The following is a 72,089-nucleotide window of genomic DNA, read 5'->3' as shown; positions in this document are numbered from 1 at the left end:
TAACGCAACCTAAAAGTTCACGCTTGGCATGCCAGAAATATTTTAAGTAAGCTCCAAGAATCAAATAAGAATACAAGTTAGGCAGAAGAATTGCTCCCCATCCTAATCCCCATACCACAAGAGTCAAAAGCATCTTTTTTAAGTTTTTCATGTTCTTTTCACTATGAGGTCCCACACAGCAGCAGACAGCAAAAGCAGAAAGTAGGATTAACAAACAAGTCAATTCTACCTTTGCTGGGGTTTTTTGTTTGTTTCTTTTTTTTTTACCTTATGCTTAGGAACTTGAAAGAATGTAAGTAAAGCACAAAATACACAGTCCCATGAAACACAGTTGTTTGATGAACCTCGTAGCTAGAAGTCTTGATGACTAAGAACTGAGAAAGCTGTAAACCCTACTCCTCCAAAGGTGAGCTTTCCATCCTCACAGTTATTTCTAACTCCTTTATCATAACCAATATTCCCACTAACAGGAAGGTTTAAAGCTTTTCAGTAATACATGGCACCATTAGTCTACAACTTCTTATACGTCAGAGCACAAAAAAATTTACAACGAAACAGAAAAGGCCTGGAATAGCTGGAAATCTTGCCAGCTTGCTGGTGTAGCCAGATTAGTCAAGATGAGGAGAGTGTAAGTGGCAGCATTCTCTTCAAATACCAAGGCAAGAAACAAAGCCCAGCATTAACCAGGTTGAAAGCTGACCAAGGTTCCAGCCCTACCTAGGGGGTCTAGCTGAAGTCAATCACAGGCACTGTCAAATATTGTTGTGCATTCTGCTTCCTTGTATTCAAACATCAAACAAAAAAAATTTTCTTCTTTACTATCAGAAATGAGGTGCATTTTGTCTGTTTTCTAAAAGGAGTAGCGTCCCCTTCCGTAAAAGGTCAACTGAGACTGAAACTCTGTACTAATGTCAAACTTTTAGTCCTACTACAAAATGGTTGCCACAGAACTATTGTCTCACCTCGTACTGACAATAAGAATGTGCATTCCAGCAGGTTTCATTCTAGAAGGAGCAGTGCTCAGACAGAGCTCTGCCAGCTGAGCCACACGCCTTCCCACCTCGGGCCAGAACATGGGCTTCTCCACACCCCACCACAACAGTCAGCTACAGAAAAACACTGTGCAGGCAATCCTGGCCCTGTCTAGGGAAACTTTAGTTTAACACTCATCTGTCCACGTGTTCTGGTTTTGCCTGGGATAGAGTTTAATTTATTCCTAGTGGCTAGTATGGGACTATGTTTTGGATTTGTGTGGAACACAGGGTTGATAATAGAGATGTTTTTGTTCTTGCTGAGCAGGGCTTACACAGAGCCAAGGCCTTTTCTGCTTTTCACACTGCCACGCTGGCAAGGAGGCTGGGGGTGCATGGGAAACTGGGAGGAGACACAGTCAGGACAGGTTATCCCAACTGACCAAAGGGACATCCCAGACCACAGGGCATCATGTTCAGTATATAAAGTGGAGGGAAGGAGGAGGAAGGGGAGGACATTTGGAGTGATGGTGTTTGCCTCCCCAAGTCACTGTTACATAGCCCTGCTCTCCTGGAGATGACTGAACACCTGCCTGCCATCGGGAAGCAGTGAAGGAATTCCTTGTCTTGCTTTGCTTGCATGAGCAGCTTTTTCTTTTCCTATTAAACTGTCTCAACTCACAACTTTTCAGGCTTTTGCCTTCCCATTCTCTCCCCAGTCCTGCTGGTGGAGGAGTGAGTGAGTGGCTGCCTGGGGCTTGGCTGCTGACTGGGGTTAAACCACAGCACTGGGTTAGCCGGACACTTTAAGAAGACTGTGCTTAGAAGTTATGCAGCACAATGTGTTGTCATGCACACGATATTTTCAGCTGTGTAGAAGAATGAAATGACAGCTGTTTTATCCTGTAAGGCATCTGTCAACTCAAGATAATGTCCAGAATTATTTTCTATGTTGAAACCTCTCAACTTAACTGCATTTCTTATTGTGGACTTGTTACATATGACTCCCAGTTTTCTTTTGAATATAATGCTGCTTCATGATTCAACTATGACCTTTAACATCAAAACACTAACTTCAGTCTCACTGCAAGTATCTCAAGCCACACAATACCATATGCCCAGCCAATCCAGTAACAAAGAGATCTTTTCACAACTGTGTCTTCCACATGCTAGAACCACAAGAGCCCTGAGGTTCCTAAACCCGAACTGCTCTCATTCAGACTTGTCCCTCCACATGTGAGTCTCACTCAAGCACTTGGCTTATTCTTTCCCATCTTCAGATGCTTAAATTCAAAGGAGATGTGCAACCCAGTAGAGATCAGCCAAACGTGCCAGTGCAGTCTTGTCAGATTTTAAGATCATTTCCTCAACCACACTGAACATTCTTATTTTTCCCCATACCCACAATCAATAAGAAAAAAGCTACAACTGTACACAGACCTCCATGCTTCTTTTGACAAACTTTGTGATTTCAGAATTTTTAAGTTCAGGTCCTCTTCTAGCATAAAGTTATCTGCAAACAAACCACTTTAGTTACTGTCTCATAATTCCATATTCCTACCTGTAATGATGCCAAAGCACTGGCCCATAGATGCTCTCATCATAAGCAGACTCTTTAGAAAGAGGATGAATTCCAAAAGCCAGCATTTCAAGTAAACCCACAACAGATCTTCTGAAGCCATGTAACAGCACTGGTATCCAATGCTTTTTATCCTGCATAGTGTTCCTGGGTTGTAGCAAACACTATCTGATTACTATTTACAGTCATCTTTGTCACTGTACAGGAAAGCAACTAGAATTAATTTCTGTAGACCTGACATACCTATTGCAAACACTACAGCTAATGTGCAGCCAACATACTGCTTGGAGAGTTCTACAGGAACACAAGACAAAAATTACCTGCTAACTTGTCATGAAGCCTTTACCTTTATCCTAGTGGAAAAGCCAACAGGAAATGAGTAACACTCTTCCGTGTTTTTGAAGCAAGCAGAGGAAAAAGACAACTACACAACAAGCCTGTATGAGCTTTTACTTACCACCCTAATCACTCCCCGTAGGATACTGGGAACTGTAATGTAGCTACCATGACACAGGCTACAGAGAAGAAAAGAGAGTAAACTGAAGAACTCCAGTAGGCTCTGGGGCCACTAACAGAGCAACAAGGCAAACCAGTAACAATACGTGTAAAAAACTGAACTGTCTCACAGGGGCCTCCTAATCTACCTGCGTGAGCTCTAAAACCTATTTGTTTGGGGGTTTTGTTTGTTTGGGTTTTTAAGTTCTTTGGAAGAATCTTGGTAATGCAAGAATTCTTTCAGGCTCTTGCACTCCAATTTCCAGAATATTTCAGGATATGCCTAGCACCTCTGCCTAGAATGCTCCATTATAATATCTGTTATCTGTTTGGGGTTGAGCTCAATACACTGGTCAGCACAACTGCTTTTTCATACCTTGGCCCAAGAAACCCCATGCCTTATTTAATGCTGCTGCAGCAATCCAGTGCCTCAAAACTGCAAAGACTTACTGCCCTGAGGTCAGTATTAGGCAAAAGAAGAGGGGAGAAGGACAAGACAGGAGGATGTTTATATGCCTTGTAAGTTCAGAACATTTTCTTCCAGCAAGTTGCACATCTTGCCAGCCAGAACTCAGAGTTTGGCATACATATCAGAAAATATTATGTCTAAGACTTCGGATTTGTATTCATTTACTTCAGTGTAGACAACATTAATTTACTTGATTGGCTGTTTCTGTGGTAAATCTAGTCACTTAAGAGAGAAACAACATTCTAAACATACAGACATACAACACATTCAAGAGTTGAGACTTTAATTGCAACTAAACTGAAGGTCTTACTGCCCACGGTTTAGTAACCACTGAATTGTTTTAGATCTAGGTTACTTCATTTTCAACTGATCTCACAGCTGCACCTCATTTTTGCTCACTGCTCACAGGATTCTCCTTATTTACCTGCCGACACACACACCTACTTTCTTGCCTTACAAGCAAGCACTTGTAAGTACTCATTCAATTACTTCTACTACTTCACCAGCTGACTTAAATTGACTTCTTAGTCCAGAGAGTTGCTCTAAACTCAGTCTTGTGCAGCTGATTTTGACACAATATTCTTCCTTGCTATACTCTTCAAATTCAGTAGTCATCCACTTTGCTCAATTCTTTTTCCAGTGAGGTCCTCACCTTGAAACATAAATTTCATGTCAAAGCTCCATGCAGGCAGAAGCTTGTATTTTCAATTTAGCAGCCTCTTATCCCTTCTAGTTGTAGAAGTAGCTCATGGAAGAATTTAGGGAGTAGATAAAATAACATACTGAAAACTTCCTAGAAAATTTTTCTGCAACATTTCCTGAATTCTCATCATGTCTCCCTTCTTCCAGACAGCAATTTTCTATACACAAACAAGGGAAAACTATACTCTCCCATGAGCTGCAAGGTGTTGTAAGGTACAGTAAGGTGTATGCACTTCATCTGCATTCATGCAAATCCTGGGTTGCTCAGCAGCAGGAAAGCACTGAGCCTTAAGGAACAACAAACTTTTCCAACACAGGAAGACCAAGCTACCATTTATTTTCTTATCTGCTTCCATTTCTACCTTCCCCCCATAAATAGCCATAAGCTGCCTACATGATTTAAAGATGCCAGAGCGCACTATGGCTCACTTGCTGCACTGCATCTGATGATGTAAAACTCACGTGGTGACTTGTATCAGATTAACTTCTTTTGATACAGACACCACACAAAATCATATGGAATCATATATTAGGCTGGACTGTATTCCTTCTGTATTCTCCTTTGCCAATGCTAAATTAAAACTAGAAAACTACACACAAATGCATGCACAAACACTAGAGCAAATTCAGTACATACAGAAAAATCTTCAGGACAAACAAGACTGTACAGCCTCCTAATACTGTGACATTACCTCACTGTTAAGAAGATGGACAAGCAGGTATCAAGGAACTTTCTTCTGACTGTGAAGAAATGATTTCTACATCTCCTCAGGCACAGAATTTCTACAGATTTAAAGAACTGCATCACTTTTGTCACTTCTCTCTGAAGACATTAATAAGGTATCTATGGGAAGACAAGTGGAGCTTAACAGAATACAGAGGCAAACTCTCTTCAGACCAGATGCCTTTTTGATGTAGGGTTCAACTGAAGTACAACAGTTAAAGTCAAAATGATTAAAAACACCTTGGCTGGAAAGGATCTCTTGAGATCATATGGTCCAACCACCTGCTGAAAGTAGAAGCTCAGATCACATTAGAGATCTCTCATTCTGAGAAGTGACAGCTGCCACCCACGATGACAGAACACACACATACTCTGAAAGCTCTCCTGCCCCTTCGGTTCCTCAACAGCACAATCCAGTAACCTGGACTAGGATGAGGAAGTAAGGAAAATAAGCACATAAGTTACAAATTTCAAAGGAATCCAGTCTCTGGAGATACTATAGATTTAGGACTAGCTCACATGTCCTTTTTTACACTGAGTGAATATGACAACACACATGCTGTTAATCCAGAGATTCTTCCAAATTGCCAACAAAAAAGAGAAAAGCTGCAGCACAATACTCTTCCTAGATTCATTTACAGTGGAAGAGTTCTTTTTAATTCAGCTACTCTACAATCATTCTAGTGGAAGCATTTCTTAGCCATTTCAAAAATACCCCACATACTAAAGAAAGGAACAGATACTGCAGAAAACTTCTCAAATACCAGGAGGCCATAAATACACCCAAGCTACAGACTCAAAAGGAAAAAAATAATAATAAATCAGTAAAGAAACTGGAGTTCCCCTCTGTTCCACTGACTTTACAACAAACAGCCTCAGAAGATTATGGCAGCCTCTGGGCCCTGCTGCATTAGGAAGTCACCTTGCCCTTACCCAGCCTATCAAGAGCTTAGATCTTGCCCAGCCTTTCAGCCAAGAGAGTGGAAATGCCAAAGGTCACCTTCACAGAACCAGCAAAACAGGTGCCTTCAAACCTGAAAGGATGTAACCACCAGGTTTAGAGTCTCCAAACTGTATCTATGTTTATATGTCTGTAATGACATACAAAGATTGGGAAGAGAAAGCTTGGCATGTAAGAGAAAGAAGAAGAGCCAAAAATATCTTCATTTGTGATCTCACGGTTGGAACTAGGGGGAACTATACTGCTACCTGAAAGTTCAAATATTCATTACCTGAAACTGAAGATTTACAAGTTCCCACAGGAGATAAGAACACTGAAAATGCCTCTGAAACAATGCAAACACTGTTTGCCAGAGGAATGGCCAGGTTGTTAGGACTGTGATCAACAGGTCATACATGCCATAATCCCAAGCCAGAAAAGCAGCATCCTTACCTACTGACTTCTCTCTGGGGAAAGGACTGGAAGATACCTGTGCAAAACACACCACAGTCTGAGAACACAGTCTGAGGAAGTCAGAGGTCAAGTATTGTTTAAGGAAAGATCTAAATACATGCTATCACATGCTCCAGTGTTGATAAGAACAGTTTTGTGACAGTGATTATGAGTTTTAGAAGATGAATGGTCTCCTCTGCTTCAAGCAGGTCAGTTGAATTTGAAGTCTGAGATTGCAGAGACCTTTCACGGGACCTGGTATGGAAAAGCAAACTGGAGATGTCTTCAGCGACCCAGAAGAAGCTTAAAACCTTGTTCCATGAAGATTACCAAGAACTGACACTCATCATTCCTTTAGCAACACAACAGTGAATTGGCCTAAATGCCACAGCCAGAACCTCAGTGGGTCCTTCTGGACTGTGGAAAAGTCAAACTGAAATAGCAAGTGGGGCACTACTCAAAATTACAGAGCAGTACAGCTGCCACTAGCAGTCAAGTACAACCAATTTGTCAGCTCAAGAACCAAGAGAAGCCTATGGATTGTCTGGAGGGGAGGGGGGGGGAAGAAGCACCTGCAAAAGTTAAGACAGCAGAACATTCCCAATTATCTGGATAGCTTAAAGGAACAAAAAAAACCTGCTCATGTTCTACTCTGGATATGGTTGCACAAGATACACGGGCAGGTTCAGGTCTCAGGTCTGACTGTAAAACTGGTGTTCCCAGTTCATGGTACACAGGAATCCACAGCTTCATTTCATCACTGAAGAAAAAAAAAAAATCACCATATTCATGCACTGGGAAATTGGACCAGGAGTAAATCTTAACTGAGTTCTTGCAAGCTGGCTAAGGGGCCTACCCAACACTAAGATAGTGAAAGCCTTTATCTCCTATAGTCATTTCTTCTGGAAGACCAAGTATTGCAGTTTGAGGAGAAAAAGTAAAGGAGTTGCATGGAACAAATATAATGCTCTCTTGAGGGCATCCCTCTTCAGTTCTGCCACCTCACTGCTTTGTTTCTCTTATGTTCATCAAGAACATAAATACTACAATTTGTGTCACTCTTTGGACTGCACTTTGGTTCAAAACACCACAAGTGTCATTCAGATCTTTGATCCTCATCCAAATGAGAAGTTAGGAAAAATAGAAAGCATTTCATTTTTTCTCTTGCTTCTCTATAGTTTTGCATTGTATATTAGAAGTGTTGTCAACAGCAACTATTCCTCTTGGTTTTGAGTATATCAGTAATGGAGTTAATTATAAAAATAATCTCTTAGAACATTTATTCACAACTTCTTTCAAAGAATTTGCCCTTGTAAAAAAATTCAAATAATTAAGTTGTTCTTCTCCAAATAAGCCAAGTTTGTTACCCTTCCATGTCACCATTTGTAACATGTCCAAACTAGTTCACTGTAAGTTTTCCCCCAGTGTATGGTTTGACTTGAATTCATTAATGAAGGAAGATTCAGAATGCTCTCTCAGTGGCAGAGGGCCAGGACTCAACACTTCAAGAAAATATTTTCACCTTTACAACACCTGTAGTTTCTCAATCTGAATTCAGTGTTCTATTTCATGCTAGTTTTTCAGTCAGCTACACGTTAAGTTCTGTTGCATAATTCAGTCAACTCTGCAGCACTTAAATTTTTTTCTATGTACAAATATAAAGATTATCAAAAGCATAAGAACCCAGAAACTTCTGAATCAATCCATATTCAGTAAAAGAACAGTCTGATCAGGATAGCTGCAAGTCAACCAGACACAGCTCAGCTTAAGCAGCAGCCCAGAGGTATTCAAGCCATGCCAGTAACACAAATAATTGTCACACCACATGGAGAACACACAAACATAGCAAATGTTCCCTGCAAAATAATGAACGAGGTTTCAGCTCTTTGTTGACAGGTCTTTTTCGTTTTAGCACAGCAATGGGAAAGGAAAAGTGAGGAACAAATGCATTCTAAGTTTGTTCTGCTGTACACTTGTGTCACCGAGCGAAATTTCTCTGCCAAATCAGATTCTACATCAAGAGCTTGACTTCACCCCTACAGGAACTTGAAAACTACTGTTACTTACTAACAAGCTGCGAGACAGCAACATTTACACTATGAGAGTCTCAGGATGCAATTCTGCTACCTGGTGCTCAAACAGGTGTGGTTCCAGCTTGTTAGCAGCAATGAAAATAACAGTTCTTTTCCTTTTTAAAATTAAACAAAAGCACATCTCTCCAATGAAGAAGAACATATTTTCCAGCAGCCAAATTCTGACCAAAACTCTGCTGTTTGTACCCAGAATGAATTGATGTGAATTCTTCATTTCTTGCAGACTCCCAATAAAAACCATCACAAGCAATAAAAGTAAAATCTTATCTGACCTTCACTTTTAGCTTATCCATCCTCCTTGTTTAGTAGAAGCCAGAAGTCAGTATCTGTGTGGTGGCTTAACCTTTCACTAACATAAAAAAACCACACTGCCTGGCAAGAATGAAGGAGAAGATTCTCTGCAGAAGACAGGAAGGAATTTGAATGAGGAGCTTTTACCTTTCTGTGAGACATGAATGAAAGCACAGACTCCTTCATGAAGAACAGACCAGTGACACTGCCAGAGGAGAAGAAAACTACAAGGCAGGTGGTCAAGCTAAGAGCAAGTAAACAGGTGCAGCAAAGTTGGGACAAGGGGCATTTACTACCAGTGGAAAAAAAAGAAAAAAAATCAGCTGAATGATTAGTGCAAATTTCAGTTTAGAAGCTTGCTTTCATTACTGTCATGTAAGTAAACCAAGTAGTACCCAAAATCATCACTAACTCCCAATCTGCCCTGCCCAGTACTTAATACCCAGCTGCCTTTGAGCTGCATAGCCCCATTTACTTCAACATTATGAGTCTGAATGCAGAACCTCCTGCTAAAATACCAAGCCTCTTCTGTATTCTAATGCCACAGACCAGATGGTGTCTTATTTGCAGTTTGCCATTCACCTGCATCTGGCACACACAGCCCTTAAGCAAAACCAAGTGCAATAGCACAAGACAAATACTGATATGGTACAAAGCCATGTCCTACCTGCAGAGCCTGTTAGACAATACAAGCCCCAAGCTGCAGCATGGCAGGTTGCCTGAGCCCTGCCAAGTTCCTAATCAACTTTTGCCAAGTTGTCTTAAATTACAGAGAGACCTAGTGAGCTCAGTGGCTAGTAAAACATAGTTTGGTCACCCACAGTCTAAATTAACACAAGATGATCTCTGCAATCTTCTAGACAACTAGAAGGGGGGAGTCAAACAAAAAAACAAAAAGCAAAACTTTAATTAGCCCCTAAATTGAAGAAATTCAGAGACCAGATCTCAAAAAAATTAGTGCTAGAAGAAGAAACAAAAAAACAGTTGACTTGTACATGCAGATTAGAGAAGTGCACCACAGATAAACCCAAGATTACAGGTCTAAGAGCATTATGTAGATCTACCTTGAAAACAAGGTAAAGAGGGAGGAGATTGGGTCTTCGTTTTGATCATACCCAGCTTCAGCTTTTAACTGGTCTACACATAGAAATATCAAAACCTGAGAAGCCTGTTCACTCACACTAGCATGTCTTAAGGAGAAACACTTAAAAAATAAAAACAATTTCAAAAAAATAATTTATGTGGAAGGGTGAGTACTCATCTGTTCTCTACTCACCTAGAACACATCTCAGGTTTTTGCATCTTCAAAATATAATTTAGACAAGTTTTAGACAAATCAGGAGGCTTTCAGGAGTTTTCCTTCAGTTCTTCCACTCACTGATACTTAGCACTGACTCAGGCTGATGTCTCCTGAGGCCTCCTTTCCCACACTGCCTTAAGCAGGTTTTGCCATCCTCCCAAACAAAGACTTCTATCCAAGTGCTACACAAAAAAGGTCATAGGCCTAATGCATAGCAAGATTCCTACGCCACATGATACAATCTGGAAAATGGTGTAATTGCAGTTGTTGAGGAAGAAACCCAATTAAAACAGGTTAAGTTTCCGGCTTCCTCAGCACTGGATCTGCATATGGATCTTTAGCTGTCACAAGAATACTGCAACAACAGACAAAGGGATTGAAACACATTTATGTTTTCTAAACTGGGCAGTGCTCAAAGCAGTGGTATCTTGGAATTATGTGCCACAGAAGCTTTTCCTCCACCAAAAAAAATGTATGCATTTACATTAGACCTTACAGTGATGTCATTAAGAGCAAGCTCTAATGCACATACCAAATCACTGACACAGGCACAATTAAAGACATTTACCTTGTATGAAATCATGAACTGAACTACCTACCAAACAGCTATATAGAGAAACAGAAGTTCTGTGTAAAGATGAACAAAAGGAAAGCACACCCCAAGAAACACCTGTTAAACATTAAGGATTAAGCTGTCTTTAAGTTGATCCTATCATTGACAGGATCATGACTTTACAGTGCTGAGAGCTATTCTTTCATGTTAACTACACAGAACAACATACAATATTAGTTTCCACAACTGTATTTTAGGGAGGTTCAAGCTTTCGCAGTCATGGGGAAAGCTGTCAAAAGGCAGAGCTTTATAAAAGAATTAAACAACTTTATGGCACACTTTATTGACAAGTGTCTACCCCACTCCACACATACACATCTTTCCAGCATTCAATAAATAAAACAAGTTTGTGGGAACAAGGTACTGTACATGGAAATTACAGAGTATGGGAAAGGCAAATGAGTATCTCAAGAACCTGAATACAGAAGGTTAAGATGCTGAACTTATACTAGAGCTCTTTCAAGTGCTTTTTAGCAGGATGCCAGACTTAGTCTTAATTTCAAGCTAGACAAGAACTCACCATCACTGCATCTTGACACAAACAAAAAAAGTCTGCTACAAATTCCTCACTTCCTTCACATATGTGCAAGTACCACCAGGTCGTTTTTCTGCTTTACCTCACCAATGATTTTTACCTCATCTTTCCCAGGCTGCCCACACACCTTCCTTGCACAAGCAACAAACGTAACTACGCCCATATGATACAGTTCACTAGATCAACAAGTTGACACTAATGAGGTATTTTTCCGAGGGTCATAGCATGGCCAGGTTTGTCAAAGTCTGAATTCCTTGTCAATAGTCAATCACCCAAGAGATGCTGCCTAAATCTCTTCAATGTCTTTTGTTGTCTTCAGCTAAACTGCTGCTCTGATGTACTGTAAGGATTCACAGAGTGATATAGAATACATATGAGAAGAACAGTTTCTCCACAGCTCCAACATATTTGGAATAAGCAGAGCTGTAAGCTTTCTATAGCTTGAGCAAAATGATTATTTAAGAACTAGATATTACAATAGCTGATTTAATAAGCCTTTGCTCTTGCAATTTGTTGTGACCCAATCAGAATACTCAAGAGTTGTCTCCTATACAGGTGACCTTTCATCCTACACTAATGTTTAACTATGCCTTACGAGTAAACCTACAACCTATTGCCCCCAAACAACACATCAATTCTGGCCTTGTCTAGGATTGAAAGAGAAAATGGCAAGAAAGAGAGGAAAGGAAGACAGTGTTTCTCCCAAGAACATCAATGATAGAACACGCTGGAGCAAAGCCATCTTGCTACACTCCTAAAAGACATTTTTGCAAACATGAAAATAATCCCATACTGTTAATATGACACTGAATTGGAAGCAAAGTTCACTTAACGTCTATGCAAGATTTCTTGTCTTTCTGGTTTCTTTTTGTGGGTTGGGTTTTTTTCCTTTAAAAAATATCCACAAGACACTCCAGAACTACTCCACATCATACTCTTTACTATTTATTATAAGCCATCTAATAAAATGCACTAGTAAGGAAGACAAACAAAAGGATATTTAACTGGAGAGGGCACCTTCATCACAGTGCAAGGCAGAATAATTCTCTTTACAGCATCTGAGTAAAACACACACAGAGAATGAAGTGACTTCAAGGAAAGATAAAAGAAAGTATATGAAGCAGACAGGCTCGTAGAGGGGAAAATACCTGTAGGCCCAGAAGTGAGCAGTTTCTTCCTTCCCGCCCCTCAGCACAGTATGTTATCATAGCAAATATAAAATGAAGGTATTTCATAAAGGCTGCAGCCTCTCTTAATGCTATACTGCTTTGTTAATTAAAGATACTCACCTAGGAGCATGCACATCCCCATCCAACACATGATTAATGCACAAAGAAATGTTCCACTAATACCAGTATCTTTACTACCTCTCATTCCCCATGTCAAGTCTTGAAATATATATTTTCTCCCATAAACTACTTCCTAGCACCTCCAACCCCCAAGAGCTACCAAAGTTGCCAAATTCATTGCACCAACTTTGGCTCTTTTTTCTAAGCTTTTCAAATTTTATTTGTATGTTTAATTTGTATTTAAAGGCTCTCCTGGCAGAACAATTTTGGGACGCAGATACTGTGTACTGCAATCTGAAAACAGCCTGATCTGTGCAGCACAGACTTCTTCCACAGAACTGAAAGTGGATGAAAACACTGCTCGCCAAACTTGCAGTTATCTACCAAGAAATAGTTTCAACTATTTTCTATTAAATGTAAATTTTAACTAGTAAGAAAGTGGAGGGTATAAAGCATCTAATATTGAATTTTCAAATCAGCAGCCTGGTGTTGTTTTTTTCATATATCAAGGACAGCATATGCCATAGGCATATTACTAACATGGCAATATTTATTACATTAAACAGCTGCATGATAACAGCCTGAAAGTTTCAGGCATACTTTTTTAATTTTTAAGAAAAACACTTCAGATGTTGTACTGCAATCTGTGCTTTATAATGATACTTTTTTAATAAAATGACAGCATAAACATTTTTATATATTCAAGTATGACAGACATTCTGAGCCAAACACACCTGTATTTTTTTTAACTCCTAAGCCTAGTAGTGATTACACTTCCTTGTAATTTTCATTCAAGGTTTAACTTACTACTGAAGTTACAGTAGAGACAAAGGAGAGAAAACAAGCAGGCCAGACTTGAAGGCAAGTCTGCAGCTCTCAGTCTGCACTACGCAGTTTCTCAGCTGAGCTCCATCTTCCAAAGAGTACCAGGTACTGACGGAAGGCAAAAATCCCAACTACACTTCCTGGGAGACATCCTAGTGAGTGTGGTCATCTAGATAAATTAGAAAGTTAATTCCTCTAATCCAAAGCTAAGTGAAAGTCCTGTGTACTAAGCAGAAGGCAGTCTCTAACTATTACATATATTTATCCAAATAAATATCCAAACGTCATCATTTCAAACCCCTTCCCTTACACAAATAGCTCAGAGGGTACAGGGACAGAGTACAATCATTAGCATCATTCCTATGCCTGTGCAGACCATTTTCATGTTAAAAATCAGCACATGAAACTTAAGGATTTGGTCAAATATACAGACTGCATCTGTACAAGTTGATACAGACAATTTAAAACCTGATACTTTGATCTATCACAAGTTGTCACAAGTAAAACTCTTCAAATTCTGCTGAAGCAACCTGAAATTACAGCAGCTTCTCCTCCCTGTCCCACCACAAACACTACTCCAGTCTATGCAAGCACAAAGAACAAAGCAGCTTAGATGATAGCCATCACAAATCTGTATTTTCGAGTTCTTTCTGTCTCAAAGCAGGGCCACCAACCCTCCCAACAATGCAGCAAACACACACCAAGAGTGGATGCAACTCTAGTTTGTTGCCATAACCCAGAATACTATTAAGTAGTAACAAACTACCTTGATTTTGGACATATCTAAGCTAAACTCAGACGTTTAAATCACTATATTCTAGAATAGGTTAAGTTTCTGCTTCTGGCTGCCACAGGTCTGGGCTTGCAGAAGTCACTTCCTGCTTTTGATACTGACAACAGAGAGCCCAAACCCCTCTGAAGGAGCTTTTCAACAAGTCAGGTAACACACAGAAAGCAGAGATAGGGACTTACAAGCCCCAACTCAGCAGTGTCTCACACGAGCTACATGAGAATCAGAAGAAATACAGCAAATTGCATCTCCTCTACTTGTCACACCCAGTGATCTCCCAGCAGCATTTGTGACTCCATGGGCACAAAACTCTGGATCCTTGAATCCCCTGCCTCAGTTGTTCAAGGCTTAGGCATGGCAGGTTAACATCTTTAGAATGCCCTCCCTTAAGGGACACAAACGGAGATCCCCATGGGAGCAACTAACTTTCATGGCACAGCTGTAACATTTATGACAATGCAGCCTGAGTCAGTGGTATGAAAACTTACACACACTTTTGCACCTTATTTTTTCTCCTCCTGTTAGCCTTCAGCTGGCATTTTAAGTTCTCCAATCTAAAGTGATACAAAAATACAATAAGTAAGAATTGTCCCTTCACTTTAAAAAACAAACAAATAAAAACAAATCACTACTTAAAAAGACGTCCTCTTAGTGTTGACAGGATTTCCGGGAGTATTTCTCTCCTTTCCTAAGAAAGAAAGCCTGGTTTTTTTCAGGTACTTTTCACAGGACAGCCTTCCTTCCCTATGGCAGTAATGCCACAAAATGGTATTTGTTTGCTCTATGAAGGTATGTAGATAGACACTGTCACTGAAGCAGAGTTTAGCAAAGAGTACAAGCACTCTTTGATGAGGACTACAGCTTCCACCCCACCAGCTTCAAAGCTGTGTTACAGCAAACACACTAGAGCAAGAATATTTTTGGCTAAAGTACAGTTATGTCTGAACGATGGAAGGACTTAAAATATTCACAGCTACTCTGAATGTTCAAAGGCTCAACATTGAGAAAAACAGCTGAAAACGAGTGTCTCTGTAAGCCATGGGTGCTTAAACATTTGTAACACTTGAAGGCAGGTAGTAATGTTTAACTTGTAATGATATTAAATCTTGAAATCCTAGTTCAGTAATAACATCAGTAGTCTCCAGAAGCAAAAGATTTTTTTTCTTTTGACAGCAGAAGTCAGGACACTTGCTACTATTTCCAGGCTCACAAAAGAGAGGTCATTCATTATTTTATTTTGGTTTTGTTAAACCCAAAACTATTTAAACAACCAATTGCTGTTAAGTAATATCCAAATAGAATGCATCACTTATGAGTTTAACAGAAAGTGTTTGTAATGATGGAAGACTATTAGCCACAGAAGGAAACTATGAAATAAGATGAAAGCTTTATTATTGTTACAGCCTTGCTTATTTCCATTTAACTACCCAAGTGATAAGGTTATCTAAACAGACCTGTTCCCTCAAAACTACCCTTTTCTTCCAAACTAACAAAACTTACAAGTTCCCTTTCCTCTCCTCTGTCCCTCCCCCAAAATAGTAAGTATGCATCAAATATTTGGAACAGTAATTATTCTCAAGAGACACTATCAATGCTATGAAGTAATAACACCAATCAATATGGAGATGCTGTGCTTCAGAACCAAACCCAAAAAGTCTTGCTATGAGCCAAGCCCATGTCAGTTGACAAAAGCATTAGTGACTACATGTTCCAGTTCCTCCCAGAATGGTACTGGAGGGGAATGGAAGAGGTGAAGTGTGGAAGAGGCACCAAGGCTTAGGTATATACACCATTACAGAGTAACCAAGAATTCTCAATGCTTTTTTTTTTTGCTGAAGTGGTTATCTGGAGTACTCTATCCCATCCCAGCTGGCCTTGGTCAAGAGACATGAATTCCAACCGAAAAACAGTAGAGTGCTCTTAGAGGAGTTAACTAATAAAGCCTTTATTATTTAGCCTGGCAACAAGATTATAAATGCTTTTTTTAAGTGCCAAGGGTAAAACATCAACAGAAGAAAATAACTTAGAAAGAGAGGAGTGTATTGATACAGTTAGCAGGCAAAGAGTTATGAGAAACCTTCAGGCTGGAAATAAGACAACCCTAAATTTTGAGAAACAACATGCTGAAAGAATATCCCAGGAGGAATGAAGAATTAAAAAAGCAAGTATGAAAACACAACCAATGCATGCACTTAAATCTAACTCTAAACTCAGCCATCTAAAAAGCAGCTAAGTGATATATCAACAACATTAGCAAGTGATAAGTTTTGACACTACAAGGTCTCTTACTAAGCTCCTGCAGAGTCTTCATTGTCCTTACAGACAACAGACAAATAAGTTCTGTTGTTCTTCAAGGCAGAGAGATGTTGCTCAGGACCGAGACATTTGGGCAGAAAAATCTCTTTAAAGGCTCAGTTCCTAGAAAAAGCTTGTTCCCCCACTTTGATCTTTTTGCTAAGGAAGTAACTGGAACACCATTCTTGTCATCACAACACCCGTTCTTTCTCAGAAGGTATAATAAGTCAGAGAAGACACTGCAAAGAAGCAAACCTATATTATCTGCAATCTGCAAAGTTTTTCTTGTCCTTCTTGTCCCATGGGACCTACCACTGAAACTCTGCTATGACTGAGGAAAGAAAACTTGTCCTCACACCTTCTCCTGGGAAGGAGAAGGGAAGGCAGAAGACAGCCCTCCACAAAGCAATTTACTGCAGTAAGCAACAAGTTCTAGGATTTAAAAATAAAAAACCACAAACCATATACCAGACTTTTGGACAGGGTTAGTCTGTGCAGAGGTTGTTTATCCAGCTTGATCCTTCAATTGCTGTGTCACTCTGTGCCCATATGTTCAGGTTTGATATCTGCCACATGTGTGGGGCGGGGGGGGGGCAGGGGGGAATATGCCAGAGTTAATATATTCTGGAAACCAAACCAACTCCTCGATTTGTTGCACAGAGCTCCATGTAGAACCAGCAGACAAAAACACAGGAATGCTATCAAAGTGCACCAGAGAAATTCTGTAATTGAGTTACTAACATTCAAGACAACTGATATTTCAGAATGGGTTACAAAACAGAGCAAGTCAAAATATTATTTGAACTCTGCTATTAGATCAATTAGTAATATCACCTGTTATGTAGTTTTGATTTGCCATCTTACTGAGCTGACTTTCCAAATAGAATGACATCATTTTGGTGAAGGAAAACAATATTGCAAATCTGCAAGTCTAAGGAAGAAATCATTTCTTAGTTGATAGGCAATAGCTCTTTGATTAAAACACACTACTCAATTTTGTGATGCAGAGTAATCTACTTGGCTTGCTTCTGATTAAGTTTTTAACATGCTCCAACACCACTAAAATACAAATAAAATTAATTGCATTAATAGTACAGGTGAGATCTAACAGAGTTTCCAGTAAATTCAAGTGGATGTGAAACTGCAGCAACAAAACAGATCCCACAAACAAGTAACAATCAGACTGCTGAGAACAGGTTGAGGGAGTTGACAAAGTGTTTCTGTGACACTACAGGTGTTACCAGCAGGAATCATAGTTAGCATTTAAGTGTAAGATCTCAATCTGAAAGAACCTCAGATTTCACTCGAATAAAATACATAAAGCAAAGAGTTTTAAAAACTAGATGATACACTACATTGTTTATCCACTGACCTGTTACTAATAGGAATCTGCTTTATTTAAGCTACAAGAATAGTTTTAACACCTTTTGGCTAACTCTGTGACAGAGGAAAAAGCCTGAAGCACCCAGGGAATATACTTTATTCCAAGCAATCTCTGGAAGCCATAAACTATAGCAACAAGTGTGTCCACTGCATTGTATTTTGGAAGTGACAGATTGAGATTACTTTGCCTGTCACTTCAGTGGAGTCTCACAGGTGACTTTACTTTTAAGTGTACTCTCAAAAATTAACATCACTACATCTCTATTTACCCCAAGTTTCTAAATATACAGTTCTCAGGTTCTAGCTCACTTCAGTCCTTCTGTATACAGCACAGTAAAGTTGGAATATTCAGTGCCCACTCTGTTCCAACTCCACTTTAGACAGTATGTAGAGAACCCCTAAGCTATTAAAAAAAAAAAGCATAACCAGAGTGCTTGAGTATTTAACATTAATAGAAGGCATTTAAGTGGTACTATTCCTTCACATACTAAATTTCACAAAATTCATCTTTCCTCTTCAGTTACTCTGAAGAGAGCTCAGTTTCCACTCACTTCATGAAGCATTTAAATATGCAGACTGAGGTGTGCAACAGCATTACTCTTAAAATGCTTCTTCCAAATTCAAAAAGTGCTGATGAAAGTTCTGAGGGGGCTGTCAAGAGTCCAGGATAAAACATGGCTATGTTCAGTTGCAAGTCTACAAATATGCAGCAGAACTGTATCAACTAAAAGCTGCCATACAAGAAATTTGAAGAACGCATATTTGTTATCTTATTTTTGGCAAAGAAATATATTTGTTCTTCTGCCAGGCTTCTTGTAACTCAGGAAGGGAATGAAACTAACTTCTTTTATCCACAATCTTATGATATAATGCAGTTCTTCATTTTTATTGGTAGTATTTTATAGTAGAAAGTTATCTGCTAAATACAACAGGCAGGATACTACCACAGTAAGACATGGCAGCATACACTGTCATCACACAAATATGAAAAATATTGTGGAATAGACTGCAGAAGATCTCTAAAGCACAACTTTTAACACTGGGAATCCTGGCTTAAAGTTTGCCAAAGTTATGCAGCTTCCATCACTTCCATTAAATCAGATTCAGCTGAAATTGTGTTTTTTCCAGCTATTTAATTTAAAGATCTGAAACCTATCTACCTACCTACCTAGGCACATAGCTTCTTCTCAGGTGCTGTTCACTCGGGCTTATTCACACAGTTTGACTATGACTGCGTGTCCTTGTTCAAGTGAGCAATTTCCCACCTTCCCTTCACCCCAATACAGTGGATGAGTTCATCAAGCCATCACAACTGAAACAACTGCAAAGCTCAAAACAAGTGAAGTTTTAAGGAGAAGTTGCAGTTCCCAGTCAGTAACTTGATTACTAACGCAGTATATCCTGAAAATAAAGAGGAAGGAAACTCTCACTCTCAAGGAAGGCAGAATTCCAATTTAATATTCAGCATACAGCCAGTTAATATGCACCTTCAGTTACTTTCTTCATTAGTTCTCTTTAAATGCACAGCCACATCTCACCTGTGATCAGAAGATTCAGTTACCTTGCACACACTTTCCAGGACAGGACATTCTCTATACTGAATAAGCTAATTACATAAGGGATTTGACACATCTTAACACATAAGGGATTTAACCACATCTTACAATATTACCTTGTCAAAAAACACACATCTACCACATATTCCACAAAGGTGTATGATGTAAAGACAGCTTCTCCTCACTAACTTCAGGAGTTAAAGTATGCAACTAATAATTACACCAGCATCAAGGACATTTAATTCAAGTCCCTTGATAGGTGGGAGGGATGCAGTTGTGTGCTTTTTCTTTTCTTTAGGACTGGGGGAAGGCAGGCAAGGGGGATGTTGAAGTCCACCATCACTAGTGTTACTATGCATTGTTTCCATCTTTCCTGTTTTGGTGCCTCAACTCATTTATGTTGCTCCTGCTTCTACAAAAAAACCCATGCTTTCAACTCAGAAGATACTACATAAGAGTGTATTTTTTATTTCCATGTTTATTTACCTGTACTTCTACTTTTACATCTAAGCAGTCTTGGACTAGAGCAGAGGTACAGAAGAGACTTCAAGTACATAAAAGCCCACAGTACAGAGATAATTTCTCCCATCCAGAGCCGATAAGACAAACCATAACAAGCTCAAAGTAAGACAAGTAAGACAGAAGTCAGACATGGAGAAAGATGAGGGAAAACAAAATAGCATACTTGCTTTCTAAAACAAAGATAGCTTAAGACTAGATCTTGGGGCACAAGTTTGTCACAGACCTATTTTTCCTAATAGTTTTACCTTTAAAAGCTACTCCTGAAAATTCAAAGTAAAAAATTACAGTTACTGCTCTGCATTAATAACAATTGATATCAGCCATGCTTCAAACAGCCAGCCACAAATCTAAAGGAGGTGCACATTGCTGGTATTGAGTCTAATGCCTATCTCAGGACTAGACAGCCTTCTGAAAGTTTAACACCTTTGTTCTCAAAAAACATACATACACCAAAAAATAACGTTTGTATTCTTTCATTTCCATCTTTACAAAAGTCTAGCAAATATTTGCCCTTCTTTACAATAAGTGTATATATTTGGATGTCATGCACTAGAACAAAGGTTGTCAGTAACAAGATGTCTGACATGAAATATACTTTGCCTTTCAGATCTTAAAACACCCTTCTTGTTCAACAAGTACCAGGGACCTCAGCTTCCATTTTGAAACACCAAATTGCTCCCTACAACTCAAGGTTCACATTCCAGAGGATGACTCAGACCCTTTCATACCTTTTATGAAGGTCAGATCTTTGCAGTTCAGTATGTGCACTTCATTGTGGACACTATCAAAGCAGACTATTCAGAAAACACTGAGAAAATGGGATTTCCCCTTGCTCCATGAGCCAGCACTGTATTACTACGCACTGTGGAATCCTTCCAGTTTCTTCTCCACACATACCTCGGTAGGTTTGTTGGGTTTTTCCCTTTCTCACTCAAGAAAATGGAGCTCTTTTTATCAGTTGTGATCAATGACAAACTTTATTCAAAGGTAGATAAAATTAAACGGGAGAAGGGCCAAATAACTTCCAAGCTCCTTTCCAAACTGGCTTACTACATGAATCTTGACAAGAGAAGCTTTTCTGGAGCAATTGAGGGCAACTATGGCTTGAACACCATTGTTCATGCATGACAACTGCATCTTCGATATAAAGTCCAGTATGATATCACCATGATTAATTTTTTTATTATATGCCTAACTCTTCCATTTTTCCTATATAAAAGCCTTCACTTCCAGAGTTGTCTCTCTCCTGCTCTTACATGGCAGTTTCCTGCCATATTTGCACTGAGCACACTCATGAGTCAAGTAAGACTGGCAACAGTCAGTACATTGCAAGAGGAGCCTTATTATAGACAGTGAGAGCAAACAGATTGGTTCTGAGTGCTCCAACCTCGGCTGCCAGACAGAACTGAAGGAGAACATGACTGCATATTTACACAGTCAGATTCTACCAACTTGATGGCAGGATTAGGAGGACAATTGCTCCTCAAAACTAAACTCTGAATAAAGCAACCGTTGCTGGTATCTGAAAGCAGGCAGTGGAGAAGCCAGTTGACTTAGTCCTGCCTATCACACAGACTGTACACTTGACATGTAGCTAGAATGTCTTTATTTATGGAAGACTGATTAACTTTAAAGCACTAATTCAGCATTTTGGTAAAAAAAAAAGACATCCTGAAACAAGCAGCTACATACAAGCATTTTTGTCATTACTGATCACCAGTGTGAAGTCTGAAAATAGTTTTGCTCCTCGAAAGGCACTTCATTTCATGTAAATTGGAAAAAAAAAAATACATCAGGAGGAAAAAAAAGAGTTAATGTGGCTTTGTTTTGCTGTTATCAACCTCATACCCCAAGTTAAAAGTGAGCTATGAAAACACTCGAGAAGAGGTTGCTTTATATACTGCCATGAATCTGTTATGATACTATATATAGATTAAAATATTATGAGCAAATTCAAAGTATTACTTCTTCAGAAAAATAAACCTACTGACCCAAAAGTAATCTGCTACTCTTAAAAAAAAAAAAAAAAAGCCAAAACAACATGGATGCACTCCTGTCTTCAGAGTCAGTAATGAATGGGGCAGTGACAGCTTGATGAAGAGTGTCAGAAGTCCACAAAGTGCTTTACAGGGAGGGTTACTAATTTGACAGGTGATGAACAGGACACTGCTCATCAGGCCAACGGGAGATGGGTCATGTTTTTGACAATGCAGTAGTACACCATGGTGTACAACTTTGGGATTTGATTATACTTTGTCACAATAATTTAACTTCAGTGTGACAAAAGACAGACTCATGATCAGAAGTGTTCTACATGCTGCTTACTAATTAGCTTGTTAGAAAATATAGCATGGCCTATAAATATAAGATTAACACAGATAGTTCTGAGATTCACTTACACTGCAAATTAAGTACAAACACGTAGTTTAGTCAAACAGTAACTTTCCTACTAACGCTTCAGCTTCATTACTTAGAAACAAAAGGAATTTAGTGAGGTTATGTTTCTGGACTGTCATGGAGTAAATACCTGTACTTTTCAGTGCTGAAGGACCCCCACAAAAACTCATCATGTCTCCATTCATGGCATTAAAGCCAAATGCATTGTTTTTACTACACTTCTGCAGAAGAAATAGGGTCTTTGTTGCCTACAGCTATAGGCCTCAAATTTAGGCATGAGTACAAGTTCTCGTTACAATTTTTTTTCTGTAATATTTACATTCTAGTTTTGAAAACACTTAAAACACAATATACAAAAAGAAAATTAAAAAATGAACTTGTGCATGATTCCTGATTGGGAATGACAGTTGTGATTATTCATTTACTGGGAAGACGCAGGTTGATTCCCTAATGGTCACTCTGGTCTGATGAACTTTTGCAAGACATCAAAAGACTCCATTTTCATAAGCTCTTACTCAACAGGTCAGCCCTCCTCCTGAAGTAGATCTGCTATATTAATAAGTAGTAATGTCACACTGTGGGTGACCTACAGTTTTTCTATTAACAGATAAGAAATGTTTATGTTACTACCTATGGAACCATCTGGAGACTGAAGACTTAAAAGCTGTTAATTCAAGTTTACTACTCACATTTTTTGCAGAAATACCCAAGGAATGGAAAAAAAAAAATCTGATTACCTATATTTCTAACACAATAGAATACACCAAACAATAAAAAACTAAAAATACCTTTCCATTTAAGACCAAAACCAGCGTATATGCAGAACTGAGCCATTCACAATCAGCTGCATTTTACAAATATAGAAACTATTACCAATTAAAAACAAATTTCTGGAAACTTGAATTATTATTTACAGAATTTACTCATCAGAACACTTTTTAAACTTAAACATAACAATGTTGATATCAGTTGCAAAAACTGAAATACTAATATTTTCATAAATACATTTAATTCCTATCAATATTTATTAAACAGGCTACCAAACAATAGAAAGCTATACAGTTATTTTTCAAGCACTGCTTTCATGTCCATTATGCACATTTTTATATATGTATGTAAAATAAAATGTTCAAAAACTTTTAGTTTAATGAAAAACTTAATAAATCACAGCAATTGCAGAAATCAAATACCAAAAAAAAAAAAAAAAAGAAAAAAAACCCAACACTGTACAATTAGAACTCTAGTCTTGGGAGTGGGAGAGAAGAGAAAGAACTGGAAAGAAGAGACTATACAAGAAATAAACAGAAGTAATCACAGCAACGCTTGCTAGCTTTTAAAGTTTTACAAAAGTATATCCACAGTGACAGTTCCTCTAAGAAAATCCTGTAAAATTAATTTAAGTGTTCAGAATTCCTCTTCTTTCTCATTATCATAAATGTAATTCAAATTTATCAGGTGGCAACTACTTAACTCCTCTTTCTGACAACCTTTAAAGCACCAGGAAGCTCAATATTCACAATACACACAATACCTTAACTGTGAAAGTTACCCTGTTTGAGCAAAGTTTTGCGTTACTGTTGGAAGCTCTGTATCAATATTATTTCTGCTGAACAAGGCAGGAAATAAAAAAAAACTGAACAGTCTTTTGGAGAAAAAAAAAAGTATTTCAAATAAAAATTATTATTGGATTGCTACACATAATAAAAACACTCCCAAAACAAACTGCACACTCTCTAAAAGCGTTCTTAAGTTGCACGCCAGACTTACAGAATAAATTTAGGCCAGTACCAAGCACTCATTTCTTCCCCGTGTGTAAATGCGACACAATCAGGCCTCACATGCAGGCCTCTCTCCCCAACACAGGCAGGACCTTTGTTCGATACGTCGATGTTTTTCCCTCAAAGCCCTTGACATAACTTTCTATTCTTTCCCCTATTATTTTCCGGTTGCCCGTCTAGACTTCGGGACTGGCGAGCCGTGCGAACCCCCGGCCGCCGGAGAGCCCGTGCACTCGGAAAGGGGAAGGGGGAACAATAAAAAAGTTGGACACAGGAAGACGGGCCTGCAGGTCTGTCGAGAGCCCTGGCCTCGGATCCTCTCCCAGCCCCGGATCCCGGGGGCACCGCCGGGACCCCCCCTGCCACCAGCACCCCAAAACCTGCCCCCCTGCCCAGCCCCCCGAGAAAGGGGAAGGAGGAAGAGCCAGGCAGGAAAGGCAGAACCCAGCGTTTGATCAGCCTCCAAGTACGACGCATTATGCAAGCAAACGCCAAGGACCAGGCAACTTGCTTCTCGACTGAAAACAAGAAAAACATCGCCTAAAACATTTGGCTGCGAAAATAACCCCCCTCGTGAGCAGCCAGCCCCGGGGCTCCGACCCCACGGCCGCCTCTGTTCTCTGCCCACCTTCTTCCTCCCCCCCAAAAAACCTTGTGAAATATGGACGACGGCCGATTATTTGGCATTTTTATCGAGCCGGGCAGGGACGAAAGAAAGGGGAATTGCTGTTTTTTCCTTTAACATATTCGATAGCTCCTTTAGGGAAAAAAATAAAAAGGGGGGGGGGAAGAAAGGGCCATTGGGGGAAAGGGGGCCCAGCGGAGTGGGGGAAGGAAGACAGGAAAGGGCATCGAAATCGGCACGGGAGTGTCAACACTGACACTGCCCTTTTGTATCAGCAACCACACAAGGCCCGCGGAGAGGCGGCCGCGCTGCCCCCCCCCGCCGGGCGGCCCGGGAGAGCCGAGGGGCGAGGGCTGTCCCCGCAGCGGGCCCGGGCACTGCCTGGCCATTTTGTCAGCTGCGTTTCCACCCCTTCCCTCGGCGGCGAGGGCCCCACTCCCCCCCTCCGGGCCGCCCCACACACACTCACCAGCGCGGCGCCGTGTCGTTCCCAGCTCCCCCTCGCTCCCCCCCCCATCTGCAACAATGCTCCGGGATGGCGCCGCTCCCCTCCCCCTGCCCCGGGCCGCCAGGAAGGGCAGCTCGGCTAATGCCGGGGATGACACAACAGGCCCTGCCCGGAGGCTGCCGAGGGGCCCAGCGAGCGCCCCGCCGCCCCGCGCCCGCCCCCGCGGCGCCCCCTGACCGAGCGACGGGGCTCCGGGTACCTAGTTTGTCCCGGTGCGGCCTCCGCAGACGCTCCGTGCCTCCCTCCTCCCGGCAGCAGCCGCCTCGCTTCCCTTCAATTATCAGCTGAAGCCGCAGCACCGAGCGGCGCCTCGTCCGCCGCCTCCGCCGCCGAACCCCTTCCAGCGGCGCGAGGGGGAGGCCGCGGGACTACTTTCTCCCGGCGCCGGGGCCCCGTCGGGGCCCGCGCGCCCCCCGGGCCGGCGGGCGGCCCCTGCCCCGGCTGCCGCTCCCCGCGCAGCCCCCGCCGCGGCCCGGACCGCGGCCCGCTCGGTGCGCTCGGTGGGGCCGCTGTCGGCGGCCGGTATCCCTCCGCCGGGGTCGTCACCCCGGGTCCGCGAGAATGTCCGCCCTCGGGGCGGGCGGGGGGCGGCGGGGCCGCGGGTCTGCGCTGGCACCGGCGGCGGGGGTCGGACCCTGCCCGGCACCGCGGCGCCGCCGGGGCTGCTCCTTTAAGAGGGGGCCGGGCCCGCCGTGACCCCGCGCGATGTCCGCCCCTTCCTGGTTGCCATGGGGACCGCCCGCCGGCGTCCAAAATGGCGGCGGAGCCGCGCGGAGCTGCTGCTCCTTCCTCCGCCCGGGAAAGAAGGAAGGCGGCCGGGGCCTGTCCCCGGCTCCTGAGGCATCAGAGGCTTTAGCGAGGGCTTGTACTTGAGCAAGGAGCTCCTCTGTGCCGGGGCAGGACGGGGGTCTCCTGTTAACGCCGGGAAGCGAGCCGGAAGGCGCCACCAGTAAGTGCTGCTGGCCGGGCCTCCTGAGGGCTGGGAACGCCGGGCCGCGGCCCAGGGGTGTGGTGTCGGTGAGTAGCCGGGCAGCAGGTAAGGGCTGGGTACAAAAAGGGTTATTTCCAAGCGTTGGTGAAAGTGTGTCTAGACGAGGAGGCTCTGTATATGGGAGATTCCTTCTACCTGGGAAGGGGCTCTGGGTGAAGACCAGAGGAAAGGGGGAAATAAAAATCCTTCAAAATAGTGAGTTAATAGCCTTGCAAAGAAGTATATTCTGTGATTTTGTAGCCTTAAAATAGACCTAAGTCTACGCTCAGAAATGCCTCACAAATAAATGAGGTACTAACGTTTAAAGTGAATAAGTAACAAATCCTTAAGTAATATCGCAATATTCCTCCTAAAATAAGTCTAGCTGCACTCTCAGAATAACTAGATTAAGGTGGGGAGTAAACAATAGTCTAATCTGTCATTCCAGGAATATAAAATTAAATTGCACATCTGGGAACGGGAAGGCTATATATATTTTCCACATGGTACCTGAAGATGTTTGTGTGTCCTGCCTAATGCCTGTGTACGTGACTGGTTTTCCAAACAGGGGGAAAAGCAATGTTAAATATCCTGGAAGAGTTTTTTGAACTTTTTTTTTTTTAAATATGCTACAAAATGTGCACTATGAATATTTTTCAGAATACTCTAATAGGAATTATCAATGAGGAATACTGAACTGTAAACAAATGAGATTTAACAGATCTCATTATGAGTTTATAAGGTTATGAAATAAAACCGCAAATATTCTATAATTTTTGTTATCTTTTTTACTTAGTTGACTGAGAGATGAACACAAATGCTTGTGTCTGGCTGGACATACTGATTTAGAAGCTGTAAAATTTCAAAAATTTTTCTGAGAAAGTTTTTAAAATGTCTCACCAGAACAAAACAAAACACCAATGTATTTTGAAACTAGAAGGAAGTTTTTGGTTTGTTTTCGTAAAGTAAACCAAAATAATGAACATATTTTATTTCAGGGAAAAATTGCTGCACAATAACTGGGAAATATATGCTTTTGAATAGCTGGAGTCTTGTAATGGGCCTGTCCCATTGACCCCATGGGAATCCTATCAATGCCCTGCTTGTTCATGGAATATGTAATTGAGTGTTATGGGGTATTTACCATTCATTTTTGCACTCAGATAATAAAAATAAGATGTCCCTTATTGCAGTCTTCAGTGTTTTGATTCTCATATCTGTTTCCTGTCAAACACTTCAGATATCTATTCTTGGGTTTTCAGCTGCCCAAATATATCCTGAAAACAAACCAGTCAGTTAACATAACTGTCAGTGTAAGGAAGTTAAAATTGTTCTGCAAATGTTTATTGTACAAAGCCTTACCAGGAACTTAGTGTCATTGAAAAATAACTGGTTTAGATTATTTGAAAAATTCAGCTTTGATTTTTATGAGGATGAGATCATTTGAGTATGGTGCAGTGAACGTATGTATTTGAATATATCACTATATTGTCTGAAGCTAATTGCCTGAAAGACGTCACAGTCTGTGCCTCTAATCTTGCATGCAGTTACCTGGACACTGAAACTTCCTGCTTTGAATAGTCCCATTCTTCAAAGTGAGTGGCTTCAGAACTGTCTGTGGGTTTTCTTTAAAAACAAAAAAGGGAGTTTGTGGCTGCATACTGGATTTGAATGAAGGCTTCCATATTTCTGTAAGTGTTGCCCTACTTACAATGGTTTACTTGAGCTTTACATGAGCAGTGCATTCAGCTCCTTCAGGATGAAGTTATCAATTTACTGGTCATGTCTTATACAGCTCCAGAGTGCTTGTACCTGTGGTCATTGCCAGGATTTCCAGGTATCAACTCACTATCAAGTCCGGCTGTCATAGAGCCAGAAATCCTGTACAAATACAGAATATCTTAAGAATGGTTTAGGGCAAGAAATTTAGTTGGACAAAGAGGCCATATCAGAGGGGTAAAAACAAGTCCATGGCAGCCGACTTTGTGTTCAAATGAGTCATGTGAAGTGTCTGTGGCTTTTGTGTAGCTTTTCCCCCCTTCAAGTGAATTGACATCCTTCTTCTATCATGCAACCTGATAGGTTGAGGATATTCTCCAGAAGGCATTTTTGAAGTCTGCTGTGCCTGCCTCAAGTCACTATAGTAGGCCCAACATGCTGTATAACTAAAAATAAGTTAACAGGAAGTACTGTAAATGAACATAAAGGATGTCTCTGAGAGTAGAGTTAAGTATACACTAATAAGTTTGCTGAAGCTAAGTATAGGACAATAGTCAAATAAAGAGGACAAGACAGACAGAGAACCTAGAATGTGACACTACAGGGGCACACTAGTTTCTGCATGGGCTACTTCAAAGAGGAAGAGTAAGGAGAAGGGGGAGCCCTGTAACTCATTGCAAATAACTCTTGTAAAAGGAGACTACATAGGTGCAGATGCATAAATGAGCATTCATGGAATACAGTTCAACCAGCTGGATTGTTTAAAAGGAGAAATCTTTTGAGCCATCAGTGAAAATAATTTTTTTTTCAAGTAGCTATTTCAAGTCAGCAATCATAATCTTACAAATGTAGAGAAACTATTGCACATATTTCCCCTGTGTGGGCATCTGCCAGTTCCGCTGCAGAAATATAAGACTCAAAAAGATGACTCTGGGTCATCAAGTCCTAGTGCCTGCTGTTTCATTCAGCCACATAATAGATCTTCATAGCATAAATGGGATTTGATGTGTTTCAAAGGTAGTGAGGCTTTTTCACACAGAACAATTGCTCCAGACCATCACTTCTCTGATGGTTAGAAAGGCAGTTATGCAGACTAATTTACAGCTTCTTCTGTTTGGCTATCTTGTGTGTAGGTAACAATGCTGTATATGTGTGTGTATAATAGTGTGGTTCTCCAGGGCTCCTTCTTAGGCCCAGTGCCCTTCAACATCTTCATAAATGACTTGGACAAAGGACTGCAGGGGATACTGAGCAAGTTTGCAGATGCCACAAAACTGGGAGGAGCTGTTGACTCCCTCAACAGCACTGCAGAGAGACCTCGACAAATTAGAGGGCTGGGCAATCACCAACCATGTGAAGTCCAACAAGGGAAAGTGCCGGATTCTGCACCTGGGATGGGGCAACCCTGGATGTACGGATGGACTGGGGAATGAGATGCTGGAAAGCAGTGCCAGGAAAGGGACCTGGGGGTCCTGGTCGATGGCAAGTTGAATGTGAGTCAGCAGTGCCCTGGCAGCCAGGAGGGCCAACCTTGTCCTGGGGGCATCAGGCAAAGCATCACCAGCTGGGTGAGGGAGGGGATTGTCCCGCTCTGCTCTGCACTGGGGCAGCCTCACCTGCAATATTGTGGCAGTTTTGGGCACCACAATATAAGAAAGATAATAAGGTATCAGAGACTGTCCAAAGGGGGGCAACAAAGATGGTGATGGGCCTTGAGGGGAGGCCGTGTGAGGAACAGCTGAGGGCACTTGGTCTGTTCAGCCTGGAGAAGAGGAGACTGAGGGGAGACTTCATTGCAGTTACAACTTCCTCATGAGAGGAAGAGGAGGGGCAGGCACTGATCTCTTCTCTGTGGTGACCAGTGACAGGATCCAAGGGAATGGCCTGAAGTTGTGTCAGGAGAGGTTTAGGTTGGATATTAGAAAGAGGTTCTTCACCCAGAGGGTGGTTGGGCACTGAACAGGCTCCCCAGGGCAGTGGTCACAGCACCAAAGCTGACAGAGTTCAAGAAGCATTTGGATGATACTCTCAGGCACATGGTGTGACTGTTGGGGCTGGTCCTGTGCAGAACCAGGAGTTGGACTCGATGATCCTTGTGGGTCCCTTCCAACTCAGCACATTCTGTGATTCTGTATACATACAGTATTGTATATATTTAATAAATATGCCCTCTTGATAGGTTTGTTTTGTTTTTTGAGTTTCCACTTGTGAAACAGACTCTCTACTTCCTGGGCACTCCCAGTATCTTTTTCACTGCATTTCTTCCCATTAGAACTTTTGTTCTTAATAATAAGCCTAACAAGTGCTGTGTGCAAAGGCATTGTTACTTCCCCTTGTCTTCTGGAAAATCCTGTGTGATTTAAATTTTAGGATTGTATTTAACTTTCTCTATCAAAATCACGTTAATGACTCACGATCATCCTTTGATTAGTTATTATTCCAATGTCTTCCTCCTCTGTCAACTTTCAACTTATAACCTTCTGGTTTGCAGCAGAAATTATTTCCTAATCAATGACTTTGCCATTTGTACTTTTCAATTTTTATTTTTGTTTGTTTGTTTTCTTCCCCCCCCCCAACTGCTCTGAGTTGTTGTGAAGGAGAAGTTGGTGTACATGTCAGGATAAACATACTAAATAGAAAAACATGCTTGGCCATAAAGTGTGTACTAGGAATCCTGCTAGAATTCATGGGAACAGTGAATAGCTTTTGTTTTGTGTGAGTGCATGTAATATTACATAGAATGGGAATTTTTTTCTCAAGACTGACATGAGGGATGGCAATTTGTGTCACGTGTGCCTTTCCATTATCTTTCACTGTACATGTTTTTCACTCTTGAAATGCCAAATTAATATTTGATATGCCAGTTATAATTTGGCAGGGTTTGTCACAAACAATAGATGTTATCTGTTTGTACAAAGCAAGTGATAAATTGTATGGCCTCCAACATTAAATGTAAGATGGCTTAAAAGAGCCACACAAATAACCCTCAAAATAAAATTTCTTATAAATTTTCTAACAGATGATAAGTACAGGTTTTGAAAAGTGCAGTGAGAGGAATCCAGATGGTGGGGTAGTGTAGAAAAGATGGGTCACTCATTTTGGTCAAACAAGGAATATAGACACACATCCCCCACTCCCCCCCAAAAAAAGTCTGGTGCTTAATCTGCTTATAGGGCAGGCTGATAACTAGAATGATGAGGCTGGTAACAAAAGAAACGTAATGGGAAAATGATCCACTCAACATGTAATTAATACCAGCATCTGTCACTATTTAATGAATGCTGCACTAATCAGAGGATTTTGTCATGTTAGTAAAATGTGGAGCTACTTCCCTGTAAAAGGCAGGACTCACACGTACCCAACGCCACCGGCATTGTGTGCAATATTCCACACGGGATCTGCTCATACAACAGTCAGGATGGCTGAACTTTGTCAAATGTGCAACTGCAGAATTGTATGTTTGGTCAGAGCTCAGCAACTGCATTCTCTAGCAAATATATCCAGGACATGTAGATGAGCAAACAGTGCAAGTAACCAGGCAAACAGTTCTGATGGATGTTCTTGTTCTTTACCCCTCATTGCTCCTATTGTTTAGTGTTCGCCTCTACATCTTCAATCAGTTTCTGATTAAATCTATACATTCTGAACACAGCATGTTATTTTGGATACTGAGAACTACAGTATTTTCTTAAAAGACCCTATAATTAATTGTTTTAATTGAAAAAATAAAGTTGTTTTCTGGCTTTTTAGTTTTAAGTAAAAATTCTGAACCTACAGCACTAAAATCTTTAAGAACATTTTTTTAAAAATCCTTTCTCAATAAACAACTCAATTCTATGTCTGATCCCTATATGTACTAAATTAAAAAAAAAAAAAAAACAACAACAAAACCCAAACAAAAACCAACAAACCACACATGAACCCCCCCCCAAATTATCATTTTCAATAAAATTTCAATTTTACGAGACATATTAATAAGTGATTATTGTAATGATTGTGGGCTGGTTGATTTTAAGTTGTGAGTACCTTTGGGTTTTATTAAACCTGCAAGGATAGCTCCTCTATCTGGGATAAAAGGTATTATAAAGTTAACTATTGAATGCTGGCCTTGTTTTTAAGTCTTAATGATGACATTTGATATGTAACCTATTTGATTGACAGGAGATGCCATTTGAAGTGCTTAAGCCAGATGGATTGGAGGGGGGGAATTAACAGATGTTATAATAGTAATTGAGCTGAAATTAATTTCATGTTATACAAAACAATTTTTTTGAAAGATGTCTTAAGTAAAGATCTGTGGGAGATGAACCTTTTTCAAAATTCTACTATTTTATTTGCATTTGAAACCTTGAGGATGCCATACCAATTATTGGCTATCTGGACCAATTCTATTTAAGTCTCTTCTTTGACTTTTCAAAGCAAGAATTTGTGTTCTTAACAAACAAAAACAGCACAGAAATTTTTCTAGAGGGAGTTTAAAAAAATTATATTTTTGTTATGAACTATCTGTATGGTGGACTTTAATTATATAAAACTAGGAACTTGTTGTTGTCTTAAATTAGAAACCTTTCAAGCATAGTTTGATGAACTCAGAAAGAAGCCATTTTGTCCCAGCTCAGGAAATGCTCTGTTATGCTTAAAAAGTGTATTTCCAAAACAGTCAAACACTTTCATGGTAATGGTATCACACAGTATTAAGCAATTATTATCAGCAGAATGTTTGTTAATCCTAAAATACATAGGGAAATCTCCTTTGCTTTTTTGCTGTCCTAATTCAGACATGGAAGGAAACAGTAGAGCTGCCTGGAAAATGGAGACAGTTTCTCTGGGGAACTAATGCTGTGTTGGAAAAACACGAATACTGTTGTCAGGTATCTCTGTGCAAAGCTAAAATATGTTGGTTTAGCAACGTTGTGATGTTGTGTTATAGTTTGGATGCCTCTTAGTACCTCTCACTTCTTCCATGAAGCTCCACCTCTGGATGTATGCAGTTGCTAGGTCTTATCCATAAGGTTTTGGGGAAGATTTGGGAATTCTTTAGTCATGCTGCAAATTGAAGATGTAATCCAGCACAAGAACCCAACTGACATAGGAAAATATGACTGAAATGCAATTTCTGATGTGTTGCCCTAGCAGTGCTGGCATTCCAGGGCTTTCCTTATTGGTGGATGAAAATTTCTCTACAGAAGCATCACATACAGCAATGGAAGTGGGGAGCTTTTTCCTTTCCAGAAGACTCCGTTCTCTCTTTTTTTGAGGGGTGGTTGTTTTGGGGTTTTTTTCCCCACAAACTTTACTAAACTCTGTGAAACTCTGTGAAACGTTCATTTGTGATTTGAAATTAGAAATATAACTGATTCTGAGTCCTTAAGTAGTTATTACTTGTGAAGTTCAGTTGTTTGTGAGCCTATGATAACTCTGTACTGTTGTGTGGGCTTATAAAATTCTTTCTGTAGTAGTTGAGCTGTCCTTTGAAGATACAGTGGAATATTCTTGTATCAATTTCAATTAAGGTATGTTAAAGATGATAAAGTAATCTTAGTTAATTCTCTGTTACCGTTGTTTGCTATTACTTTGGTTTTTCTGTATCACTGGTGGCCTAGAGATGTATTTTTTCTTTTGTATCAACTGGGTTTTGTCTCATCATAACTAGTCTTTAATATACAGACAGCAGTATCACGCAGAATTGCAATGTTTAAGCTCCCATTTTAAGTTTTATGCATGATTTTAATGTTCGTGGCTTTCTTCAAAAGTATCATGCTTGATCTAGTCCTACCTGCCAAGGATGATTTCCAGGTCATGAAGGTGTAATAGTTTCTCAAGGTAAGCAATCACAACTACCTTCTGCTTTTCCTGCTCTACCCAAGTGTTGCTCACATGTTCATTATTGTCAGTGCTTCTTCCAGAGAAAGATTTAGTTATATTTTTCACTTGCCTTACTTTAGTTTGTACATCCTTATCCATGTTGTTCTCTCTCTTGAGATTCTTCAGGAGTAATTCTACTTTTGTGTTACCAAAGGTAAGTTTATGTTCTTATCTATTGTCTTGTTTTGCTTTTTTCTGCTTCAAGTTAGGAAAATAGTTATTTCTTCTTTTCTGTTGCTTTTATTAACCAAGAGCAATTTACCTTTTTTCATTTTCCATATACACAGTAGCATTCATGATGAAGAACTTTCAGGGATATTTACTTGACTAGGCATACCATATATTTACACTTTGTTCATTTACCAAAAGTCAATTAAATGCACTCAGTAAAATGTTCAAAGGAAGAAGGCAAGAAAGGTGGAAGGCAAAGCTAGAAAAAAATCAGGATTTTTAGCTCAGTGGGGCCAAGGCTATGAAAGGTCTTATCTGAAGATGCACTAGTATAGTTTAAAAACTGTTTTTTTAAACAAACTTGCTGATCTAAACTGCTCTATGGATTCTTATTGTAAAGATTTGCTTGATTTTGATTGAGTATAAACTAAGTCAATTTGTGTTAAACAGAAATAAGCCTAAATTAAACCAAAGTAAAAGTGCCTGCAGCTTTTGGATGGACTTCACTAAATTAGATTAAAATTGTGCACTGGGTGTAACCAGTGTAAATGTCATTTGTTGGCTGAAACCTAAATAATGCAAATTATCTGGAGGAGGGTGGGAACCAGAAGAACAAACAGTAGTGCACAGTAAAATGATCAAAATGATTTGTTGAAAAAGGCAAAATAATACTGAAGAAGCCTAAGAGAGTGTCTGAAGCCAGAGTTCTAAATAACATAATAGGATGATAGTGAACAATAGAGTGAAAGGAATGACAACAGATGGGGATTGCAGGCAAGAGGAGCTGTGTAGCTGGAAAGCATCAAAAAAGCAAGCAGATACTTGTGACAGAAAAGGCAATGTATGTTTTTAATATATGTGCACATCAAATTATCATGACAAATGATAATGAAAGGATAGATTTCAGCATTCACTAAGGTGGTGCTACAGCTGAATTGTGCAATTGTTCCCACCTCTGCAGTTTACAATGAGACTGAAACCTAAAGGTAACAAATGTTAAGTTTCATGTAAAACAAGTAATTAAAATTGGACTGAAAAAACCCTAGTGTTTGAAGAAACAGGAAAAAAAGTCAACCAACTTTTCAGAGAGTATGCTGCCTGTAGTACTGAGCTGAGGACTGGCTGAGGAAAAGGGCGTACTTGTTAACACAGCTTTTTCTGCAAACTGGAGACACAGGTAGGAGTCAAATATATCAGAATGCCTGCACAATGTGATGGATTCTTTAGTGTTCCTGTCTTTCAATCTGAGGTGGAATTAAAGCTGTAAATAGACAGAAAGGGAACTTTGAAAAACACTTTGATAGTGTTAGTCTGTTCTTGAAAAACGTGATGAGATTTTAGGGGCCACTGCACTAGGTGTTCCTCCAAATTTAGAGTGAGGGGTGTCAGTGCTGAAAGTGAGATGCCCACATAAGAATATAGGAAAACAGTTTTCAGCAGATATTAGATTAGACTGATTGCAAAGGTATACAAATCAGGATGATAAGAAGTATCCAAGAAGGGAGCAGTGGGATGATTGAACTAAGACTTCATCTGTAATAAAAAGGATTGCCAGTTATGTGTACATACCCTGCTAAAAGAGGTGCAGATTCCCTAAAAATTACTTTGCACTGCTGCACTTGAGTACTTTTTGTACACATAGTGGGGAGTCTGTTCTGTTCTGTTCTGTTGTTTGGGTTTTTTTACTCTAAGAAAGAGGAAAAAACACAAAAAAATCCGCAAAAAACCTAACCAACCACACAAAAAAAAGACCACCCAAAAAACAAAGCAGAAGAAATTTAAAGCATGGACTAGACCTGAAATTGTAACAAGAAGACCTTGAAACTGAATTAAGGAGGACAAAACCAAAAGAAATGGTTTTAAGTGAAACCTGTCAGTGTGTTATCCATCTAGAAAGGAATGTTATGCCTTGCACTTAGCTTGCATCCTTTGTTCTGTTAAGTAGTGGAATAATCTCTTTGTGGCAGTCTTATCTAGGTCTGCCTATTTAATCACATTAATAAATGGCAAGTATCATGCTCATAATTGAAGACTCTGATCCTCAAGAGTAATATTTTATTCCCTCTGATAGTGCTGCTTTCCCCTCAGCACATCCCCTCCCTTCTGCATTGTCTCTCGCTCTTGTGCTGTCTCTCTGATCTGTGCACAAGTCTGTATAAAGGTAGATGTTACCTTCCAAAGCACCTGTGCTGTTGGCAACTGTGACAAACAGCTTGAGCTACTTTTTTTTTCTTATTTTCTTGACTTTTTATTTATTCCTTTTCCCACCTGCAAAGTCTAGGAAAACCAATGAGGAAAGATACTAAAATAGGAATAAACCAGGTATGTAACTGCAAAAAGGGAGGAGGCTGTGGCAAGGCAGCAGATTTTGTGCTCAAAAATAACTACTGCATTCCCCAAAGGAAAAGACAATTATTTTTTTCCAAGCTTTTACTCCATCTTCCTCCTGTATTTTACTAATATGTTTTTCAGATGCTTTAAGTGGAAGCCTTTGGTAGTCATGCACACATGCACACAGAGCTAATCCCTTAAGTGGGTTGATACTTCAGAGTATGAGTGAAGTGGGGGAAAAATTAGCAACTTCATAGTTGCTACATATGAAATTTTGGAATTGAGATATTTCTTTTCTTCTTCATGCACTTGAAATATTTGTTAATAGCAACTCACAAAACAGTTTGCCTTGACACCAGAGAGTCGTCTTTCTTTCCATATGCCATTGTCTTTACAGCTGTACTCTGCTCCAGTCACTGTTGTGTTTTTGCTTGCTAACTAAATTGTTTTAATCTCTTGCTATTTATTAATAGTAATTTTTTTTCTCCAAAACCAAAGCAGACATAGGGCAAGGAGGGTTTTCATGATGACTATTGTGGCCCTACAAACTTCCAAGTACACGCTGGTCTGAGAGAATGTTTTTTTTCTTGGAGAACAGTTTATTTAGCACAGCTTAATAGGTTTTACACTTCAGAGTCTGTGGCATATCTGAAATGGACATTCCTTAGAAAGATGAAAAATGGACTATGTCTAATAAATGCCAAAGAGACCTATTTTTTCTTCTCACGAGTGCACATCAGAAGGAAACTATTATCCTGTAGCGATGTAAACCTATCAGTGTAGACAAAATGGTAATTTGTATCATTTCCTGTACTATAGCAAATGCAAGGACAGACTTTCATATCAATTGTCAAATGAATTAGGGACATTGAAAGCCCTACCTTAAATTTGAAAAGAAAGGTAATAAATTGCCAGAAGAACAAAATGCATCCAATTTCACAGACATAGCGGGCAGCAACGAGTACCTATTTGATTTCATATTGTCCATGCCTGAAATAAGGAATGGCACCAGGGCATGGCTTTAGTTTAATCTCAGTTTGGTGGACTCTTGCACTATTGCACTCAGATGTGTTTCATTTTTTGTGCTTACTCCTATAAAGTTGTCCTTCAGAGACTTCTGGGAACCCTAAATAAATGAAGGCTTCATTAACTGTACCATTTTACCTTCTTTTCCAAGGAAACAGGACAAAACCTGTCAGCAGTTTTGAGGTACACACCACCACCCCCACCACCCCCTGCCAAAACCAGTGTAGTCCCTTCTGCCAGACTGCATTTCCTAGTGTTCACATTCTTTCATATTAACCCAATCAAGACGCTCAAAATAATCTCCTTTGGCCAGTCAAATATTTTCCTTACCAAGAATCTAACTGGTTTTGGAGGCAGGAGGAGAAAAGGAGTCTTAACAGATTCTTCAGTTCCACAAGATCTGCATTCTTGCTTTTAAGTTAATCACAATATGCCATTGTAGCCTTACATGAAACAATTGCCCATGTGTGTTACTGTTGTGCCACAGCTTATCCCCCAGGGATCAAAGCAGCCCTGCTTTAGTGCCTCAGTGTCGCTGCACTGCCTGAAGTGATTTAAGATTTTATTTTGTTCTTTCACAAATCCCTCTGCGCTGGCAGTGCTACCTGATTCCATACCTTAGACACAATGCATAGTTGCCTCTTCTTGGTGAAAAGTGAGTAAAATTGTAAGGTACCTAATTTCCCATTTTTGAAGTGACCTAGAAGCCAAAGCTTCGTTTGCTTACAAAATGAGCATAGCTTTATCTAAGCCTAAAGGTTTCTGTTGTCCAACTCAAATTTTCCTTTATCCTTACACAGTCAAAGCTGTAGTGTGGATGTAGCTGCAACTGTGTGAAAAACTCTGCTATAAAGTAAAAAAACAGTACCATAGTATCAATTTCTCGATTAGCTGTGACTATGTTAGAGTAGAAAAACCTATTCCAGCAGGGGTGCTTTTTCAAAAGTAAAATTGCATCTACACTGACAGGCACTGGACAGATGAAGGAAGCACGTAAGCTGGTAGTTTTCACTGTGCTAATTAATTTCAGAATTCAAAGGCATTTGACTTCATGGCTTGGAAGCTGAGCCTAGGTTTACAAATTCTTAGGCAACTAAGATACTGGCCTCAAGCAACCAATTGACTCAAAAATATTTAGGTATACAGATCATGACTTTAGAAATATCTATTTTATAGTTATCTCCTTTAAGATATTTCAGTATGCTGATATTTGTTCCACTTTCATTTTGTACAGATTTATGTGAGGGTAAAATGGGCAATTTCTATACCAAGGTACATGAAAATGGATTGTTTTAAAACCAATAGATTCATTTGAAATTGTAGTAAAAATGCAACAATATTGTGCAAGAGAAAATGAGATAAAATGAGGACAGAAGCACTTGAATACTCTAATTTTGAAATCAAATTTTTGTGGTCTCCCCCACTCTACAAAATCCAGCCAAAAGCAGAGATTTATTTTTTTTAATCTATGGAAAATTAATAGAATATGAGATAAAATAGTCTGGGAGAAGGGATTTAGAGATAAATCACTAAGACTAATAGAGAACATGACTTTTTTTTCAGTAGAAGGCACAAGGGCTCCTTCACTGGACAGGGAAATGAGAGCTTGGACTGCACTGACAAATCCAAGGGTGAAAACAAAGACTGGGGATTTAGGCCATTCACCTGGGACAGAGGAAAATGTTTGACTCTAGATCTCCTGAGTCTCAACAACGCTATTTTCTAGATTCTGGAGTCACCTTCCTTCTCCAGTGAATGTTTAGCTATTTAAAGGAGAACAATTTAAGGAGAAAATTAATCTCCCTGTAACCTCTAATCTGAGGAATTATATTTTGAGTTTCTGCAGCCGAGTCTGGAGAAATTTGAAATCCTAAAAATGTGTATTGGGGAAGGAAGAAGTTCCTTGTATGTGCCTTTGTACAGAGGTTCACAATTCACACCGTCTGTCTTGACCTTCCCCCAGAGGTTTCTCAATAGACAATGTGAGTCTGTCATGTGAGACTTGTCTTTACTTATATAACTTTCAAAATTGATTAAATTAAGGGAAGGTTGAGCCCAGCATCCTTAAAAGATGGCTCACCATATGAAAAATTTCAAATATTTTTTTCTCATACTATGTAAATAGTAACTATGCTTCTGGTAATTTACAGTCCAGATTAATTTTGACAATACACTTACTAAATAGTTCATTTTTTTGCTAATTTTCACTTAAATATTTTGGTTGTTTTATTTGTTTAAAAATTTCCTCTGACTTTTTACCTGAAGCCTTGTCTGGTTGCTGCTGTTTAGATTTGGTTTTGCTCATCCTTTCCTCTTCTCTCTTTTTTCACGAAGAAATGCCAACAGAATAAGCAATGTGGCAGTGAATTGCTTTAACACTTGCACCTCCAAATAACATCCAGAATGGAATGTGTCCATGGTAACCAGGATGCACTTACAACACTTTCCATTCCTCATCTTTTTAATCTATGCAAATAATATAGGTACTACAAAGTCTATGCATTATTTTTATTTGAAATAACCACATGCTAAGAAATTATCAAGGTAATTGCAGATTGTCCTGGGTATTTGTACATAAGGAAGTTTTTTAATGGAATAGTGCTATTGACAGTTTGTTCCACTGTAAATCAAAGAATAATGCTTAGAAAAATCACAGTGGTGTTCAACAAAATTACTTGAATATTTTACTTTTCCTGTGCCTCTGCATGTTGGCCTGATCTTTCCATTTTGGCAGAGAGTTCTACTGCAGTGTGCTTCCTGGTATAACCATTAAAAGGAGGTAAGATTATGGAAATATGTATTGCTGTAGTTTTTTTAAAATTAGTATTAAAATGCTTTGGAATTTATACTTGCACACAATAATGCAAGAAAGTAATTTTTTATAGCCATGTTAAAACATCTGTTGTAATGCACAGGGGTATTTCATTTGTATTGACTTAGTGTTTCATTTTAGAGTTTGTTGGATTGTATAAAGATAAAAACCTTATTCAGGAGTCTATAGACACATATGCCCACTCTAGTGTTTGGATTAAAGGCGTTCTTGTACACTCACATATACTTAAAGTTACATTATGGATAGATACACTCACACGCACAAAATACTAAACAAAAAATACATGGAATACTTGCTGTGAAAAGTTTGTCTTGCTTACACCAGTGCAGAATTTGAGTATCTGCTATCTGTATACACTTTGTTCTGTTGTACTGTATATCCCATACTGAAAAGTATTGATTAATGTATTTAATTTACTCATTGTAATGTTGTGCAACATATTTCTGCTTTTTTAAGAATTAGACTTGTGTGTAGTTCATTTTCTGTACAACCTTATAGATTTAATCTGTAGAACATTGTTCAAAAGTTAGAAAGCAACAGTTGTTAATCATTGGCAAGTGGTTTTGGGGGCAGGTAGAACTATTTTCTTTTTCAGTAACACTTGGCATTTTCATGCTGAGAAATGGGGGTTTTTGGTTTGGTTTTTTTTTTTTTTTAATAAATGTCACTTCCACCAGTAACATGAAAAAGCCCAGAGGAAGCCTATTAGCCATGTTCCTTTTCTCCTTTACCAATGGTTTTTTTCCCTATAGGATACTGTATTCTTGCATACCATGTAGAAGGGTGTGCAAGCTGAGGAACGTGTTACAAAGATGTCTTTTCTTTCTCCATTTGCATATCAGTTTTGTTCTGACCTTACTCTCACCTCGTGTTTTCCACAAATAAGAATGGCAGTAGCCCTACATGCTGATTCTCCCTCCACTGCTAGAGATAAAAAGAGCTTTTGGAAGTACAGTACAGCATTCACTGTCCTATTATCCCCGTGGTGGGCTGCAAACATACCAGTTCTAAAGCCTTCCCAGGCAGTAAAATTGTCTCTGAAACAGAATGACAAGGGCTTTACAATCACTTTGGCATTGAATCCTCATATTACCACTAGTATATGAAATGATGTTACTTTAGCAACATGGGAATCTATATTGTGCATGCACATTACAGAACCGTTAATTCTGCTATGATCAAATGTTTCAGTGGTGTCGTTTATTTTTCGTATATTAAATTCTAAAATGCAGATTGGATGAATATTTTTTGCCTTCAAAGAGGCAACTGTTTCACTTCAAATGAATAAAGATTGTGTGTGTATTGTAAAATAGGATGAACTTACGTAACTGAGTAGGATGTTGTTTTCATTTATTCACATAATAAGGGTACAGAGTATTGCAGATATGTCTGAGCTGTAATCGAAGCTATTCTGTATGTATGCAATCAGAAATATGATTTAGCATTCTGATTACCCCCTATAATGATGTATTAGCCACAATAGGCATCAAAATGATAAATTTTAGCTGTCTATATTTGACATTCAAATGTAGATGTTAAGCCTTTATTCAAACTTGTTTACTGTTGCTATAGCTAAGAGATTAACAAAGTAAAAGAAAGACTTGAAAAATACAGAAATGACTGGTGTCTTAGCAGATCATCTGGAATCTGAGCTTTAATTTGAAAATTAGTGATGAAAGTGAATGCAACTCATTGGGAGTTACAAATACTTAATTCTCCACTTTAAAATCTACATTTTATCACTGAAATACCAGAGAGATCTAAAGTTAAATTTGATGTTGAAAGATGTAAACACTGTTGTCAGATCTGATTTGTAATGGTAAATTTAACTCTGTGTTCTTCGGTCAGCATATGTGAGTATTGACTGTTAACTCAAGGCTTGCTTTCAGTTTGCCTTTTCAACGTGCCAGGAGAAAAAATAAAGCTCTACAGAGTTTGTTTTTTATATACACATGTATGTGTGTGTGTGTTCACCTCACTAATATTCTCATTTGTCAGTTGTATCACTCATTGTATCAGGAACCCACCTATAGATATGACAGTGTAAACCCCTCACTTTTCTCAATGAACTGGAAGGAAATAAACTCTATTAATATTAGTAAGACTAGAATATGTGTTCTTTTAACCTTGCCTACAATAGCAAGTGAATCTTACTTGTGGCTTGGAGTGTGATCTTTACGAGTGTGAAGGGAGAAATGTGATTATGGCTTTCCTCTCCTGTAGACCCAACTGTGACAGCAACAAAAAGAAAGTCAATATTAAAAGCTGGCAAGCTGTTAAAGCACACAGGTAATGTTTTAAGAGAACTCTGGGAAAATAAATGATAGTCAGGGCCACTTATTCTCCAGCATTTCATAGCTACCTAATTTACTATTCATAGTAATTTTTTCTCTCAGTTGCATGCTTTGTAATGCAGATTTTCTTTTTCTGTCTCTGAAAATGTGAGTTGAACATGTACTTCTGGAGCGCCTTTTCCAGAGTTTTCAGACAGTCTTAAGTGCTGAGCTTTGAACTGTCCTATTAATTTTGATTTTAACAAAACGTTAAAATCACAGTGTCACTTCTAACACTGCCACTTTTGAATGCCTGAGCAGTTAAATGGGTATTTCTACTTATCAGGCATTAAATTATGTGGTTAAATTGTGTTTCTATGACTAAATGAAAAACAAAACCAGAATGTTTATAGTTTTGCCAGTTGAGATGTCTTTAAATGTGTGTTTATTTCTACAAACAATTTGCATGCAGGGGTTGGGAACATTTTCTTTGTATGTAAAAACATTTCACACTTGTTCTAGGTGCATTATGGGATGTTTATTGTCCTTTGAAGCATGTTTTAGGGCTGCTGGTAAAGTAACCGTGGTCTGATCTCTTACAAAAACTTTATTTTGGGACTGTAGTAATATTTTCACAATCTGACACCTGAATCTGAGTATTTATCTCATGGTACTTGATACTCATTTCTTCTTTTTTTCTTTTTCTTCTTCCACAGTCGTGGTCACTTAGGAGTGAATTTCATCAATTAAGACCTGGAGAAATTAAAGAATCCCAGGAGGATTTTTTGATGATTCATCTCTTCATAGTGAGATGATAATAAAAATTACAAATTTGTGGTGGCATATAATGGAATAACATAGCAATATTGGTCTGTAATAACTTCCTGAAAGATGTGATTGCTTTGGCTAATAGACTTTTTTCCTATGAATTTATTAATATAAATTAATGTATGAATACTGGAAAAAACAAAAAGCTGTGACAGTAAACCTAAATATATTATAGATCCCAGCAACACTGATAGTTTCATTATAAGACAATGACAGAGATTTTAGCAGCAAAAATAGGCCAGGAAGCAATATTTTTATGGCTAATAACTCATAATGCTCTGTGGCAGCACATTTGTTTTTATGGCCACCTGGATTCCCAATCTGATTTAACACAAGTAACCACAAATGCAGCAGGTAATTGGGACTATGCAAGTGCAACATGACTTCAGGAGCTACAGCCAGAAAGAGAAAGGCAGTGGAGACACCACTAAATAAACCTCAAAGTTAGACTGACCACTGGGAACATCTGGAATAATGATGCATTTCCCCAAAGTTCCGTGGAACTATGTGTCCCAAGTAGTTATTGCTTTGCATCTTCCTATAATCTTGGTTCTCAGTAATGGATTAACTTTAAGAGATGGTCATGGCACAAGATATGGTTGATCATGATCATGGCTCACAGAGGAAAGTATCCTGAAACTACTAAGCCAAAGACACATTAATTCACTAACTGGAGGGAATAGATGAGGTGAACTATGACCTAGTCTGGAAATGGAGAAGTTCATAACTGCACCTGCAGGGACTGCGGTTGAGATCTGAGGCTTTTGTAGCCCAAGAGACCTGACAGGACACCTTGGACTGGGGAGATTTTATTCTTTTTTAAATAAACTGCCCTTGTATTCTGTTTGTGTACAGATATTGAAAAAAAAATAGTTACAGATGTGACTTCATATTTATCCTATTTTTATTATGAACTTGAAAGGTGTAATTTTCAAATGAAGTCCTGTTTTTCTCATCAACAGTTTCAGTAGACATCATCTTATTGAATCATCATCTTATCTGAGTAAGTTGCCCAGGGAGGTGCTGGAGTCACTGTCTCTGGAAGTGTTCAAGAGGTGTCTGGATGTGAAACTTGCAGAATGGTTTAGGGGTGGTTATGGTGGTGCTGGGTTGATGGTTGGACTAGATGATCTTGAGGGTCTCTTCCAGCCTTGATGATTCTAGGATTCCATGGTTATTTATTCCTTGGTGGAGGAGGTCTGCTTTCCCAAGAAGTATATGAATTTTGGGAAAGTGGTATGGTGGTAGGGAAGAGCGTAACATTATATGTCTCTTTTCAAGAATAAACTTGGCTGTATCTTCATTTATGGTCTTGGATAAGACCAACATGTTCCCTATGCTTTGCTTATTAAAATCTAACACTTCCTACGGCACAATCCAGAGATTTTTAGCCCTGGTGGTTTAGCGTGGTCTGCACTTCTATGTTTAGGTTTGTGTTTGTTCGATTTGTGTTTCTCATTCCCTGTATAACTTTTGCAATCGATATCAAGTGATTTGATAGAAACAGTAACACTTCCTTAGACCAGTGGGGTGGGAGGCTGCGAGTGAGCACTGTGAGCGTTCCAGGGATGGACACACCACACCTTCTAAGCTCAAGTGGCTGGATATGTGCACAAACCATGGAAAAAGTCTCAATCAGCACTCAGAGCCCCTGACAAAACCAATCTTTAATTCCAGTTATTACTGCTTGTTTTGACTAGAAGGGGAATGAATGTATCCTGAACCAATAGAAAATGGACTGCCTGTTGGATTTGGCTCAGGCTCAGGGTGTCTTTAAATATGCTGGGGTTTTGCAGTAGACATTCATAATTGCTAGTTGATGCAGAGTTGTACCACATTTTAATTTGTGGCAAAATTGATCATCAATTTTTATAAACTTGAGCTTTCAAAGTAGTAGTCTTCTATACTTTTTTTGTTTACCGCTGGTGGGTTGTTTTTATTTACCTCATAAAAGTAGATTTGACATGTGAATATATGTTAGTGAGAAGGATTTTAGTGGGTTTTTTTCATTGCTTATAGTGTAAGATTTTCCTGCAGCATTTGATATTAATATGATGTCACAATAAAACATCTGTTTTACATTACCTGGGTACAGTGATTCAAATGATTACATTATTGTTAACATGCAGTTTTCTACTATTACTCTGTGTGTTTTCAGTAGGTCACAAATAAGATCTCCCTGCTTTTTCTTGAAAAGTGTTGCTGGTGGTTCAGAGTCTTCCTGTCCCATAGGAAGTATTGAAAGCCACAGTTGCCATTCTTTTCTAACATTTAATCATTTCTTCCTTCTAAAATAATCTCAAAATTTGGGGGTTTCCCCTCTATTTTTTATTAAAATTATCATATAAGATAAAAGTGCTTTGTTTTCAGAAAAGTGCTAATATAAATAGAAGTATTATATGAATAAATTACTATGTTTGTGAGAAATTGTATTGTTATCCTGACACTATTTCTGTCCATAGCTCTTGCTGTTCCACACAATCAGATGTTTTTACACCTCCTCACCTCCTGTTAAGGGGAGCTTTGCTGCTCCTAAGTATTCACAAATTATCATTTTTTTCTCTTAATTCTCCACAAATATATATATATATATACAGGAATTATATATATATATATATATATATATATATATATATACACATATATATATAAATATGTACTGGAATAATATTCTAGTTATCCTTACTGATTTTTTTGCCAAATGAGAGTTCAAAGAAAAAACTCATCATCATACCCATGGTTTGCTGCTAAATATTTGGTACATACCCCAGCCACCAAAATGTTTTCCTGTTAAGTATTGGTATTTCCTGTTGTTATCTCCTAGTTTTCATTTGTAAGATTTTATCTGTTTTCATGGTTTGTTTTTTTTAAAGGAAGGTACTTAAACAATTAACATTAGCATTTTAGTAAATTTATAGTAACTACCATACACCTATAAACATCTGTGTTTGATTTTAAATGTTTTCTGTTCTTTTTGGACAGTGAAATAACTTATCATTAGTTTCTTTTCATAATCTCCATCAAGCCAAGAGGGTACAGCAAGGTTTTATATATGGTTTTGCAGTGATGGAAAATAAATTGATGATAGTGTCGAGCAAGAGAAGGGAGGTCTACTTATATTTCTGGATGAGTGAGCAAACAGCACAAGTCATCAAATAGTCTCCAGCACTCACAGGATGAAATTTTCATAGAAAACTTGAAGTTCAGCAGATTTTCACAGTTAGTTCATCACTAGCTGCAGATACATTAATAAAGCAAAATAAACACAGCTAAATATATTTTAAAACAGCCAATACAGATCACATTATTATTTCTAGAAATAAATAATTTTAAAGAAAAACTCAAATATTCATGTGGTAGCATGCTTAATCTTCAACATGAAATACATGCTCAGTGTATTTCATCATCATCATCATCATTCCCAGTATGTGAAGATTTGGATCATCCTTACATACCAGCCTGAATTAATCAGCCCAACCATTTTTAGTTGACTGTGTGGATCATTTTGTACTTGCATAAGGAATTTGAGGAAAATTACCAACCATATAGAACTGACATGCTTGGAAAGCAAAAAAGCAAAGGAGAACTGACAGCAAACTGCACTTGCAGCACGGAAATGAAAGCTTGCATAATATTGGGCCACCTACCCAAAGATGTGAAGGAAGATAAGGCATTAGCTTCCTTCTCCATAGCTACCTCAGGAATATTTGGGAGGAAAAAAGAAGTGTCTTAACATCCTAGCAGTGAAGTCATGTAATTTTCAAAGCTCTTTCAAATGTAGTCACATAAGCTTGAATTTTGTAACTAATCTTGTAAAATACTTTGGAAGGAAAACGGCTGCATCAAAATTGTCCTGTAGTTAGTATAGTTTTAATTTCCATGATTCTGTTTCTCTCTTTTTGTCACTCTAATGTACATGAGAAGATAGATTCTAGTTAGTTAAAACAAAAACAAACCAACAAACAAACAAAAAGTCCCCAAAGCAATAAAAAGACACCACTCTGGATGTATTAGAAAAAATTTCCCAACATAAAAAATAGTAATTCTGCTTTAAATTTTGATTGTGTATGAAAAGGAAAAAAAAGTCCTGTACTAATCTGGATGACTGCATTCATTTTGTTAGATCTTAGGAAATCAAAATCTTCATTAGAAGTGTAGCAAATTGAATTCGGGATTCTGTTTTATAATGAACTAGTAATTTTATTACAGCAATTTGATAAAATAGATAAGTGATCTGAAGAAATAGTGTTAGACACAAAAGGCCAAGTTCCAAGTTGGACACAGAAGCAGAAATAATTGACTGTATGACTGCACGATGGGGAGTAGCTCACTAAGTAGGAGACCTACAAAAAGAGAATTTGGTGTATTAGATTATAAAGGAATGAGCCAAAAAAATGTCATATAATGAGTAATTAGCACAGTCATTATGTAAAAAGATCTATATGTATGTGGAAAAGTGGATCCAAAAATGGATCTGGATGTTCATGTTAAATGTTATTTTCTCTAGAAAACGTAAAAAAATAAGCTGACTGTTGGTTTTGGTTTTTTTTAAAGATGTATGTGAATAACTTGAGATTATTGAGAAGAAATTTTAGGCTTTTACAAGTCTGTTGTCACTTGGGTTTGGTTTCATTTTTTTTCCCTGTACTGTTTGGTGCCAAAGTTCTGGAATCTGTGCCGAGATAAGTATGACTTCCTGGAACGGCTTCCTGTCCCATTGCTCCTGTACATCATTTCCTTTCTGGAGCTTGAAGATATTGCCAGACTTTCTCAAGTTTCACACTGGTCTGAAACAGTAAAAATTTGGCATGTTGGTTTTGATTAATCTCATTGGTTTAACATAATTGTCAATCTGTCTGCTTTACTTAAGACAAGTAAAGTAAAGTAAGGGTTGTCTCTTTATTGAGACAATAAATGAATCAAACTGAATGGGAGCAGTAAAAGCTAGATCTTAGAGAGACAGTGCTTATCCTGCAAACTTTTGTTTTATAATGAACACAACGATGCAGACAATTCCATTGCCACCCGTGGCTGGATGTTATGCACTACTTCCAGGATTAAGTACTGGAAATGTAAAACCTTTGCTTTGTGTTATGATTCTTATTATTGTAATGTTTAGAAACTTCAGCCACAGCCTGGGATCCCCTTATGTTAGACTCATTAGCAAACAAAAAGTCACTGCCATTCCTTACATTTACATCTGTGACAAAAGACAGAAGCACAAGGAAAGAGATTGTTTCTTTTTTTTTTTCTTTTTTTTCTTTTTTTTTTTTTTTTGTTAGACTTCACAGCAAGAAACTGTAAGAAACACAGGAGGAGAAAGAGATGACTTTATGCTTGCTTGCTAGGAAGCTCTTTCCAGCTATCAGGAAAGCATGGGAAATAGTATGAACATGTTGAATTTAAAGAGAGAATAACAGAAGTCACCACTATTGGCTGCCTGGAGCTCAGAGCAGCCTCCCTGTGCTGAATGAGGGGTAACGAATTGGAAGGGTAGCCTGGACATTGCAGAAGAATAAGGGGCAATCTGTCCCTCGTATTGAAAAGTCCTTCATATAGAAAAGTCATGTTGGAAAGGCCTTTGAGAGGTCATCTGTTCCAGCTTCCTGGTCTGTGCAGGGTCAGGAAATTGGGATAGAAAGATAATGTGTTCAGAGCTATGATCTAGGAAGCTTATTTTTGTGGGTCTGAATACCTCAAAACTGTATTTTCTATCCCAGTCAGAGCCTGAGAAAAGGCTGCTGCAATAACTCCAGTAGGGGGAGAAAAAGATTTTAGCTTATGAAAAACAGGAAGAGAAATGCCTTAAAGAGAAAAATAACTTCTTATCCCCAAGGGTGCTGTAGGAGCCTAGAATGAAGCCTGTCAAGTTATGGGTTGAGCAGTTAATGAAAACATAAGTAATGGTGAGACCTTATGAAAAAGTTAAAACCAGGTTTAGTTGTCTTGAGTCTGCTGTGACAACTAGATACACTCTGAAAGACTTCAGAGACACGGATTAATTGTGTAGTGTGGAGAGTGGGATGTGTCTGGTACAGAGCACATCTCCAAACTGTATTAGGATGAGATTGCTCCCAGGGTTTCTATTATTTTGAGGCTACGTGGGTCAACATTTCAAGTTGTGTGTCAGACTGCTGGCAGTCCCAGAGGACGTGGCTGTGCTGCTGTGCCTGTGGTGTGGCTGCAAAGGTGTTACAGATATTTCAGCAAGACAGAGTTCAAGTGAGCACAAGAAATAGGAGACAGTGCAAAGAAAGCACAGGAGAACATGGCGAGTCAGGAAAATAGAGCATGTCATTAATTTAGAGATGAAGGCCAGATGGGAGTAGATAAGCTTGCTGAGTTCTGGGCTTTACTTCAGTTTGCAGATAAAACAGTTGATATTGTGACTGGGAAACAACTGGTTGGAGAATAAGGGGATAAAAACAACTAAAGGAGAGGAAGAGAATGGATAGAAGAGAGGTCAGGAAATTATTTGTTAGTATATTTGGAATTCATCTGTCATGTTGCAGACTGCGAGTGGAGCGGGATGAGGTACTGTGCAGGGCAGTAAACTTTTCATTAGTTTAACATAAAACCTTGGATATTCTGGAATTTAAGGAAATGCTAGAAAGAATTAAGTTGCATGATAAGAAAGATAACATTTTGGCAAAATGAAATAACCTACTAGAACTAGTAGGTTCTCTTTCTCTCATTTCAGAAGTATTTTTAGGGAATTAAAAGTTTGCCCCAATAATATGAGCTTTCATTTCCAAAGTAATTCATGTGTAGGCTGTAATGCCGCTCTCTGTGAAATTATAAAATATCGTATTCCGATTTTATATTTTTGTCCCAGGACAAGGGCAGGGTGGGACTCGTTTCGGTTATTTTGGGACGAGCCTCTTCCAGAATTCCCGGTGCTGCGGGGCTGTTCCGCCGCCAGAGGGCGCCGGGCCCCCGGGGCACGGCCGGAGTCACGGGGAACGGGGAAGATCCGCGGGAACGGCGGGAGCGGCTGCGCTCTGCTTCCTATATTTATTTTTTTTTTTTAACAGAACACTGTGTTTGGAAATAAAAACATTTGATACTAAAAACCAGCCTCTGCTATTTTAAACTTCACGGTGTCCATTTCTCATGGGAAAAGCTGAATGGGGGAGAGGCAGAGAGAAAGCAGAAATTCAAAGAAAACTTTTAAAAGGTGTATATTTTCATTTCAGCACTTCTACAGCAATTTTGCCTCAATGATCCCTGCTTTTCCTTTGCTAAAACGTGCTAGGATGTTGTGTGTGCCTGCATAAGAACAAACAGTCCACACGTACAGTGACAGCTTTTCTGTAGGCAGTGAATTAAACAGTTTAAGGTGTTCAGCTCCATCAGCAGTAACACAAGTTATACCAGGACTTTCGCTGTTCTATTTCTGTTACCACTTACCAGCCACTTGAATTGGAGTCATCGAGCACAACTGCACTTAGGTCCCTGCAATTGCACATGTAGAGAAGTGGAATGCTTGGGGAAAAATCAGTTTTGCTGTGCTCTTGTATTACTTACAATAGGTAGATAATATATAATGACACAGAGTATCTTCCTAATTTTTTTTGTGATAGTTCTGTCATTAACAAATTACATCGTTTTTTCTTCCTCTTTATAATATTTTTACCTGATTTTTTATGGAGTCATTCTGAAAAAGCAAAGCATCTCCTGAAAAACAGGCTTAATCCTTACAGTACTTCTGAAAGTTGCCTAAAATGACATTTCTGTTGTAAGCCCCAAGGCTTGTCTTACATCCTTGAAAACAGATTTGAATTTCTCATGTGATTTCTATATCTGACAAGTCTTTTGGCATCAACTTACCCAGCTTGGTTGATTTCAGAGCAGGTGTATGAATTACATACCGGGAGATATGGCATTACAGCTGCTTTTAGTGTGGCAGAAAGGCCTTTGATATCATACCAGAAGCACCTTCTCAGATTTTTCACAGAACAACATGGGATATCTTGCACTGGCAACTCTGGGCAAAACTTCCACTGATATCTTGTGAGTTTTAACTAAAACTATGCCTTTCAAGATAAGTGGGCAGCTCACACTGCAAGTGACCTTAATACAAGGCCTCTGTGCTGTCTAAACACATTCTGTGTAGTAGAATAATTGGCAGTTAGTAAGCCAAATTATGATTCTAACCCTCTACTTTCTCTTACAACTACCTATGGGACAGTGTGCTATGGGAAACTATTGTGGAGAACTTGTGTGACACAATCACACCTGAAATGAAGGAGCTGGCACAGGAAGTGGGCTGGAAACCATTCCTCACACACATATGTCAACTGAAGGAGGAGGCAGAAACAAGATGTTCAGAACAAATAACTGAATAAAGGTGCATTTTTCACTGAAGCAATTATTGTAAGGTGCGGGTTTGCTGTTTATTGGGTCAAACACATGGACTTCTTTACTGAGGAAAGCAGATTTTTTTAAGGATTGAAAGAGGAAAACCAAAATATGTCTTACTAGGAGCAACATGTAAACAATACAATCTTTAATATGTTGGGCATCCTGAAACCGTGTTACAATCAGCATCATAGCAGTTACTAGTAATATAAATGGTTGTGGCTTCTTTGTACTTCTTCATTCTGACTTCTCTGGTTTGTGTATCTGCTATCCATGCTCCATGGCTTATAGCAGATGCTGTGCCATTGTCATTAGGACCTTTACAGAAGCATCTATCACTTCGTACTAGAAAAATTGCTCTTGAGCACTGAGCCTTTTACTGTCCCCCATGGTAAACCTGCAGTGTTTACAGGCCAATAACATGTAGCTGGTTTCCAGTTTGATGTGTGTTGAAATGTTTTTAAATTAATTATCTAAACTTCAAACAAATAATAATTTTGTCACGAAGAAGAAACTTCTTTGGAGACTGAGAGTGTGGATCAGATGATCATCCTCATCTTGGACAATCCTTCAACACCATGTTAGAGGCACTCTGCCAGGATGGCAAATGGGAAACGTCTTTCCTTCATCCTGCTGATGCAGGAACTAATTTACTTCCATTGTTCAAGTTGCATATTTGATAAGAGATATTTGCTGTCTTTCAAGACTGTAACAACTGTTCCTTAAGAGTGTATATATGTATGTATGTATATACCAATATTCTGGAAGCATTTGGTGATCGTTGATCTTAGAAGAAACACATATATATCCTTTCTTCTTTGTGATTCTTTCATTTTAGGATAATGACAAATACAAATTTCATTATGTGGATAAAACACTGTCCTAACTTAATTAATAAATGAACAGAAAGTGTATTTTTGGGTAATGTAACTTTATTCCCAACATATGGCCCATAGAAAGATATAATGCAGATATCACAAGTGAACAGCATATTATTTATTACTGTAATATGCAAATAAAGTTACTTTTGACAAAAGACAAAGTGAAGATCTATGTATGAAGGGTACATATCTTTCAAAAAGAAAAAAAGGAAAATAAGGGAAATCATCACTTCAATATATATATTTCACAGATAAAAGATAGCTCAGTTAAAATAAGCTATCAGCAGCATTCACAACAAGAAGACATTAAACCTGTAACAAAGAACTGATGTGAAAGTTTATGTGAACATTTTCTCCAACAAAAAAGCTGATTTTAAGAAGTTACTGTGTGTTCACACCATGTGTTGCAGTTCAGTGCCACCTCAGTTGTTTTATGTGACTTTTAAAGGCCATCCATAACTACTATATGATTGAACTGATCTAAATCTTAAAGTAGTTCAGGGTTTTCTTAAGGTTTTTTTTTTAACTTGGCTCATTTCAGTGATCTATTTAAAATATGTCCTTGCCAACAGTTGTAGAAGTGCAACACTAAGAAGCTGGTGAATTGCAATATAGAACAATACACACAGTGGTTCAGAACTTTTTCTCAGCCAATCTTGCAGCTATAAAGAGGATCAGTATATTGATAGTGTTGCATACTCAACTGTGTCTAATAGTTCTTCAATATAATTGAATAGTATCAATTGTTTTTTTAAGGAATTCCAGCAGCACATATCAGTGTTATACTAAGAACCTGATTTGTCATGCAAAAAACTTTCATAAACCTAAGAGGATAATAACATACAGTGGCTTTTCTTTGATAGAAAAATTAACATCAGATTCATCTCTCAAAGCTGAAAATTATGCCCTGTCCCACCATACAACACCTTCTGCATTGGTGACCAGGTGCTTAATGTTAAGAAAATTTATTTGAATAATTCAAATGTTCTTTAGCTCTTCTATGCTCTGCAGCATCTAATTTTCTAGTGAATAAACTTCTCAAACATGACCAATCTTATTCAGTTCATGGTGTACATTATGAGCAGGAACACAACTGCTCATAATGTAACAGTTTTTGTTATTAAAGTAATTGTAACAGAATTTAGTCTGCTGTAGTAGAGCTCTTTCCCATGGAAGGACTCAGTGGCAATGTTAAGAAGTTCTACAGTACCTCTAATTAGGTAAAGGGCCCACAGACCCCAGACTGTTTCTGGAATCATTTTCCAGTCACAAGAATATTTTCCATATGTTTCCCGTTTCTGCATTTATGATTTTTTTACTTCAGGTGCATTAAGTGTCACAGCATTTATAATGCAGCCTGTGTGTTGAGGATGGCTACTTTATTATGCAGTTGATACTTTAAAAAAAAAAAATTAAAAATCCTTGAAGTAGAATCACAGAATATTCTGAGCTGGAAGGGACACACAAGGATCATCAAGTCAAAATGAGTCACTTCAGAAAAATATAAGAACTTGTCTTCAGTTTTGTATCACAGAAATAGTAATTTTAAAACATTGAATTAATGGCATTTTTATACTAGCATTTCAACAGTACTTGACAAGCCAGGCAAGAAATACAATCATTTTCTTATACTCTGTAACTATCAGACTGAACACATAGTAGGAGGGACCTTTATAAATCATTCGTGTCCTGACCAAATTCTCTCGTAGGACGCGTGTAAATCAGGAGTAACTGCACTGCAGTCAATGGATTCTCACCAGTGGTTAGTGGTGAAAAGCTGAAAGAGAAGCAAGGGTAAAGGCTACTAGCATTGTGCTGATATTAAAAGACTAGCAGTGTGCTTTTAATCACTGTATTTGGTACTTCTAAAGTAAGAGATCTTAACTAATTTTAAAAGCATGTTTCTCATAATTTATTAGCATCATGGAGCACATTTGCTTTTCACTGAAGTACAGCTTAATGTGGTTGGTTTCATAAGAAAAACATCTTCATACTGTCACGCAATAGAAACATGAAATCAAAAAAGTTCTGTAAAAAAACTTCTGGAATTTGTTCTATACTTGTGCTTCTTCTGTAGATTTTTGTCTTGGTTGTTTCTTTTGAATACAAGGTTGTATAAGTAAAAATATTATTCCCACCATGTATAGCAAGCCAGCTATGTAAAAAGAAAAATCGTATTTTTGTGTGATGTCATAGATCCAACCTGGAAAATAAGGACAAAACATGTTTGTTACAAAGCTTGACAACAAGGTATACTGCATGGGAAAATACAAAAAATACTTCACATTTCTCTGATGACATTTCAGCCAAATCCACAGATGTTTTGTGGAAACAAACAATTTTCAAACAAGTTGTCACAGGTCTGAATTTAAAATAGACATTTTGTAATCCCAAACCAATCAGTTCTTCCACCCTACTACTGCCTTTGTGAAAGCCCCAACACTGCCCAGTTCAAATGCTCTGCCTTGTGCAAGCAAACACATTCCCAATAGCTTCCTCAAAGACTCACATACCAATAAAAGACTTTTCAAAAGAGATATAATCTCAGTGCTGCAGTGACTCTCATTCCAACCTCAATTCCTTTGCAAAAACACATTAAAGTTATTTCAGAAAGGTTTGAGAACCCAAACTAGCAAAATTCTCTCATGTCACGCTGGTTGCATTACGATGAGACCACAAGATCAGCAGCTCTTTTTACATCAACCACTTGCATCCTATTTGCTTTGTAACCAATGACCAAATACAGAGCCACGTTCAGCACAGACTGAGAGGTGCTGAGGGAACATATGGCAGAGTGAAACACTGCTGCTTTCAAAGGGCACTGAGTGAGCTTTCTTCTGACTCAGAAGTGGGCAGAGGAGGTGTTCTCGCTTTTCTGGGCTGCTTGTGCTGCCAGGGGCTTCCCTTCAGCCCACGGCCATCCCTGGCTGACCATGGCCAAGACTATCAAGGTTTCTTTCTACTTTCTTCTGACCAACATCCCTGTAAAAGAGAGCTGTAGTCTGGTACAGTACTGACAATCAGGACCCATATCTCTTCTGCACTTCCCTGCCTCTTTCTATGAGAAAATTCATAATGAATGTCTGTTCAAACCTAAGTAACTAGGGATAATATACATACACTTCTACCTTCTGCTGTGCATGGCAGTAAAGAGGTTATGAGCACTGCAGTCTCCAGAGTATTTCTAGCTGAAGGAAGGCAAAGCAAAGTTAGTTACATCAACACATCCACTGGCAGCTTAAAGTGGTGACACCCAAACACACCCCACAGTCCTTGGGGGTAATACTGTGGTACAAACAGCTGCCTGCCCTGGGAACTAATCATCATTTTTTCATGTGGTAGAGGAATGGGTAAGTATAGTGCATATACTACATAAAACAGAAAAATAGGTTACACCTTTCTAATTGAAAAAAAAGTGCATGACACTATGTTAGGAAAACATACCATTGAGAGCATAGATTGTAATAAATCTGGGGTTATTTCCAAGAACTCGAATTTGCAATGTGTGAATACTGAGCTGGTACCCAGAAGATATGATCTGTGAATTTGTACAATTTAAAGCTGGATGTTATAGTCCATTCTGGAGTAGCTGTGATTTTGTTAACTAAACATGCTCATAACAAGAAAATTTAACAACAGTTATCATACAAACATCTGTTGTTTAGCAATTTGAACTTTTTACCTGCAAAGGGTGGTCCAAACAATGCAGATATTCCATTGGCACAAATGATGATGCCATAGGCATTTGCAAGGTGTTTAGTTCCAACTAAATCTTCAGTCACAACAGGCATTAGAGAAAAATAGCCACTGGAAAATCCTATTAGAGCACAAACCACAGCCAGGCCAACATATGTTTGCATTAGTGGCAAAGTAAGAATGCAGGTGACCAGGGTAAAGTTAGCCATGAGGAAGACATTCCATGTGCTGATGCAGGGCAGATCAGAGATGATTCCAAGGATCACTTTACCAAAAATATGAACAATTGCTATAATGGATGTCAAAGGAAATACATTGTCCTGCCTAGATAAGTTGTACTGCTTGACTATTTCTGGAAGATGAATAAAGGGAATGACAAAGCTGCTATAGGCAAACAAAGCCCAAATTATAAAGGCCACAAATACTCTATTGGTAAACAGTGATGCAGCTCCAAAGTAGCTGGAGTACCATAGTGCAAAGCCCTTCCTGACTGTAAGTGTCAGCTGGCTCACTGTCTTAAGCAAGCGCAGTCCATACATATTCCTTCCGCTCCCAGAGTTACCTCCCATTTCTATGTGCTGAACACTCTCAAGCACTTCTTCATTTGTTGCCTCTTCTTTTTTCTCTGGTTCTTCACTGAGGACTCCATTAGATTTTATAGTCTCTGTAGAATGGGACAGAGCTTTTGCTTGATTATCTTCACTACTACTTCTCGCAACAGATTTTTCACTAAGGTCTTTGGGGGAGAGAGGTCTCATAAGCGCCCCGCAGACACAAAGGTTCAGAGAGATGGCACCCTGGATGAACATGGCATTTCTCCACCCAAATTCAGTGCAGAGGTACTTCAGTAAGGCAGTCATTAAGAAAGCTCCAAATCCTGTTCCTGTGGTACTGAGCCCTTGTGCAAGTGCTCTTCTCTTCTGAAAATACTGCCCCACCATGACCACTGCAGGCAGATAAACCATGCCACTTCCAATGCCTATGAAAATAATAAAAAAAAAACCTAAATAAATTTAAACTTTTTGCCAACAATGTAAAAAGCAGTGAAAAACAGATCAGTTTTATTCCTAACTTTTATGTAAGCATACAGGTAAAACCAATAATAAATATTAATTAATATTCAATTCTGATGTCAGCTTTCATTTCTGTCTTGTAGTGTTTTCCAAAATTTGCAATACTCATTCCAGTGAGAATACAAAACAGATATTTAACTGCTGGAAAAACTTAAACACATGGAAGATAAAACCTTACCTCAGTTCAGCATGACACTGCTGGAAGGGCACAAACGTGCCACAACCCATCAGGGACAGTTAACGTGAGGACAAACACAGACACACCCTATTCTGCATTTGCAGTACCCGCATCTGATTGTATCAGTGACCCGAACTGCTTAGTGAGCACATCTTGCTGCTTTCCCTAAGTTCACCAGCAGTGAAAATTCACACTGAGTTTTTGTCCTTGCTCTGTAACTGTGGTGCCGCAGTGACCACGATATGTGTTTCAGGAGTCAGCACCAGGGATTAGCATGGTGGTGGGACCTTGGGTGGCTTCCAGGCTGGTTCTGTATGGGCACTCCAAGGAAGTCCAGGGAGGGCCACACAGTAGCTGCCCAGGCGTAAGTCTTAAAAGGTAGATCTCTAATTTTGTAGAAACCCCCTCACCTGTAGTTAAAAACCAAGGTATTCAAGGTATTCTGGTAACCAGAAGGTGTTAAGAGCTGTGCAAACTCATCATTAAAGAAGACAGTTGCCCATTTTTTCTCACAGCCTATTCCTCATAGAGGAATTTGGACTGGAACAGGTGTATGCAGAAGATGCTTCCCAATACACTGTGATCATAATTCAGAAGAGTGCTTTGGGGCTTAAAAGTTTTCCTAAACAGGTGATAACACAGCTGCAAGCAGCTACAGCATGATCTAGCTACAGCTAGGTGAGAGAAAGAGCATTGATTCCAGCAAAGCCTGAAAAAAAGCCCTTCAGCATCGCAGCAGTGACCATGACTGGAGCTGACCCATTTTGCCTATTGAAAGTATTTATTTCTTTGCTAGGCAAATACACAACCAGGTTTTAGTTTGCACAAATGTCCCTCCCCAGCCACAGAGTTCAGGGAGGCCTCTTTGCCCCCTGGGGACCTCCTGCTCCTTAGGCTGCCCTGGAGCTCTCCTGCCCCTCACTGCTGGCTGCAGTGAGGAATCCGCTCCTGCTTGCACCAGTGCTCACCGTGTTTCCCCAAGAATACAGCATTTTAAAATGGTGTTATCTTTTCATTCTGTGGGCTACATAGCAAGAGACAGTCTGACTACAAGTGAAGGCCTCACGTACGTGGCTCACAGGTACACACGGGGCTGCAGGTCTCTCCTTGCCTTTTCCTCACAGATTGGTCAGGGCCAGCTCCGCTCTGCCCCCGCCATGCAGGGCCTCGGGGACAGTCTGCCCCCAGCCCACAGGGCCTGCCAGTGCCAGCGGCTCCAGGACGGGTGAGGGCAGAAGGCTCCTCTGCCCCCACACTGCCGCTGAGGGGAGGAGAGCCCGCAGAGCTGGGCTGGAGCTGCCAGCCAGGAGGTGAGGGGACCAGACTGTGAGGAGCTGGGGAAGGGGACCCACCCTGAGGTAACCACCCCGAGAATGGGCTGAGGCAGCAGGCTGGCTGTGGACAGAAGACACGGTCGGGGTTATAGGGACATCCTGTGAGAAGGCAGGAGCCATGAGTAAGCCCACAGGCACAGCATGGGGGCCCAGAAGTGATGGTAGCAAGAGGCGGCCACTGTAAGGGAAGAGCAGCCATGAGAACATGGTAGAGACTTCCCTGGGGTGGCGGGGAATGAGGTGACTGTGAGCAAGGGGATGGGAGTGAGTGGGCAGAGACTGAGGCAAGGGGTGAGTGAGGAAACCATGTGTGAGGGGGTGGTGAGCCAGGGATCGGTGAGTCAAGGAGATGGTGAGTCAGGGGACAGTGAACGGAGGTCTCATGGAGCTGGAAGGAACATCTGAGGTACTGCTTTTCTGGCCAGAATTACTCCTGCAACAGCACTTTATTTCTCCACCTCACATAAAAGTTTGCTTCTGAATTTTTTCCATATAATCTTTGTCACTTTGTGAGTGCTCTTCCTGAAAAGCAGCAAGGGCTGAGGGAAAAATATGTAGATTCCTGCCTGCTCAATTATATTCAATATATACAGAAACAGAAATTCTGAAAAAGGCAAAACCCTGTCTGTGGCTGATGTTCTTTGTTCAGGAATTTACATTAGTGAAGTCTATGGTATGGTGGTATAAAGAATCAGTACAGTGACCCTTGCTAGTTTCAATATTTCTCCACCCAGAAGGCTAAATCAAAATTTCTGTATAGAAATTCTGTAGCTTCCTATGAAATTCTATGAAAGAACAGTTTAAGAGAATGCCGGGTACTGAAGCTATTATTAGTATTACAAACAATTCCTTTTTTTCGTAACGTTTCCATCTGTCACATATAATACAGACACTGCTTCATTTGCAAACATAGCTGGCCATGTTATCTGTGGAGTGAGTAATATTTCAAAGCCCCTTGATTGCTCAGTGTTGCTAAGATGATAAGTAAAGCCCAAATTTTATATTTCTTACTTGGGTAACTTTTACATTTCTGTTTCATATCTATTAACAGTATCTCTTTGCAGAAATGAACAGTAAATAAAATGAAGTAGTGCTTTAAGCAGATAATACTGGGCTATTCTACATAACTTACTTAAAGTAAATTTTTTCACAAGACACATTATTGCTAGAACATGAGCATTCAGGCACTAAGGATCTGCTGATTTTGAAGAAAAATGCCTTTTCATATTTTTATCAGGGTCTTACAAGTCAAAAGGTTTTCTAGACATCTAATTTCAATTAAAATGACATAATATTACTTTGGTCATTTTGGTTGTAAAAAAGCATAGCACTATATGTTGCTATACATGATTGCTGATAAAATATGAATATCCTTTATTAGAAATTAAGTATGAAATCCAGCATCGTGAATTATCCTAATTGAGGCTGGGATAGAGTTTGATTTTCTTCCTAGCAGCTCATACAGTCCGTGTTTTGGATTTGAGGCTGATAACACAGCATGTTTTAGCTGTTGCTGGGCAGTGCTTACACAGCACCAAGGCCTTTCCTGTTTCTCATCCCCTGACAGTGAACGGGCCGGGGGAGCACAAGAAGCTGGGAGGGGATGCAGTGGGATAGGGGACCCCAACTGGCTGAAGGAATATCCCCCACCATTTCATGTCATACTCAGTAATAAAACTGGGGGAAAGAAGGAGAAACGGAGGGCATTTGGAGTTGTGGCATTTGTCTTCCCAGGTAACAGCTACACGTGACCAAGCCCTCCTTCACTGGACAGGTTAAACACCTGCCTGCCCATGGGAAGTAATGAATGATTCCTTATTTTTGTTTTGCTTGTGCACACAGCTTTTGCTTTACCATTAGTAAAGCTAGTTTAGTTTACTGCTAAACTGTCTTTATCTCATTTTTACCTTTCTGATTCTCTCCCATCCCACTGTGGAAGAGTGAGAGAAGTGCTGTATAAAGCTTATCTGCCTACCAGATGTAACCCACTTCACCCTTTAGTTTTAAAGCAGTACATAGTTATCATAATCCGGTATTTTATTAATGTGGAGCAACTCCTGGAGAAAACATTTGCTGTTTCATCCTGTGACAAAGAGAGGAGTTAGCTATATATATAATTCAACAGTGTTTTAACATCTTTAATTTTCATTTGTTAGAGTTTGGGTTACATTAATTCCTCCAATTAAACATGTCCTCTAATATATTCACTTGGGTAAAACTGATAAAAGCCCAATCCACTGAGTAAATAATTAAGATTTCTAAAAAGATAAAAGGCTGTAAAGACTGTGAAAGAAGAGCTGGAATAACTTTACAGTCTAACTTCCCTCTTGACTCACCCAGATAACCTTCAAAGGAATCAAAAGTAATTGAACTTTCAAACATTAGTGCAGCTCTTACCAGCTGTCACTCCAAACGTAAGGAAGAGGTAGTGCACATTGGAGGCATAGGCACTCAGTATCCAACCCAGGGCATTCAGTATCCCTCCAATTATAGCTGTCAGGCGGCACCCACACATGCTGATGAATAAACCAATAAAAGGTCCTGTTAAAAAACATGAAAAAAAAAAGATAAATTATTTATTTAATAATTTGCTCTAGTAATTTTTCACATTGACTTTCGTAATGCTTTAAATAAAATGTAAAACATCAGGCAACTTGTGCAATTCAGTTTATTTTCCATATTACTGCTTAAAATTATAGAAAGAAAAATATGACCAACTCATCAAATACTTAGCAAATACCTGCAAGACCTAAAACCAAAGTTGCCTCATGAAGGATAGACAGCTTAAACAGAGGAAAAAGCTGAAACTGCTGTTCCCAATGCTGATGCTGTGTGAGTGCAGGCCTTTTTCATAAGTAACTAGAAAGCAAACATTTTATTTTGTTTTCAGTGGGATATTTTAGGCAGATCTAAACACAGCTTTTTCAGTCTTCATTTAGGGAGCCATAGGTGTCTATATACATATACATGTAACCATATCCTCCAGATATTATTTTGGGTTGATTCAACCACAACCTAAAAAGTAAGTTTTAATTCAGCTGCTGAACTGAAATCAACATTTTCTCCTCCTAGATAGAGTTCAGGAAGGACCCCAAGCTTCACAGATCATCTGTTTTCTTAATTGTAGTGAAACCTTGAAGTCACAGGCTTCCTTTCCTCCTCATCCTGTCTCCCTGACTGACATCCTTGTCATCTTCCCTGTTGTTCCCCTTCTCCATCTAAATTGTAAAATCTGTCCTAGGGACTTTAAAAAGGCAACTCAGGACAACTTTGTCAGCTCTGCTAATAAAATGGGAAACTAAGAAAATACTTTAGGGATGAATGGCAAACATATTCTAAAAATGTATGTAGTTTTGAAGTAACTGATGCTAGAACATACCTACAATCAGTGTAATGCCCATGCTGAGGGAGCTGACCCACGCTGTTAAGCCACGGCTTTGATTAAACTCTTCAAGCCATTCCATGTTGAGTACTCCAAGGGCCATTTGGGAACCCATGATAAGTATGTGCACAAGGAAAGAGGAAAATACAATCATCCAAGCCCATCCTCCATCGATGTTTGGATTAGGCTTAATTGGCTTACTTCCAACTTTTGAGTCGTCTCCAAAATCATACCCAATATCCTCTCGACTAGCATACATTTTCTCCACAGTATTCTGAAACAAATGCAGTAAATACCTACAAAATACACACAAAAAGATCAGACTTTGTATTTTGGCTACAGTGAACACCACAAATCCCTATCATATTACACCACTTTTATTAGTGCAGTTCTCAAGTTAATATTGTGATTTCATTGTTCAAATGTAAAATGCTTAGAAAATTGTCCAATTAATTTATTTCTTTGTGTACCTTATTATCATGGCTGTCTATCCAGGAGTATTTACAGGCTAAGAGTAGGCTGCATTATTTCCATTACTATAGATTCTACTTACTTTCAGGTGGCTGAGAGCACTCACTCTTCATGGGTTGACTGTGGTCACAAAAAAGACTGGTCTCTCTCTGTATATTTCTTCACTGTATCAACTTCTGCTGTCACAGTAAGATTTTGTGCCTTTGTGTTCAAGTTCAGAAAGCTTTGAGTAAAGAAATTAAATCCTCAAGAGGCAAGTAGATGAAGTTACCCCATCTTTTCAGAGGAAACCAATTTTCAGATGTATTTCTTCCTTAGCAGTGGCAGAACAAGAATGAAGACAGCAAAACATAAAGAATTAAGGTTCTTGATTTCCAAAATGCTTTGCTTACATAAATCACAACGAGGGGATTGTTACTACCTCTCTGGGAAGCTTTTTACTAGAGTCAATGTGACAAACAGTTTGCTATTATGCTTTCAGTTTCCATAGTATTAAGCCTTATAATCCTACCAAAACCAAAGAATTCTTCCAAATGAATGTCAGTGCCTATCAGAATCAAACCGAGAGGCAGAGTTATGTATCAGTGTACATAGGATTAAGCCATACTTAGCTTAATTTGATTACTTCAATTTATTCTATTGTTACTCTAAACAAAGATTGCAACACAATGTGAAAATAATTTCAAGACCATTTTTAATTGATTAACATGCAAGGTGCAGAACTCAGCCTTCCCTCCATCTGATTTCTGCTGCAACAGATTGAAATATTACCCAACTGTGGAGCACCACATAGGTTTCCATGGAGACTAGAAATGTAATGATACAATTTACTAGAGATGGTAATTTTTTGTCTTTCCTTCTCCAGAGAAATAAAAAGAAACATCAGCTTCATGACAGTTGAAACAGAGAAGAAAGTTATCAAAAATTGTTTAAGAAAGCTCCTTATATATTCTGTGAGCCCTCAGAAGGTGTGTTTCTGGGCTAGCTCCTCACTGCTGCAAACGGGCAGTGAATGGACTAACTCATATTCTGTACCAAATGAAGATTTGTCTTTAAATGCATGACTGCATTTTGCTTCTCAAGGTACTACCTTTCCAAACTATTTTACTTTTTTTCTGATTGCTAGATGAACACAGAGAGATGGCCCTGGAGTATTCCACGCTGATACACAGATGGAGTCAGAGCAGACTGGTCAAAGCTGTTTCTCTCACAGACTCCAGTGAACACCTGTTGACACGTGTAACCTCCCCAGCCTGACTGTTGGGTAAGTTACCTTCGCAGTCAAGTGGCACCTGACCCTTCCTGGCACTACAGGTAATAATGTGTAACTAAGGGCAGCTTGGACACATAGGCTCCTCCAAGAGCACACTGATTTGCCTCATACAGTGAGCTGGAGCTAAAATATGTTGTAATCCTGGCATCAAATTTTTCACAGACAAATACTCTTTAGTGACTAAGTTCTCCTTAGCCCTAATTTGGCCACGGCAGGTATTGGTGACAGGGAGGAAGAACAAGAACTTGTGTACATTTAACACCGCATGGACAGATAAACTGGGATCGATTGATAAGTCCACACTTGGCTGCCAGTGGAAACAGGTACTGAAATGCCTCATAGGCTTTTGCTTTCCAAACTGAGAAACAGGAAGAATGGGGATGGTGCTTAGAGGTCTTTCCAGAGGTCCTGCAAGGTGTTTGAGGCAGGAAGGGTAACAGGGGAGCCAGGCAGAGCCATGTGGGGGGGCAGACTTGTTTTTTGACGATAAGACAACAGCCTGGGATAGCCTCAGTTACAATCATAGCTCATCCTTCCTCTACAAAGGGTAGGTCTTAAAGGTGACACCTCAACTCTTTCCTAACAATGTACTTGGAGCCAGATCCCCTGTTGCTGTAGTTTAGAGGACTAACTATGGAGGATTCAGCCCACTCACAAGAAAGAAGACTAAGAGCATAAAGGCAATAAACACAGTGAATAATCATGCTAATGGGAAATCATGAGAAATACCAGAATGAAGGAAAATCACAAGCTATTATACATGCTCTGCATAAGATTAATGAAAATGTATGATGGATATTACAGTACACCTTTGATAATGGAATATAAAATTATGTAACTGAAAATTCAGAGTCAGGATTAAATGTGGGGCCTCACCTTTCTCTTTTATGCTTTTGACTGGTTTTGTGCACACCTGAATCCTGATACTGGATACAAAAATTTTCTTCTTTGGACAGCAAATTGACACATCTTTTACATATTTTAAATTATTTGAAGCAAAAATAATTGACATTGAGCTACAAAGATATGACACTCATCTTTGCAGTCTTACTGACAGAATGGGCTTAGATTGAGTAGATGCAAGTTAATGTCATACTTGCATCAACCTCCACAAATCTTCAGAAAATGCATATATTTTCCCTTTGAACTGGATTCTTGCTTATTATTACTGTTTTACTGTTAACTTTTCCCTAACGTCACAATTTCAGAGTGAATACACTCAAAAGCAGGCAAGTCATCTCCAATAACTGCACAGACTCTCAGGCTCTCGATAAAGCAAGGACTGGATGCCTGGATCACCTTCCCACTACTGACTCATCGCCCCATGGCCTGTTGTGCCCAGGAGAAATGCACTTACCTGTCCTCAGCCTTCTTCCCACACCACAGCACAGCCAAAAACAGTCTCATGAAAGGCAGAGGAGCCCAAGGGAGTCTTTGTAATTATGAAACCCTAGACAGCCAGGCCAGTTTCCCCAATAAGAAAGGCAGTGAAGACCCATTCACAGCAACAATGTTTGAATACAGCCCCTCACAGGGAATTGCATTTAAAGGCAGGAGAATCTGGATTCCTGTTTGGTCAGCTGGAGAAGACCTAGATTTTTTTTTTCAGAAAAGCTTTTAGGATTGTATGCACACAAAGTATGCAGAGCTCTTAGAAAAATGGCCCAAATAGTAGTGCCTGCAAAGATGCTGAGCTTTTTTGAAAATCTGACTCATGAGCTATTTCAGGGACAAATGCAGGTGCTGTAATAAGACCATAGTTAGCAGCAAAACACCCAAGTTCCCTGTACTATCAGTGGAGCTATGGCTCTCTAGCCTGTAGTTGAACTAGATCATTGAAAAACATCTGATCTTGATATAAAGTCCATATGATGAATAATTGACATATACTTGGGCAACCTCTTCTAGCACGTGACTGCCTCAGTGTTAAAAGTTATAGAATAAAATCATACTTTAAAGACACTTCCAATGGATAACTCAAAAACGTATTATAACTAGTAATGAGTTTTGCTTTGAAATATTCCCAGTAGACATACCACATGTAATTATTTGTCTGCTGAAGGCATACAGAAAAAACATTGTTAAAAACATGGTTTATTTTGTTTTTCATATGTTTTGTCAGTCTGACCTCACCTAGCCAACACGCCGAGCACTTCAGTTGTCAACGACTTCACTGGAGATGCGGACACTGGCCACTTCTGCCAGTCAGAGCCACAGTGGCAGGAGTGTGTGTCCAGCAAGGAATACAGAATCGGGGAAATTAAATGTTCAAAAGGCTAACTGCCAGGGTCACAAGTTTGCATGAAGTCGGCAGCGGTTCCATTTCCAGACTGGGGCTGCTGCCCTGCTGTCCCTTCCCGAAAGCTGTTTCCCAAGCCCTGCTCTGACCTCCCTGGGCCATCCCTCGGTGCTGTTCTGCCGCGGTGCGACCCACGCGTGGTGCCACGTCCCCGGGGACTGCAGGGATTGGCTCAGGCAGTAAAACGTTTTTCTCCCAAGAGAACGGGCAGCTTTGCCAAGGGAATGGTCAGCTTTTACCAGGCATGCACCTTTGTTTTGTACAGGGTTACGGGAGCAGCCCGAAGGCAGGGGATGTACTTTTCGCCCCAAGATAACAGATTTGGGAGCTCCACATGCTGAGCCTTCCCCCAGCACTCCAGTGAGGTTCACCTACGCGAAACGCCGCCGGGGCTGGCACGGCCGCCCCTGCCCGCGCCGGGGCTGCTCCGGCGGCAGCGCAGCGCCGGTGGCGGGGAGGGCAAGGCACGGCAGGGCAGGGCGGGGGCCCGGGCACGGCCCGCGGGGCTGCGGCGGGGGCGGCGTTCGGGAGGGCGGCGCGGCGGTGGCACCGCCCGCCCGCGGAGCACAAAGGATGACCGCGAGTTACCCCGCTGCGGCTGCGGCAGCGGCGCTCCCGGCCCGCCGCGGATCACAGGGGTCCGCGCAGTCCCCGGGCAGCCCCGCGCCCCTGCCCGCGCTGCACCGTGCGGGGACAGCCCGGCCCGGCCCGGCCCGGCCCGGCCCAGCCCAGCCCAGCCCTGCGCGCCTTTGCCGCTTCGCGGTCCCTGCCCGCTCCCGTCCCGGGGCCGGTGCGGGTGCGGTGCGGTGGCTCCCGGCTCCTCCCGAGGTACTCACCGCGCCGGGCTCCGCCAGCGCCGCCGTCCCTGCCCGCCACGGCGCCGAGCCCCCGCTGTCAGCCCAGCCCGAGCCCCGAGAGCTGCTGCGGGCTGCGGTGTCCACCTGCGCCCGGCCCCGCTCAGCCTCGCCCCTGCTCGCCGCCCCGGGGCTTATTTTCCATTGGAGTGCGGCACTGGTCTGGGGCCCCCTGCCCCCCAGGCGGCTCGTCTTCTGCACCGCCTTGTCTCCATTCCCTGCAATTTCAAATCTCCACGCTCTTTCATTCCTGCGATACCGGCTAATTCTGGTTTGGCGGAGCAGATTTGCAATCCTCTCACATGCACACTCTTGTGGCTGAATGAAGTTTATTGCTGCACAGGTTATCGCCGGAAATTTACATCTCAGAGAGTTAGAGGATATAGTCCAATAAAATCAGCCAGTATCAAGATTTTAACGGCCGTTATGTTTACTTCTTCGTTGAATTTATGCGGCTAAATCACCCTAAGAATGAAGCTTGAAAGTTTCAGTGTATGGTACCGTATTTGTGTAATAAATAAGTTTCAAAAATATTACTCCCTTAGGAGAAAAGCTGCAGAAATACATTATTTGTTCAGACCAGTATTCACACCTCGGTCATATCTTTCTGAATAATCTGACTAATTAGATATACATTCTGCAATTCATTGTTTTGATTATTTGCAGTGAATATACTCAGGCTAAAGTGATTTTATGCCACCATACAAAACTTTCATTGTCAGAGAATCTTGATGTCCTAGCAGTGCACGGAGGAGTATAAATGAAGACTGTTCAAGAATATGTAAGAAGTACTTTGAGAGAAAAGAAAATGAGGAAAGGCCAACAGGAATGTTTTAATGGTGTTATTAATGCTGTCTATGTCCAAGACATGGTGGTACAGAATCTGTTAGAATTGGTTTTAGAGGGGTTAAAATATGTGTTTGGGACTTTTTATATATTTTTTTCTACATTTTTATTTGACTCTTTGGTCTGTCTGCTGTTTACACATGAAAATCTCATCTATTTTTTAATTTAAAAAAATATGCTGCTCCATTATGTATTTAGTCTACCAAATATATCATTATGAAACACTTCTATCTGGGTTAGATTCAAGTGTGTGGCAGACTATGGGCTGTTGCTATGGCTTCGGTCTTTACATAAAACTTACACTACTTTGCATTGTAGTCTTCAAAAAATAATCCTTTCCCACAATAAACAACTGGATTACTGTCAGAGACTTGTGATTGGGTTATTTATTTCTCCTTCATAAAGAAAACTAGATTTGTCATTTTAAAAGACTATGACACTGCATTGCAAATGCGTGTCATTCTGAAATATACATATTCCTTGGTTCCTTTGTGTTTTACAGAAAATACCTTGCCCAACAGTGTATGGGCATTCTTATCCCAGAATTTAGCCTTGGCATTAGCTTTTTGGCTGAAGTCTGGTTTCTTAAATGGTATAATGCTAGGTATTTGACATTTGGAATCTGCTGGTTATTGACTAATGTTATTACTCAAGTTTGAGACATATATTTGCACTTGTGAATTATCTAACATGCTAACGTGCTTTATTAATCTGGCACAGAAATAGATTTGACTGGCTGTTAACCCCACATTGCCTTCAGTACCTGAGATACTGCCTGCGTGCCTGAATCCTTGTGCCAACAGAGATTTGATCTGATGGAGAATTCACTTAGCTGTGTCATACTGCTTCAGCAGTTCTGCTTCATGTGTCATTGTGGTTCTGGGCTATAAGCCTGGATTTATGTTGTCTCTTGGGAAGGTGAGTATGTAAGGACCTACTTGAATTTTAACCATTAAATTGTGCAGGTCTAGCAGCAAGGGTACAAACTATGTTCAGTAAGGAGAAAGTCCGTTTTGTAAGAATGGGAAAGACAATTCTAACGTATCAGAAAAAGTGCAGTTGTTGGCAAAGATGAATAAGGCGCCTGATCCAGCAAAATAAGATGTAAACCAAGTCTGACAGATTCTGGTGCACCCATGCACAATCACAGGCATCCAGTCACAACTCCATGGACTCGGCTTCAGACTTTTGCTCCTTGTTTTGCCATTCACTATTGCTGGCAAGAGTCCAGCTCAACGATCTTTGCCGCTCCCCTTCGGGTAGTTTTAGATCGTTATCAGATCTCTCCTTATTTTCTTCTTTGCCAGGCAAACAAAGCCCAACTTCTTCAACATCTCTTCACAAGTCATGTGCTGTAAGCCATTTACCATCTCATCAGCCCTCTGCATGTCCCTCTCCTGTTTCTTGAAATTCTTCTTGAACTGGGGAGCCCTGAATGGGACATATTATCCCAGGTGTGGACTCATTAGCACTAAATAAGGAGGGATAATAATTTCTATTCATCTGCTGTCCATGCTCCCTTCCTAATGTAGCTCAGTGTACGGTTCACTTTCTTCGCAATGAAAACACCCTGTTGGCTCATGTCCAACTGAGTGTCCGCTGTGACAGCCACATGCTTTTCAGCTGCTGCTGCCCTGAGCCTGCACTGGTGCCTGGCACTGTCCAACCCCATCTGTACACTCTGCACTTCTCATTAAACTTCATGAGATTTCTGTTGACCCAGGTTTTAAGTTTCTCAAAGGCCTCTCAACTGAACTTCCGCTGTTTGGTTTGAAAACCACCCCTTCTAAGTTAGTATTGTCTGAAAATCTGCTGCAAGTGCATCCTGTGTGCAAGTTACTGGCACCAGTATTGACTCCAGACTGTTTTGTTTGTACTGGTCACCAACTAAATATCAACCCATTGATTCCTACTCTTCAAGCCCAGCAATCCATCCAGTTTTACCCATCTAGCAGTACATTCATCCAGACCATACTCTTCAGCTTTTTCCTCACCCTGGGCTCCAACCACTTGCTTAATTCCCATTGCTCAAAAGGGCAGCTCTACTGGAGAGCTTACAGACCATTCAGCCCTCTGCAAATGTGTATTGATGAACATATAAAGTGCTATTTAACTTCCCAGCATTTTTCCTCTACTTCTGCTGCAGTGCTGATTACTCTCCTCCCTAAAGCTCTCATTAAGTCACCACCTTGCTTCCCATGACATGGTGGTGCTGCAGCGATTGATGAGGGAGTACAGATTTGAAATACAGCCTGGTTGCTGCAGCACCAAGACACAGAACAGAAAATACATCCCCCTCCCACTTTTGCTCAACCACTGAACTTTTAACCAGTGCAAAGAAGCATCAAATAACCTGGTCAATTCTTTCTTTTACAATTATTGCTAAAAGGAAAGATAATTTATGGTATTTATAGATTTTGCCTCCTCTTTATTCCAGAGGCCTCTTTGGGTTGCTGAAGAACTCTGTGTATTTGCAAGGCATGTTGCATTGGTCCTGGACTAAAAAGGAAAACAAGCCAAACCTAATGCTGTAATTTGCCATAGAGACTGCACAGTAGTACAGCTTTCTTATGACACCCTAAAAGCTTGTGTGTTCTCTTCATTTTGGTAACTCCAGACTGCCAAACAGAAATAAAGCATATTTTCTTGTTTTCTCACTGCATGTCTGAGGAGAATCCTTGGTATCTTTGATGGGTTCACCACAAACAACATTCTCAAACAATACCCCAAGCAAATATGAACATTTTCAGCAACTCCCCCGCCTACTCCCATGATAGCCGCAGTCTTACTCAAATGGGAAAGAATGAACTAATTTGCTATCTTCAAGTTCACCAAAGACTGAGGATAGACCATGGGAATGAAATTCAAAAATAGAAGAAAAAGCAACATTTTTATCACTGCTGCCTTGAAGAATTCCTTTTGGAGAATAACTACTTGTCTTTTCTCTTTCTGCTCTCCACAGCTGCATTATAGCAGCTACAGATATGGAGGGACTAAGAAAGTCCTGTCCAATTTTCTTAGATCCTTCAGGGGGACACTGCAGAATCACAGAATGGTTTGTGTTGGAAGGGACCAACAGATCATGTAGTTTCAAACCTGCTATGGTTAGGAACACCTTCCACTAAAGCAGGTTCCTCAAAGTCCCATCCAGCCTGGTCTTGAACACTTCCAGGGATGGGGCAGCCACAGCTTCTTTGGGCAACCTGTGCCAGTGTCTCACCACACTCCCAGTGAAGAATTTCTTCATAATATCTAATCTAAAGCTACCCTCTTTCAGTTTAAAGTCATTAAACTTGGTAAAACACCCTCTGGGTATCCTATGAGAGATGTGAGAGTTTCCTGGAGCATATTGAAAGGCCAAAACAATGTTTCTCATCAGATGAGGATGCTGCAGAGGTTAGCAGCCTCAGAGGCTATTTCATCAATGCCTTGACAAGATTCACATTAGAAGTTCCCCCAGCAAAACTGAGTATTGCCTCACATGAAAGATTGGGGCCGGGCTCTTCCTGCCCCAAGAAGTGCAGTACGAATGAAGTGGGACAGTGAATGGGAACAGGACACTGATCTGGCAGGGTACATTGGGTGGGTAGGAGTATGTACAGTGGCTTCTGCTCCTGAACTGGAGTGCCACTACCCACATACTTTTAAGTTCTTCAGTGGCAGCAGCAGCAGCAAACCTGGGGTTCCATGTTGTAGATAAAGATATCCATAGGAAAATGAATGTTTTGCAACTCCTTATAGTTATTTCCCTGATTCAGAAAGTCACACCACAGGAGGAATGATACTTGCTCACAAAACAAAGGAAGAGATGACAAAACAGTCCTTTCTTGCAGTGCTATTTAATTTCAGCTTTATATGTTAGCAATCCAAGTTGCATATTGAGGAAGTAAAATAAACTATGTTATCAAAAAGAACTCTATTAGTCCTAAGTGCTGTTGTAACACTAACACGTTTTGCACGTGGCAATATCTCACTTTTCTGGTTTAAAACGTGTGAGCATAAGGGTGTGGTTGCAGTTGGCTGAACATCTGAAGTACAGTGCGAGGAGAGAGAACTCGGGGGCCTCCGATCTGACTCACAGTGGCACTGCAGTCACTTCCTCCAGGTCAAACTTGTGCATGGAAGAGATCGCAGAACATTCAGGGAGAACTGCATGACTTGGGCATGGGTCGCACCTGTTGCAAATATACCACATTAACTGCAAATTCCAGCAAGGTCAAATTAGGACTGAACTGGTTAATATAAATTATTTATTTCAGTGGTACCAAGGCTGAGTCCTGCACCCTGTGGCA

At 39.9% G+C, this 72,089-nt stretch overlaps 3 protein-coding genes and 1 long non-coding RNA gene across 11 annotated transcripts in view; 2 read left to right on the top strand and 2 right to left on the bottom strand.

Moving 5' to 3' along the window:
* The window catches only part of TRIP12 (thyroid hormone receptor interactor 12), an 81,216-nt gene extending 55,742 nt beyond the window's left edge, over window positions 1–25,474 (bottom strand). For 3 of the 6 annotated variants that reach the window (XM_027686207.1, XM_027686201.1, XM_027686208.1), the window contains exon 1: window positions 25,333–25,473. The gene's annotated coding sequence lies outside the window, so the exon portion shown is untranslated. Of the gene's footprint in view, window positions 1–14,563; window positions 14,624–16,825; window positions 16,919–25,094; window positions 25,114–25,332 lie in introns of those variants that run through there. The other 3 variants (XM_027686203.1, XM_027686204.1, XM_027686202.1) reach the window with 3 other exon arrangements.
* Window positions 25,475–42,251: 16,777 nt separating this feature from the next.
* On the top strand, window positions 42,252–52,361 carry FBXO36 (F-box protein 36). The gene is made up of 6 exons (XM_027685981.1): window positions 42,252–42,337; window positions 42,844–42,893; window positions 42,979–43,134; window positions 47,745–47,934; window positions 49,996–50,182; window positions 51,321–52,361. Exons 1-6 carry the CDS (start codon window positions 42,252–42,254, stop codon window positions 51,495–51,497), a joined length of 846 nt encoding a protein of 281 aa, XP_027541782.1. The 3' UTR covers window positions 51,498–52,361.
* A 557-nt stretch (window positions 52,362–52,918) lies between these two features.
* On the bottom strand, window positions 52,919–67,441 carry SLC16A14 (solute carrier family 16 member 14). Of its 3 annotated transcripts, none has more exons than XM_027686218.1 (6): window positions 66,934–67,441; window positions 62,608–62,838; window positions 62,052–62,350; window positions 61,070–61,213; window positions 56,074–57,066; window positions 52,919–54,594 (listed from the first exon to the last, which is right to left on the bottom strand). In XM_027686218.1, the coding sequence occupies exons 3-6, from the start codon at window positions 62,311–62,313 to the stop codon at window positions 54,446–54,448; spliced, it is 1,548 nt and encodes a 515-aa protein (XP_027542019.1). In that variant the 5' UTR covers window positions 62,314–62,350; window positions 62,608–62,838; window positions 66,934–67,441; the 3' UTR covers window positions 52,919–54,445. The 3 variants fall into 3 exon arrangements, with proteins under 3 accessions (XP_027542019.1, XP_027542020.1, XP_027542021.1); XM_027686219.1 differs by having other exon boundaries at window positions 62,608–62,834; XM_027686220.1 differs by lacking the exon at window positions 66,934–67,441 and adding an exon at window positions 65,156–65,177 and having other exon boundaries at window positions 62,608–62,834.
* Window positions 63,709–68,228, top strand: LOC113969069. The gene is made up of 2 exons (XR_003534734.1): window positions 63,709–63,789; window positions 67,618–68,228. It is a non-coding gene; the product is annotated as an uncharacterized LOC113969069 (long non-coding RNA).
* Window positions 68,229–72,089: the final 3,861 nt, after the last annotated feature.

Source organism: Neopelma chrysocephalum, unplaced genomic scaffold, assembly GCF_003984885.1.
Source record: "Neopelma chrysocephalum unplaced genomic scaffold, ASM398488v2 Primary Assembly neopelma1_70, whole genome shotgun sequence".
NCBI lineage: Eukaryota > Metazoa > Chordata > Aves > Passeriformes > Pipridae > Neopelma > Neopelma chrysocephalum.
The sequence above is the reverse complement of the archived record's forward strand: the minus strand, read 5'-3'. Positions and strand labels throughout refer to the sequence as shown.

Coding starts and splice junctions, on each gene's coding strand:
- FBXO36 (XM_027685981.1), top strand. CDS start 42,252: ATGGCTTTCCTCTCCTGTAGACCCAACTGTGACAGCAACAAAAAGAAA. Junction 43,135..47,744: donor TCATCTCTTCATAGTGAGAT/GATAATAAAAAT, acceptor AAGAAATTTTAG/GCTTTTACAAGTCTGTTGTC. Junction 50,183..51,320: donor TTTATTTTTTTTTTTTAACA/GAACACTGTGTT, acceptor TCTACTTTCTCT/TACAACTACCTATGGGACAG.
- SLC16A14 (XM_027686218.1), bottom strand. CDS start 62,313: ATGTATGCTAGTCGAGAGGATATTGGGTATGATTTTGGAGACGACTCA. Junction 57,067..61,069: donor TACGTTTGGAGTGACAGCTG/GTAAGAGCTGCA, acceptor TTATTTTCATAG/GCATTGGAAGTGGCATGGTT. Junction 54,595..56,073: donor GTTTGGACCACCCTTTGCAG/GTAAAAAGTTCA, acceptor CTTATTTTCCAG/GTTGGATCTATGACATCACA.